General features: G+C 49.1%; 3 protein-coding genes across 3 annotated transcripts; all 3 read right to left on the bottom strand.

Annotated features, from left to right (window-relative positions):
* Positions 1 to 24,065: 24,065 nt before the first annotated feature.
* On the bottom strand, positions 24,066 to 26,968 carry LOC142774199 (uncharacterized). Its single transcript, XM_075874594.1, has 2 exons — positions 25,990 to 26,968; positions 24,066 to 25,735 (listed from the first exon to the last, which is right to left on the bottom strand). Exons 1-2 carry the CDS (start codon positions 26,808 to 26,810, stop codon positions 25,267 to 25,269), a joined length of 1,290 nt encoding a protein of 429 aa, XP_075730709.1. The 5' UTR covers positions 26,811 to 26,968; the 3' UTR covers positions 24,066 to 25,266.
* An 8,804-nt stretch (positions 26,969 to 35,772) lies between these two features.
* Positions 35,773 to 37,483, bottom strand: LOC142774901 (uncharacterized). Its single transcript, XM_075876045.1, has 2 exons — positions 36,530 to 37,483; positions 35,773 to 36,274 (listed from the first exon to the last, which is right to left on the bottom strand). Exons 1-2 carry the CDS (start codon positions 37,360 to 37,362, stop codon positions 35,773 to 35,775), a joined length of 1,335 nt encoding a protein of 444 aa, XP_075732160.1. The 5' UTR covers positions 37,363 to 37,483.
* Positions 37,484 to 45,402: 7,919 nt separating this feature from the next.
* Positions 45,403 to 52,952, bottom strand: LOC142774197 (uncharacterized). Its single transcript, XM_075874592.1, has 3 exons — positions 52,682 to 52,952; positions 47,844 to 48,852; positions 45,403 to 45,875 (listed from the first exon to the last, which is right to left on the bottom strand). Exons 2-3 carry the CDS (start codon positions 48,743 to 48,745, stop codon positions 45,449 to 45,451), a joined length of 1,329 nt encoding a protein of 442 aa, XP_075730707.1. The 5' UTR covers positions 48,746 to 48,852; positions 52,682 to 52,952; the 3' UTR covers positions 45,403 to 45,448.
* Between the last annotated feature and the right edge of the window lie 18,641 nt (positions 52,953 to 71,593).

Raw genomic sequence — 71,593 nt, 5'->3', positions numbered from 1 at the left:
GGAAAATTTCACCATCTATAGAGCTCTCCACAGGTCCACTGATATCGCATTGTGCACGGCCTGTGCTGGTTCGCCTCTTCCGAAAGGAAACCTTCGTGACCGGGATCGACCCCGCGACCTTCGGCTCAACAGCCGAGCACCGTGCCACTGATCCACCGTGATTGACCGGCAAAGGCGTACTGAAGAAACAATTGAAACTGTCTTAATAAACATGCTTAAAACGCAGTTGTGGGCTAGTTTGTAAGACGATAGGTAAACGAGAAATTATTTTTATTACGGGATAGCATCCTCTATGTAGGCAACACATAGGTTGTTTAACGCCCGCTTAGTGCAACGATAAAAAACAATAGCACCCGATCAGGCAGGGGCGATCGATTCGCTTATGCAAAAGCATCACACAGCAAAAGGTAGACGGTAGAATGGATTATCGTCAGGTGTTAATACCGAACTTTCAAAACTAGAGAAATCTTTAGGCAACTACACTTCGTTCCTTCCTTCAAGAATATTTTTCTCTAAAAGGTTGTGTACTCTGTGTGTGCTGCCATGAGCCGTAATTTACTGAACAGAGAGGCAGCAGCCTCTATTTGAAATCAATGGGTGTTTTTGGGGTGTCTTCATGCCTTACGGTGTGACAGCCATCTGGCTCGCGTGTTGTCTCCAGCGTTGACGCCGCGCACCCTGTGCTTCCAGATCAAGAACAGCTTGGCACTGCCAGTGTGACGTTGAGCACTCGCAAGAGAAATGGACAGCATCGGATTCCGGATCCAAATTAAGCCAAATGATCTTTGGAAGGCGGAAGGGGGGGGGGGTGTTTTTTTAGACGATGCATTTAGAGCACAGGAAAAGGAGCAAGAAATGGTTGCTGAAACAAAGCAACATCCACGGCTGTTAAAGATCATGCGCAGCATACACTGAATTAACATCACGCTTGCCTATTGAATATGCCGTTAAATTGCCATTCTTGGTGTTAAACAGATGCTTAATCAACACCTCTTTTCACTTGGCCAGTGCCGAACGATCCGGATCGAATGCGATACCATCAGGTTTTCAAGGACGGCGATCAGCCGCTCTTCCTTTCCACACCACATAGCTCACTCCAGCCATAGCTTTGCCTGCGCTCTCCTCCTTTCTACCCTGCATCGCCCTCTCCACGTCACTACACTTTTGCAACCAGGCTCTACTCGCTACACCGGGATTCCCTAACACTTTCAGTTCTACATTTGGCAGTTCTACTGGAAAGTGGGGATGACAGATGCTAAGGCGTTTACCTAGGGTTCGTCAGTTCTGCTAAACGCCTCTGAGTGCAACTCTGGTGAGAGAAAACATGATTCTCTTATAAAAATGCACCCTCGACATCTATGAGCGAATGATCGAGTGTGGATGTGGCCCAACAACATTACTTCTCCAGAAACTGCCAATTCACCTGGGGCGCCGTCAAGCGGTCGAGGTCGCGACCATGGTGGCTTGGACACTCGCACTCGCGCCGCGCGGTCATGCACCGCGGGGTCGGCGGCCGCAGACGCATCACGCTGGTCGCCTCTCGCTCTGGGACGACCGGAAACTGTCGTCTCTGCGCTCGCCCTACGACTGCGTAGCTCTTCCCGCCTCGCAGCAGGACGACGACGACGCCGACGATGACAACCACGGTGGCAGAGGAGAGGCTAGACATGTATTGCAGCCCAGCAGGCGTCTTAGGTTTAGGAGCTGCTACGGCACGCGGAGCTCCCTTGCGTCGTCCGGGCATCCCGTGGGCTCTCGGCTTTCCAAGGTGAACTCCGCGTCTTCGATGCTGGAGCACGGCTACAATACCTCGGTCGCGAGCCACCACGCGGCCCGGTGGGACGTGCGTGCCGACAGGACGCCACCCAGGGTTCGCCTGACGCCGCCCGTGGTCGTACCTGTTATGTTCGAATGAGAACATCACTGTATAATGAAATACTTTTGTGGGGAGGGCGGGAATAGAAGGTTAGTGTTCAATACTATTTGTAACGGACGGCTCAGGTGGCGGTAATGTGCCGCCATAAGGATACCCGTGCAAAATCAACTCAAACACGTGCTAACGAAACAGAAGGTGTGAAATCTTTTTTGATGTCCTAATTATAGTGTCGATAACTTTTTGTCCCTTTTATTTTGTGAGCTTATGATCTCACCGGTGGAATCGTGGTGCTGACAACGCAAATCGGAATTCCCGACTTGATGTCATGCACAGTGTCTGCGTGTGGAGTCTTCGTACCGGGTGACCTCGCATCAACGGACTCGTTGGGGCTGGTCCTGGATGGTGCAGCAGAAACCACTTTGCGGGAAGCCACTCCGTAAAGCCGGGAAGCCGCGGTGCCCGCAGATCATGCAGAGGACTCAAACCGCACGGGTCACGTCGCCGGTATTTCGTGAACACCGAGATCCAGAAGGAGTCGTCGGCGGAATCGGTGTCGACAGCCTCCAAGGTGCCATGGCTGCCGTTCCGCGAAGGGTGATCGACATTTACCGAGGTTGCCGTTGTACCTTGCCTTCGGTGTAAGACCTTTTCCGTGTTGAGGTCCCCGATGGTGTTGACCTGGTCGTGTGCGATTTGGACGTATACCTCCGCAATCTCGGGCGACTGGCGAACCTTTTGATCACTCTGTGCACCTCGGCATCCTTCATGATTGGCAGTGGTCGCCTGGAATACGTCGATGACGCCTGTGACCACGTGGCCACGAGCGAGGTATACTTGTGAGGCTACGCGTCCGCGAGTGGCCGCAGTCGTCGCGATCTCTCTTGTCCCGTTTTTGGACGTCTCATGGACGTCTTCTTTGACTTGAGGCACTCTCTCTTGCATTGACCACACGGCCGACATCCAGCGAACATCGCAGACGTCGTTCACGATGTACTCGGCAGTGGTGACGGGGTAGCCTTGGACGTTTGTGGTCGCAAACTGGTCTCGTCCGCCTTTTCTGGTTGACCAATTGATGTTGAGTTGGCGTCGTGAAACTTCGCGTTTCATCGTCTTCGGCACCCTCGCTGGCCAAATCGAAGGAGGTCCAGCAGGTCCGCTGGTCGAAGCACAGCACTACCTCCGCGCCCTTGTTACCCGGACCGCGCCTTCAGTCTTTTAGGAGGCAGTCTGCGAGAGAATTTGGAATGTAGAGCTAGTTACTAAAAATAAAAACAAAACAAAGCAAGAACTGAAAACATCAGCTCAGGTTCAAATAAGAAGTTGACGCAATGTGAACATAAACGTAACGTTCATGGAATATTTGGATTCGAGGCAGGTTGCCGCTGTCGCATTTCGAGTGAGGCGCAATTCTTGAGGCCGGTGTACTGTGCGTTGTCGGATTCCGGTAAAAAACACGATATCGTCGAAATTTCGGGAGTTCTCCATTTACGGCGTCTCTCATAATCATACCTTAGCTTTAGAACGCGAAACTGCTGTGTTCGGGCAGGTCGGCGTCCCCGCCGGCGGCGTACGTCTCCGTCGGCCGTCTTCTTCTTCTTCTGCTTCGTCGGGACCAGCCAGCCCCCAACACAGCAATGATCCTATCCTCGTGGCCATTGCTGTGCTGGGGCTGGCTCGTCCCGACGAAGCAGAAGAAGAAGACGGCCGATGGAGACGTACGCCGCCGGCGGGGACGCCGACCAGCCCGAACACGCGGGTGGGCGCAAAGCGCCGAAGAGAAGAACAACAACCGCACTCCACGGTTACTCAACGCACACTCCTTTTATTTTACAGTCGCCTTGAAATCCTAGATGCCAGAGCGGCGTCCCCTGGCATCCTCACGTGTCATTCTGAAACTGATACTGAAATCCCAGTACAAAACAGAAACCTCAGATATTAACTACCAACAAGTTCAAGCATTCTTCAGCTGCGGAAAATCTCCTACAGATTAGGGCTCTCGATCAAAGTTTTACAAATGTTTGGGAAATGTGTGAAATCGCGTTCGCTCCAAGGGATGTCCTAGCTTTGTGGGAGTGTCAACTATACACATTCCCGAAATACCGCGCGAGAAATCAAGCCATGCGCTTCGAATACGCCGAACAATACCGGTCGGCAAAGAGTAATCGGCCCAATGATCGAAAAAGGGAGAGAGTGCGGTATGAGTAAATTACCGCTCAGCCATGACGAATCGTGTAGCGATGTTCCATTCCTCTTAGCCTTGCGATGGCCTTAGTCTATCCAGATTCGCTGTTCATCTCAGCGTTTGCGACGGTACGAAGGTCCTAAACCATAGAGTACATGATCCAGCGAGCGGTTTATTTCTTTCCTTCGCTAGGATTTCTATTCCGGCACTGTCTCTTCCTCGCTAATTATTCTTCCATTAAACAGGTGGACACTTCATTCACACCAGTGGCAGCCGAGAGCTCAGCCGTAATGTCACACGGGGCTTGAGCTTCCTACGATAGACGCTAGACTACGTAGTAAATAATTTATGTTGAAGCCCTTAAAATCTTCCTGCAACAATGTATGGCTTCAATAAAAACTGTGTTTCCTCCTGAATCGACCTCTGCAAAAATTTATAAAATTGCCAAGTACGAATGGAGATACAATATTATGTCGAACGCGATATTTGCCTTCCCTCTTATCTCTCCCCGCATAATCATATGGTGGATTTGGGACGCAATACCCCAGATACTATTACTATTTATATCATCTCGAAGAGCGCGCTGGAAACTAAACACGGGGGAAAGAAGATGCGTCACGCATGCGTCATGATCTTGAACATTTTTTTTCTTCGAACGTGCATCGTATACATTCAAAGTGATCGCGTGTGCGCTTGGACACGTGGCGAACTCACTCGACGGCCATGTTAAGAATGCAGGTCACGATGTTCGAATCAGGCAGTAGTCATGAATTCTGATGTGTAGTATGGTCCTTTGGGTATATGGCCTTGTAGAAAAGAGAATCGTTTTCTAGCTGACTGGAAACGGTAAACTCTCGACCATGCAAGTGCTGCGCTATCATGTTTGGCTCAGTTCTTCACAGGTGCATCGACTACTTATTGGCAGAGTTATCTGACCATTCTGCTGAAGTGTGGCAGGACCTGCTTAAGTAACTGTTGTGCAGTCATTTCGACCACGACTTTGTAAGAACGCCAAAGCAAAGAAGAAGTTGGGAGCTAAAATGATCGGCTATACCAGGATTTACGCAATGTTAGCTACGTAGGCACAGACAAACTACAGATAAATGGACTGAAGCCTGTGAACCACGGACTCATGTTAAGGACATAAGAACAACCACAGGTGGATGACCGGACGACCGGCGAACCAATGACGGATAGATGGAAGGACCACGGACGGTGGACGGAGGCACTACCAAGCGAGAAATCTGACACGAGTCATAATTACCCAGCCCGGTAGTGCCACGTCAGTCCGGGAGCTTCCAGGCCTTCGTCGCGTCAGCTGTGTGCCGCGTGACCTCACTGCTCCTCGCGCTTGCGCAGAACTTCTCACGATAAACCACGCGAAAATTCCTCAACCTCGGCCAATGTAGCGTATACGCTACAAAATACAGACGTGTACCAGAGTGAATCGAAAGCAGCGTTCCTTTCAAGCGTGGCTCGAGGTGTGCGAGCTGTGCGTTCACTTCGTCTTCGCTTTGGCAACGCCCGCGCGCCTCCGCACTCCGGCCATGCTTGAGTTCGCGATCACTAAAGTAATATAAAAATCACTCCACTTTTAGGCGAATGCATAAGAGACCCTGAGAGCTTTCTACAAGTCCTGCCCATATAGATGGTCCCGAAGAAAACGTCATGTATTCGCGACGAACGGACCACCAACCATAAACGTTTACCTCAACACCACCGCAACCTTCGTAGATGCAAGAAGGCATCGAAATACACGCGATAACTAAACGCATTGCTCGGTATCGAAAACTGAACTCACCTCAGGAGACGAGTCGAATGATTTGCGAAATTAACGGTGACACAGCGTTCAGCTGCAGACTTGCGCCCCACCTTCCAGGAAAAGACGTGTTGGTGCAGGCAGGTGAAGAGCGCCGACTCTCGGATGTCCCTTCGAGGAGGTTCAGGGTGCGACTCCGAGCAAGAGCAAAGGCGCAAGCGAGGTTCGGAGAACGAAGCTGTCGGGAGCAGCACCAGCTACTGCAGGAACGGTCGACGGCGCGTGGTGGTCCCACCGTCTCGAGGGTCACGTGCCATCACCTTGGCACGCAAAATTAAGCTCGATATCTCTGTGATGATGATTGTCCACAACTATGGCGTGTTCTCGTATCGCTCGACATGAAACCGAGCCGCAAACTGTTTATGAATAGTGAGCGTCAAAAGTTTAGACCATCAGAAATTGTAGAAACAACAAGAAAAAAATGCCAGGCCTTCGTGGAACGCGCAGCACAATCACAGGAAAAGCTGGGAAAAGCGGCTTTTTAATGCTTTTAACGCGTTGTTAAACACTTTTTGGGTAATGCTAAAGCACACTTACAGCGTACCCAGTACGACATAAACCATAATTTTTGTGTAGTGGGGGCATTCCCTGTGCCCTCCTTGGTTAATATTCGGAAAAGCGTGTTACCCTCTTCACACTTCCAAAGAACTTTGTGCAAAATTTTCTACCCCGTGGCTGTCGAAAACGAATAAATATGCCTGAAGCTTTTGTGATGAGTTGAAGCGTTTAATTACCCACTCGTTATGCAATTCACATTGTTTGGCGCCTGGTTGTTCCTCCGCTGTTCTAAAGGATTTATTATTCCAATCGACGAAATTCTTTTCGCCACATCAAGATTGCCTAAAGCCAGTTTGCAATGGAATCTCGAGCACTGGAGTGGCTCCGTTAATAAAGAAAAAAAATGAACCAGGGTGGCACTGTATTTGAATAGTGTATTGGCAAGCAGGAAACCCGGGCTTGAAACCCATTGCGTCTATGGTGTTTGTCATTCTCTTGCTTCTATTTTTTTGTTTTGCGCGATAGTGATTACGGACACCGCTGATGGTAGCGGACAGCTACGGCACACGCGATCCTTGTGATCTCATAACAGCTTTCGCTGTACAATGATTTCCCCATCATGGCTTCCACCATGATGAGTGGAGGAGAGAGGGGGGCTCGCTTTGCTTTGTAAGACACAATATCAACGAGAGCCAAGTGAGAAACAAGCCAAGGAATGTATCGTTGAATGTTTTTTTAGTAACTATAAGCACTGATACAATTACCACCCCATGAACATTCCTCAGTATGGTTGCAGTATACTTCGCAAAAAATATTTTTGTTGGGTGCGACGCTTGTTCAGTATGGTTGCAGTAAAACTTCGCAAAAAATATTTTTGGTGGGTGCAACGCTTGTATACTGTCGATTCGGGTTTTGATACCGACTATCCGTTCTCAAGACAGCGTGATGTATCAATGTAGTGATTGTTGATATGTAAGGTATAACGTCCCAAAACCACCATATGATTATGGGGGACGACGTAGTGAAGGGCTCTGCAAATTTCGACCACCTGGTGTTTTTAACGTGCGCCCTAATCTGAGCACACAGGCCTACTGCATATCCGCTTCCATCGAAAATGCAGCCGTTGCAGCCGGGATTTGACCCCGAGATCTGATCAATGTACTTCCACGTTTCGTCAAGCCACAATTTAGTATCGCTTGTTTGTGCCAGAGTACGCCAAGGAATTGTTCTTGCGCACACGAACTAATCGCATTGTGCACTTCTTTTCAATAAAATTTACACCTTCTCTAATACGAGTATAGATGTCATATTGAAGCAAGATGTCTAGAAGCCTTCTAGACTTTAGTTTGTATAGTCGGCGTGCTTGGTAAGCTGACGACATGGACACAACTACTCAGTTGACGCAAAACCAGTGAGTGATCACTCAGATTTAAATCAAGTTTGGTTTATTCGCGTCAGCAAGGGCGTAGGCAATGGAAGGTGACCCCCTCCCCCCAGAAATTTGGATGGAGGGGCGTGCTTTGCCAGAAATACTGAAAATGCGTATATTTCAAGACCTTCAACAGGCCAGTCCCCCTCCCTCCTTATTATTTCAATAACAGATTCTGACAGCAGGCCTTCACGTCACGTTTGGTTAAAACCCAGAAAACGCTGCGCGGGGAGCTCCTCGCACACTACTACGCATAACATCGATTCCTATATTGTGTGGGACATTTGCTGGAATATATGGTGCATGTATATGGAGGGTAAAGTAGAAAAACATAACTCGTGAGGTTCTTATGCATTAGACTAGGACTACGGCAAAATAACTTAACTGCATTTTCTTGCTTTCTTATATACTCGACCTCTTTTGCCACCCCCCCCCACCTCCGTTAAACCTTCTCAGAAAGCGTTGTACATTTTACGTGGTTTCGCACGGCCTCCGGGATCAGAGGCAAAGCAAGCTTTTTACAGCTCATCTGCTTTTGCGCTGCCTCCCTGATTGGCTCACGCTTGACCATGTGACAGCGTGATGTTGTGACGTCATGATGTGACAATTCAAACTTAGCTATCATCATAAGGAGACAAAAGCATTGGTATGGGTTCATAAATAAATAAACACAACACGAGAATTCGCAATCAGACGTCATTTATTAACGCGCATAAATAGTATCATATAAGAAAATATTTTCACAAATTATCCCCTGCGTCAGGCCAGGCTTGCCGACCCAGTCTCGCTTTGAGCGCCAAGGCACCTGCAGGTGTGTGGGCGAGCACGCCCAGTTTCTGGCACCACCTGCACTTGGCGCCGCCGCGCCCTGAGCGACCGGTAGCGGAGCAAGCTTGACAGCCAGGGCTGCTTCGTTCAGCGAGACCTCGCAGGGTGGCTTCTCCGACTGCCGCTGCCACCGAGTGCTCGACAGGCGCCGGCTGCCTTCTATGGCCAGCGACAGTTTTAACACTACAAATGCGCCCGGGTGACCTGCGTGTAGAGCCATGAAACGCGTTCACCGTAAGTTAGGACGCGTCTGCTGTCATCCATCTGGGGATGAAAGATAAAGAAAATTCGGGGAGGTCAACCAGAAGTAGCCTCTGTGGGGCTACACCGTAATTGGGAAGGGAAAGGGGGCGTAAAGGAGTGAAATACACTAGGTGACAAAACAAAGCTATCACTGCAGTAGCGTCCAGGTAATACATTGTAACATTGTAAAAAGCCACAGTTTTTTGTTGTTTTTTTCATCAATTCCGCTAGTCTGAAGAAACCGTGGCAGCATCCGCAAAGCGGCTCCTATTAAGACTGGATGGAAGAAGAACGAGAAGATATTTTCAATAAATTGATTTATGAAGAATGCTGTGAAAACACCCGATTTGTCGTCAATATGGCTAATTAATGATCCATTAGAGATGTTATTTTCAATGTTAACTAGCGACTACAATGTTCACATGCAGACTTCAATTGAAAATTAACTTTTTGTACGCGTTCATAGAAAAAAAAACAGCAGGCCAGACCTTAGGAAGTGGGTGCACGGTAAAGAACACCAGGTGGTCCAAATTTCCGGAACCCATCAGTACGGCGTCTCTGGTAATCATAATCGTATGGTGGTTTTGGGACGTTAAACCGCACATATCAATCAATCGGGGCCTTAGGAGTTTCTTCTCTGGGTGAAGGCGGCTATCTAGCTTACCTATTGCCTAGGGCAGCCTAAAAAAAGAAAAATGTCGGCTCCACCTAGCCTAAGTTCTCTGTCCACTAAGGCCCGTAGTTCTTTTTTTTTTTTTAGAGAAAAAGGAGCTCACTTGTTCACACCAAACCATCTGAATTGATTGGGATGGGGGCGGGGGTACTAAGGCACACCTTTGGCTACAATCCTGCCTCCAGTAGCGCTTCCTCTATTCCGAGACTTGACGCAGCGGTCGAGTGTTTCAGAGAGTTGACTTTCCAAGGCACACGTTCGTACAGCTGGTTTTATGCAAGAAACTTGAACGACCTGGTAGCTTTCACACCGTTGCTCAGCCAAAGTAAATGCTTTACGTAGTGACGCCCAACATTTAACGCAGCTCCTGTAGTTTCTGTGGGCAGAGCTTATGCTTTACACAGTGGGCGCGCGAAACAGGAGCAATAAACAAACTTTTGGGTATAGGCATTGACAGCTCGCGTCCGCCAGGTTGTACCTTCCGTATACAAACAAAAGAGTACAATTCTTCACTTCGGTCGCGAATAGCGTCTTAACTTTGTGCCGATTATAGACGATGCTTCAGAGACAGTGCAGTGAGTGACAAAACGAATGGGAATATACGTCATTATCTATAAATACACGAAAGCGTCAGTAATGCCGACAGGAGAACAAAGTTAGTCAGTATTCTAGGTGACACCGAGAGCAAGAAGTTGAGTTGCTCGGACCATTCATTGCTTACTTCGGGTAGTCTATGAAAGAAACATAACTGGCGTGACCAAGAAAACCAAGCGTATAGGCAACACAAAAAACGAAGGACGCGCTTATTTAACGAAAACGTTGGAGCGCTAGGTGGCCTCTTTATACTAATATTCATTCATGACTCACGGTAACTAAATTCATGAGACTGTGCTGCCAGAGATAGTGGCTGGCTCATGGAGCTTTCGTTACTGCAGGAACTTAGTGACTTGTTTTAGTGCAGAGACAATTCGTTCTAATAAATACAAGACATCTCCGCAGGTTGTCTTAAGCTCCTCATTTTCCTGTGATTGACCGTACCATCAAGAACAAAAATTGGAAGCAAACAATGTTAATTTCACCAGAAAGAAAGAATACGTAACTTGCCATAATGTTGTTACGACAACGTGCATTCCAGGCATTTGCGTGCATAAACCATAAGCAAAGAAACCAGAGAGCTCAAAAAAGGTGAATTCTAAGTTGTTAGTGGGATTTACTAATTAGAGAAGCCCTTGCATAGGCCCACTATACCGACCAAAAACAATACTCCCTTAACACCTTCTCTCATACCAAATAACTTTTATATCTGGAATTCAACGCGCCAAAGCCACGATGTGATTATGAAGCGCACCGCAGCGGAGGGCTCTGGAAAATATGACTATCTATAGAGCTCTCCACAGGTCCACTGATATCGCATTGTGCACGGCCTGTGCTATTTCGCCTCTACCGAAAGGAAACCTCCGTGACCGGGATCGACCCCGCGACCTTCGGCTCAACAGCCGAGCACCGTGCCACTGATCCACCGTGATTGACCGTCAAAGGCGTACTCAAGAAACAATTGAAACTGTCTTATTAAACATGCTTAAAACGCAGTTGTGGGCTAGTTTGTAAGTCGATAGGTAAACGAGAAATTATTTTAATTACGGGATAGCATCCTCTATGTAGGCAACACATAGGTTGTTTAACGCCCGCTTAGTGCAACGATAAAAAACAATAGCACCCGATCAGGCAGGGGCTATCAATTCGCTTATGCAAGAGCATCACACAGCAAAAGGCAGACGGTAGTATGGATTATCGTCAGGTGCTAATACCGAACTTTCAAAACTAGAGAAATCATTAGGCAACTACACTTCGTTCCTTCCTTCAAGAATATTTTTCTCAAAAAGGTTGTGTACTCTGCTGTGTGCTGCCATGAGCCGTAACTTACTGAACAGAGAGGCAGCAGCGTCTATTTGAAACCAATGGGTGTTTTCGGGGTGTCTCCATGCCTTACGGTGTGACAGCCATCTGGCTCGCGTGTCGTCTCCAGCGTTGATGCCGCGCACCCTATGCTGCCAGATCAAGAACAGCTTGGCACTGCCAGTGTGACGTTGAGCACTCGCAAGAGAAATGGACAGCATCGGATTCCGGATCCAAATTAAGCCAAAGGATCTTTGGAAGGCAGAAAGGGGGGCGGGTGCTTTTTTAGACGATGCATTTAGAGCACAGGAAAAGGAGCAAGAAGTGGTTGCTGAAACAAAGCAACGTCCACGGCTGTTAAAGATCATGCGCAGCATACACTGAATTAACATCACGCTTGCCTATTGAATATACCGTTAAATGGCCATTCGTGGTGTTAAACAGATGCTTAATCAACACCTCTTTTCACTTGGCCATTGCCGAACAATCCGGATCGAATGCGATACCATCAGGTTTTCTAGGACGGCGATCAGCCGCTCTTTCTTTACACACCACATAATTCACTCCAGCCATAGCTTTGCCTGCGCTCTCCTCCTTTCTACCCTGCATCGCCCTCTCCACGTCACTACACCGTTGCAACCAGGCTCTACTCGCTACACTGTGATTCCCTAACACTTGAAGCTCTACATTTGGCAGTTCTACTGGAAAGTGGGGATGACAGATGCTAAGGCGTTTACCTAGGCTTCGTCAGTTCTCCTAAGCTTTTGAGGGCAACTCTGGTGAGAGAAAACATGATTCTCTTATAAAAATGCACCCTCGACATCTATGAGCGAATGATCGAGTGCGGATGTGGCCCAACAACATTACTTCTCCAGAAACTGCCACTTCACCTGGGGCGCCTTCAAGCGGTCGAGGTCGCGACCATGGTGGCTTGGACACTCGCACTCGCGCCGCGCGGTCATGCACCGCGGGGTCGGCGGCCGCAGACGCATCACGCTGGTCGCCTCTCGCTCTGGGACGACCGGAAACTGTCGTCTCTGCACTCGCCCTACGACTGCGTAGCTCTTCCCGCCTCGCAGCAGGACGACGACGACGCCGACGATGACAACCACGGCGGCAGAGGACGGGCTAGACATGTATTGCAGCCCAGCAGGCGTCTTAGGTTTAGGAGCTGCTACGGCACGCGGAGCTCCCTTACGTCGTCCGGGCATCCCGTGGGCTCTCGGCTTTCCAAGGTGAACTCCGCGTCTGCGATGCTGGAGCACTGCTACAATACCTCGGTCGCGAGCCACCACGCGGCCCGGTGGGACATGCGTGCCGACACGACGCCACCCAGGGTTCGCCTGACGCTGCCCGTGGTCGTACCTGTTATGTTCGAATGAGAACATCACTGTGTGATGGAACACTTTTTTGGGGAGGGCGGGAATAGAAGGTTAGTGTTGCAATACCATTTGTAACGAACGGCTCAGGTGGCGGTAATGTGCCGCCATAACGATACCCATGCAAAATCAACTCAAACACGTGCTAACGAAACGGAAGGTGTCCAAATCTTCCTTGATGTCCTAAATATAATGTCGATAACTTTTCGTCCCTTTTATTTCGTGAACTTATGATACTCACCATCGGTCTGGTGGTGGTGACAACGCAAGTCGGAATTCTCGACTCGATGTCACGCACGGTGTTTGCGCGTGGGGCCCTCGTACCGGGTGACCTCGCATCAAAGGACTCGTTGTGGCTGGTCCTGGATGGTGCAGCGAAAACCACTTTGCATGAAACCACTCCAGAAAGCAGGGAAGCCGTGGCGGCCGGAGACCGTGCAGAGGGCCCAGACCGCATGATTCACGCAACCGATCTTCCGTGTGAACCGAGATCCTGGAGGAGTCGATGGCGGCATCAGTGTCGACAGCCTCCAAGGTGCCATGGGTGCCGTTCTCCGAAGAGTGATCGACATTTACCGAGGTTGCCGTAGTACCTTGCCTTCGGTGAAAGACCTTTTTCGTGTTGAGGTCCCCGATGGTGATGACATGGTCAAGCGCGATTTGGACGTATACATCCGCCATCTCGGGCGACTGGCGAACCATTTGATCGCTCTGTGCACCTCGGCATCCTGCATGATTGGCAGTGGTCACCTGGAATACGTCGATGACGCCTGTGACCACGTGGCCACGTGCGAAGTATACTTGTGAGGCTACGCGTCCGCGAGTGGCCGCAGTCGTCGCGATCGCTCTTGTCCCGTTTTTGGACGTCTCATGGACGTCTTCTTCGACTTGAGACACTCTCTCTTGCATTGACCACACGGCCGACATCCAGCGAACATCGCAGACGTCGTTCACGATGTACTCGGCAGTGGTGATGGGGTAGCCTTGGACGTTTGCGGTCGCAAACCGGTCTCGTCCCCCTTTTCTGGTTGACCAATTGATGTTGAGTTGGCGTCGTGAAACTTCGTGTTTCATCGTCTTCGGCACCCTCGCTGGCCAAATCGAAGGATGTCCAGCAGGTCCGCTGGTCGAAGCACAAAAGTACCTCCGCGCCCTTGTTACCCTGACCGCGCCTTCAGTCTTTTAGGAGGCAGCCTGCGAGAGAATTCGGAATGTAAAGCTAGTTACTGAAAATAAAAACAAAACAGCGAGAACTGAAAACATCAGCTCAGGTTCAAGTAGGAAGTTCACGCAATGTGAACATAAACGTAACGTTCATGGAATATTTGGATTCGATGTAGGTTGCCGCTGTTGCATTTCGAGTGAGGCGCAATTCTTAAGGCCGGTGTACTACGCGTTGTCGGATCCCGGTAAAAAACACGAGATCGTCGAAATTTCGGGAGTTCTTCATTTACGGCGTCTCTCATAATCATACCTTAGCTTTAGAACGTGCAACCTCAGATATTAAGAAGCAACAAGTTCAAGCATCGTTCAGCTGCGGAAAATCTGCTACAGATTAGGGCTCTCGATCAAAGTTTTACAAATGTTTGGGAAATGTGTGAAATCGCGTTCGCTCCAAGGGATGTCCTAGCTTTGTGGGAGTGTCAACTATACACATTCCCGAAATACCGCGCGAGAAATCAAGCCATGCGCTTCGAATACGCCGAACAATACCGGTCGGCAAAGAGCAATCTCCCCATTGATCGAAAAAGGGAGAGAGTGCGGTATGAGTAAATTACCGCTCAGCCATGACAAATAGCGTAGCGATGTTCCATTCCGCTTAGCCTTGCGATGGCCTTAGTCTATCCAGATTCGCTGTTCATATCAGCGTTTGCGACGGTACGAAGGTCCTAAACCTTAGAATACATGATCGAGCGAGCGGTTTATTTCTTTCCTTCGCTAGGATTTCTATCCCGGCACTGTCGCGTCCTCGCCATTTATTCTTCCATTGAACAGGTGGACATTTCATACACACCAGTTGCAGCCGAGAGCTCAGCCCTAATGTCACACGGGGCTTGAGCTTTCTACGGTAGGCTCTAGACTACGTAGTAAATAATTTATGTTGAATCCCTCAAAATCTTCCTGCAACATTGTACGGATTCAATAAAAAAATGTGTTTCATCCTGAATCGAACTCTGCAAAAATTTATAAAATTGCCAAGTAAGAATGGAGATACAATATTATGTCGAACGCAATATTTGCCTTCCCTCTTATCTTGCTTCGCAAATTGATATGGTGGATTTGGGACGCGATACCCCAGATACTATTACTATTATCTTATATCATCTCGACGAGCGCGCTGGAAACGAAGCACGGGGGAAAGAAGTTACGTCACGCATGCGTCATGATCTTGAACATTTTTTTCTTCGAACGTGCATCGTATACATTCAAAGTGATCGCGTGTGCGCTTGGACACGTGGCAAACTCAGTCGACGGCCATGTTAACAATGCAGGTCACGATGTTCGAATCGGACAGTAGTCATGAATTCGGATGTGTAGTATAGTCCTTTGGGCATATGGCCTTGTAGAAAAGAGAATCGTTTTCTAGCTGACTGGGAACTGTAAACTCTCGACCATGCAAGTGCTGCGCTATCACGTATGGCTCAGTTCTTCACAGGTGCATCGACTACTCATTGGCAGAGTTATCTGACCATTCTGCTGAAGTGTGGCAGGACTTGCTTAAATAACTGTTGTGCAGGGATTAGGACCCCGACATTGTAAAAACGCCAGAGCAAAAAAAATAGGAGCGAAAATAATCGGCTATCTCAGGATATACGCAGTGTGAGCTACGAAGGCGCGGACAAACGTCAGATAAAGAGATGGAAGTGTGAACCACGGACTCATGTTAAGCACATAAAAACAACCAAAGATGGATGGCCGGACGACCGGCGAACCAATGACGGATGGCTGGACGGACCACGGACGGTGGACGGAAGCACTAGCAAGCAAGAAACCTGACACGAGTCTTAATTATTCAGTCCGGTAGTGCCACGTCAGTCCAGGAGCTTCCAGCGTCACCCCCGGAAAATCTTTTCAGGCCTGCGCTCAGCAATCTGACGTCATTTCCGGCCGGCCGGCTCTCGGGGAAGCCGCAGCGGCAGCGAGCGCAGCGCGGGCGGCGGTGGTGACGGTTCGGCGGCGTGGTGTTGACGGTGTTTCACGTTTGTTGCTTTCCGTTGTTGTTTTGCGGCAATTTCGTTTCCGTGCGTGATGCTGGAGTGATGCGACAATGCCGAATAAGTGTTGTGTACCCGGATGCACCGGCAACTACAAAACAGGAAAGAAGATACAAGTGTTTTCCTTCCCTAAAGACGCCGACGCTCTCAAACAATGGCTACGCGCCATTCCTAGGAAGGACTTCGTGCCGACTTCGTGCACTAAGGTAAGAATTTGAGATGCTCCTGTTCTTAGCTTGTCGTTGCTTGTTCGGGTAGAAATCACCTATGATGGGAAATACTTGAGCGTGTGGCCGCCGGGCCTCGCGAAGCGCTGACGCCAGCAGCGTTCGCAGCAAGGATGGTCAGCTGCGCTTTGTTCACTAACAGTGCCGTGGTGTCGTCCATTCTTGCAAGCTCTCGGTGGAAGCGCTTCGTGGAGTGCGGTGACATCACGCTCCCGTGTTTCCTTTCATGTTGCTTGTACCGCTTAGCGCAGCGCTTTTATTTAGATGCTTGCGAAACGTAGGTAGACTTTGTTTTAGCTACACGGACTGTAAACACGGTCATGCAAACGGGAGCGCATTTTTTTCTTTTGAGAAGTGGCGTCTCAGACGTTCTTGAAACGTTTGTGCAGGTGTGCGCGGATCATTTCGACGCTTCATGCATCGAGAAGACGACACCGTACACGGATCCAAGGACTGGGAGAGTTATTGAAGTTGCACTCCCAGTACCACGGTTGCGTCCTGGATCTGTCCCAAAGGTATTTCCCGGCTGTCCGTCCTACCTTTCAGTACGAGACAAGAGCACGAGAGAAACCCCTGACGCCAAGAGGAGCCGACGAGAAGCCTCCCAACTCGCCCGTGCTGTAGAAGAGTCGCTGGCGTCATATGAAGCGGAGCAAGAACGAGACCGGTTTTCGTCCCTCGAAGAACTAAGGGCTCGCCTGCAAGGGGTGTCAGTGTCTCCGAAGTGGACTGTGATTCATAAAGAAGAGTGCTCCATGTTTTTGAACATTATCGACTATCGTGAACCTTGTTTGAATGCGTCATTGACCGTGTTTGCAAACCTTGAAGTCTTTGCCTGCTATCAAGGTTCACCAATCAAGAACCTTGGTAGCGCTGTTGTACCAGACTCAGTTCAAAAAGTAAGTTCCTTGTTGGAAATTTTGAACAACCTGTCGATGCTGTCTGAGGAGCGCTGCACTTATCGCCACCTGGCTTAAGCAATACATTCCCTTCTGGACAAATTGGAAGCCAGCATTGATGAAGGCAAGAAAGAGACTGTGAACTTTATGAAGGAGCAGCTACTACTCCTTTCTGCAAAGCGCATTCAGTATAGCGCACAGGTGATGGTCTTTGCATGCATCTTGCGTACAATATCACCACATGCCTACAAGTTCCTGAGAAGCACAGGTGCACTAACTTTGCCCCACCCAAGCACTATTAGAAAAGTGTGCTCGTCTATTCAAATGTGCCCACAAGTTGATTCTTCTGACGACACTTTCCTTCAGTATGTGTCTCAGAGATTCAAACATCTGCAGGCACATGAACACACTGTGACGCTGATGCTTGACGAGATTTATATCAAACCTTGTTTAGATTACAAAGGTGGGAACATATGTGGTGCAGCAGTTAACTCCAACGAAGCGGCCACATCGGTGCACGTGTTTATGATACAAAGTTTGCTGAGCGCATTCAAGGAGGTGGCGCACATTCTTCCGGTAAAAGCCTTACAGGATGAAGATCTTCATTGCATGCTGAAGAAGGTGATCTTGGGCTTAGAAGAAATTGGATACAGGGTCATAGCCGTTGTCTGTGACAATAACTCGCTGAACAGGAAGGCAATGAAGATGTTTCTGCCAGAACCAAAGCTTAGCCCTGTTTACCCGCATCCGGCAGACCCAGATCGGCCGTTATTTTACGTGGTGGATGCTGTGCATCTATTTAAATGCATAAGAAATAACTGGCTCAACCAGAAAAATGCTGGAACTTGCTTTTTCTACCCACGCTTCGAGCTTTCGAACAATGAAGTTCATCCCGAATGCAAGATGACTGCTTCATTTAAGCATTTGAGAGATTTGCATAAAGAGGAGTCACCCCTGCTTCTGAAGTCTGGGTATGGCTTGACGTCAAAAGCTCTAAATCCAAGCAGCTTTGAACGGGGATGTTTTTGCTGTTACAATCTGTTTTGTTTTGAGTTTTATGTGGCAAGATATTGTGTTTTGTACTTTTGGCATATTTTCAGCATTAAGGGCAACACCTTGTGTTGCATGTCGTCTGCCTGGACCGAGAACAATGCGCACTGTGATATTTGTACAGACGGCGTCTGGCTGTGATAAATAAATATGCATTATTCCATTCACGATATTCATTATTTCTTGATACCTTGATAAGTTCCCCAACCGCGGTGGCTCAGTGGCTAAGGCGTAGCGCTGCTGAGCACTAGGGCGCGGTTTCGATACCCGGCTGCGGCGGCCGCATTTCTGATGGAGGCGAAAAGCAAAAACGCCCGTGTGTACGAGATTTCGGCACACAATAAAGATTCCCAGGTAGTCAAACTTGATCCTGAGCCCTCCCCTACGGCGCGCTTCATCGCCTGCGTTGCGTCGGTGCGTTAAACCATACAATCAATCGATACCTTGATAAATCGTGCGGACATGGTGTCAAGGCACCTCGCCCGAGTCGGTAGGCGTGAAGGGCGCTCGCGGCAAGCGCTCGCGGCTGGCGCAGCCACCCAGCGAAGGGCGGCCGGCCGGCCGGCGCGATGTGACGTCGTCGACGTCACGTCACGTGACGCGCAGGCCTGAAAAGCTTCCGGGGGTGACGCTTCCAGGCCTTCGGCGCGTCAGCTGTGTGCCGCGTGACCTCACTGCTCCTCGCGTTTGCGCAAAACTTCTCACAATGAACCACGCGAAAATTCCTCAACCTCGGCCAATGTAGCGTAAACGCTACAAAATACAGGCGTTTACCAGAGTGAATCGAGAGCAGCGTTTCTTTCAAGCGTGGCTCGAGGCGTGCGAGCTGTGCGTTCACTTCGTCTTTGCTGTGGCAACGCTCGCGCGCCTCCCCGCTCCGGCCATGGTTGAATTTGCGATCACTAAAGTAATAGAAGAATCACTCCACTTCTAGGCGAACGCATAGGAGACCCTGAGAGCTTTTTACAAGTCCTGTCCATATAGATGGTCCTGAATAAAACGCCATGTATTCGCGACGGACAGACAACCAACCCTAAACCTTCACCTCAACACCATTGCAATCTTCGTAGATGCAAGAAGGCATCGAAATACACGCGATAACTGAACGCAATGCTCTGTATCGAAAACTGAACTCACCTCATGAGACGAATCGAATGATTTGCGAAATGAACAGTGACACAGCGTTCAGCTGCAGACTTGCACCCCACCTTCCAGGAAAAGACGTGTTGGTGCAGGCAGGTGAAGAGCGCCGACTCTAGGAAGTCCCTTCGAGGAGGTTCAGGGTGCGACTCTGTGCGAGAGCGAAGGCGCAACCGAGGTTCGGAGATCGAAGCTGTCGGGAGCAGCACCAGCTAGTGCAGGAACGCTCGACTGCGCGTGGTGGTCCCACCGTCTCGAGGGTCACGTGCCATCACCTTGGCACGCAAAATTAAGCTCGATAGCTCTGTGATGATGATCGTCCACAACTGTGGCGCGTTCTCGCTTTGGACGGCATTAAGCCGAACCGCAAAGTGTTTATGAATAGTGAGCGTCAAAAGTTTAGACCACCATAAGTTTATGGAAACAACAAGAAAAAATGCCAGGTCTTCGTGGAACGAGCAGAACAATTACATCGAAAGCTTGAAGAGTGGCCCTTTAAAGCCGTTGTTAAACACTCTTTGGGTAATCCTAAAGCACACTTGCAGCGTACCCAGTACGGTATAAACCATAATTTTAGCTTGGTGGGGGCATTCACTGTCCCCTCCTTGGTTAATATTCAGAGAAGCGTGTTACCCTCTACACACTTCCGAAGAATTTTGTGCAAGATGTTCTACCCTGTGGCTGTCGAAAACGAATAAATATGTCTGCAGCTTTTGTAATGAGTTGGAGCGTTTCATGACCCACTCGTTATGCGATTCACATTGTGTGGCGCCTTGTTATTCTTCCGCTGTTCTAAAGGATTTAATATTCCAATCGACGAAATTCTTTTCCCTACATTAAGATTGCCTAAGGCCTGTTTGCAACGGAATCTCAAGCACTGGCGTGGCTCTGCCAATAAAGAAAAAAATGAACTAGGTTGGCACTGTATTTGAATACTGGATCGGCAAGCAGGAAACCCAGGTTTGAAACCCATTGCGTCCGTGGTGTTTGTCATTCTCTTGTTTGTTTGTTTTTTTTTTTTCGCGCGATAGTGATTACGGATACAGCTGGCGGTGGCGAAAAGGTACGGCACACGCGATCCTTGTTGTGATCTCAGAACAGCTTTCGCTGTATAATTATTTCCCCATCATGGCTTCCACCATGATGAGCGGAGGAGAGAGGGGGGCTCGCTTTGCTTTGTAAGACATAATATTAAGAAGAGCCAAGTCAGAAACAAGCCAAAGAATGTATCGGTGATTGTTTTCGTAGTAATTATAATCACTGCTACAATTACCATCCCATGAATTTTCCTCAGTATGTTTGCAGTAAAGATTCACTAACAATATTTGTGGTGGGTGCAACGCTTGTATACTGTCAATTCCGGTTTTGATACTATCTGTTCTTAAGACAGCGTGATGTATCAATGTTGTGATGGTTGATATGTAGGGTTTAACGTTGCGAAACCACCATATGATTATGGGGGACGCCGTAATGGAGGGCTTCTGAAATTTCGACCACCTGGGGTTCTTTACCATGCGCCAAAATCGGGACTATAGCATTTTCGCCTGCCATAGAAAATGCAGCCGTGGAAGCAGGAATTCGATCCCGCCACCTCCACGTTTCGACAAGAAATAATCAAGGGTCTGTTGTCCCTACAGGAGTGCTCCAAGGAACGCTTCTTATGCTATGCACACGAACTAATTGTATCTTGCGCTCGTTTTCAATAAAATCAACACCTTCTTTATTATGATTACCGGCTCCAGTGTGTATAATTCGCGCTCTTGGTAAGCCCAATTAAATGAAGCTTGGTTGATTCACGTCACCAAGGCCGTAGGCAATAGGGCATTCCCCCCACCACCCCAGAAACTCAGATTTTGGAGCGTGATTTACCGATTATACATAAAATGCGGTTAAACCTGTAACAAGCTAGCTCCCACTTCCTTCCAATAACACATTCTGACAGCAGGCCTGCACGTCAGGTTTGGTTCAAACCCAAAAAAACGTAGCTTGGGGAGCTCCTCGCGACTACGCATGACATCGATTGCTATAACGTGTGGGATATGTGCTGGAATATATGGTGCGTCTATATGCAGGTTAAAGTAAAGAAAAGATAGCTCGCAGGGTTCTTATGCATTGGACTAGGACTACGGCAAAGCAGAAGTTAACTGCATTTTCTTGCTTGTTTATATACTCGACCTTTTTTTGCCACCCCCCCCCCCCTCAAACCTTCTCAGAAAGCGTGATCTCCGGGATCAGAGGCTTAGCAAGCTTTTTCTAGCTCGTCTGCTTTTGCGCTGCCTCCGTGATGGCCTCACGCTCGACTATTTGACAGCGTCATGTGGTGCCCAAACTTGCCTATCATCGTAACGAGGCGGAAGCATTGGAATGTCTTCATAAATAAATGAGCACAACACGAGTGTTCGCAATCAGAGATCATTTAATAATGCACTGAGATATTAACAAATAAAAGAACATTTTCACAAATAATCTTCGCGTCACGCTAGACTTGCCGGCCTAGTTTCGCTTCGAGCACTCTGCCAGCAGTAGGTGAGTGGCCCAGCACGCCCAGTCTGTGGCGCCACCTACCCTTGGCGCCGCCGTGTCGTGAGCGACCGCTAGCGCCGTAAAACGTGTCGGCTAGTGCCGCATCGTTCAACGAAACGTCGCTGGGTAGCTTTCCCGAATTTCGCTACCGCCGGCACCTCGACGGACGCCAGTGGCCACCTGTTGGCTGCCACAGTTTTCAAAGTTAAACTGTGCCACGAGTGACCTGCGTATAGAACCATGAACAGCGTTCCCCCTAAGTTAAGAGACGTCTTCTGACGTGCATCTCAAGATGAGAGAGAGAAAGATAATGGAAAGCGGGAACGTTAGGCAGCGGTAGCCTCCATGGGGCTACCCCGTTCTTGGAAAGTGGAAGGGGATGTAAATGAGTGAAATACACTGCGCAACAAAAATAAAACACAGCCATAACTGCAGCACCATCCACGTCTGAAGAAACTGCGACAGCGTCCGCCAAGCGACTCGTGTTGAAGACCGGGTAGAAGAAGAACGAGAAGTAAGTTAGTTTCAGTAGCCGATATGGCAAGTTTACGACCTATTAAAGATTTTGTTGTTTAATTAGGTAGTACAGTGTTTACATACATAATTCAACCGCAAATAACATTTTAAAATGCGCTCACGTAATAAAATAAGACAGTAGGCGAGGACCCTAGAATTTTCTCTGAGAAAGCGGCTACCTAGCTGGCCTATTACCTAGGGCAGCCTAGAGAAAAAAAAAAGTCACTTCCGCCTGTAGTGTAAGCGCTCCGTCAAGTCAGCCCCGTAGGCAGGACCTTTTTTTTCGTTTTTGAGGGAGTTGGCTGGGAGTCTTCCTACTTGAAGGCCTTCAGAAGCGCCTATGATCATTATTTCTTGTTTCACCACACCCCACCGTCCAAATTCCGTCTTGTGAAGGCAGCTTATAGACGATGCTTAAGGGATAGCACACCGAGTGATATAGCGAAAGATGCTATGTGCCAGTGTCTATAAATGCACGAAGACGTCAGTAGTGTGGACAGTAGAGTGAAGTAAGCTAGCTGATATTCTAGTTGACAGACATTGAGAGCAACAAGATGAGTCGCTCGGTCTGTTTTCGCGTACTGCGGGTAGTATATGAAAAAAGAAAATGTATAGTCAATGGTTCTAACCTCAGTACTTTCTTAATGACGCCTGCAAAGTGAAGCATGCGCTTATTCATTGAAAACTTAGAACCGCCAAGAGGACGCCTTATGCCAATAACCATCGATGGCCTTAAATTTTCTTCGTAGCCACGCCGTAAGTTTATTCGTGGCACTTGCTAATTGAGATGGTGACAGGGGTAATGGAGCTTTTCTAAAAGGTGGAACTAAATTACTTGATGTAATGCAATGGCAAATGCCTTTTGAAAACATAATTCACCGTCTCTTTAGATAGAGCAATGAAACAAACTATAGTAATTGGAGCAGGAAAAAAATACGCAACTTACAATGTTCTTACAAAAGCATGCAGTCCTTGCATTTGCGTGCATAAACGACAAGCAAAGCGCGCTCAATAAACGCGTGTTTCATTTGTTAGTGGGAGTTATCAGAGAAGTGCCCTTGCATAGGCCCAATACTGACCTGACACAATACACTCCTTTTACACTCTCTCATTTAGCAAATACCTATCTTCCATCTGGAGCTCGACGTGCCAAAACTCAGATCATGAAGCGCGCCGTGTAGTGGGTGCCTCTGGAAATTTCCACCATCTACAGTGCTCTTCACCGCGCACTCATAATCGGATCGTACACACACCTCTACTATTTCGGCCCCATAGAAATGCAACCGACGCGACCAAGATCGATCCCGCGTCCTTCGGGCCAACAGCCGAGCACAGTCATCACTGATCCACTGCGACTGACCAGCAATTGCGTACACGAACTATTGAAACATTTGTTAATCATGCTTCAAACGCTCTGGTGGGCTAGGTAACAAGTCGTTGCGGAAACATTTAGTTATTTTACAACGGGAAAGAATGGTTTAAGTAGTACAGGCATGCGTTGTTCACACATTACGCATGCTCGGTGCAGCTATCATAACCATGAGCACCTTATGCTGCAGTTACAGTCAATCCGCTTATAGAAGAGCATCACACAGCTAAAGATAGACGGTAGTATGTAACAGTGTCACGTGTTAACACCTGAAACCTTTCAGAAGTAGAGAAACCGATGGGCAACTACTGACATCTTCCCTTCCTCTCGAAAATTTGCTGCGCGCCCGAGGTTGTGTGACATGGTGTGCGCCATAAACGAAAAGGCCGCAGCCACAATCTGAAATCAAAGGATGTTTTGGAAGTGTCTACATGCTCCGCAGCAATAGTCATCTGCCTCGCGTGCCTTTCCCAGCGTTGACGCCGTGAGCTCCGTGCTTTCGTGTCACAACCAGCGTGGCAGCGTGGCAATGAATATATTCGAAATAAAAATTGGGGAACACCAAATTTAGCATCCCAATCAAGCCAAATGATTGTTGGGAGTGGTGTGACCTACATTTTAAACCGTGCAATTTAGAGTAGGTAGTGAGTAAGTACAAAAGTTGTTGAAACAAAGATACGTTAATGGCCGCTTAAAATTACGCGCTAGTTACACGGGGTTAACATTGCGAGTGCCGAATTAACAGTCCGGTGTCAAAACAGATATTCATTGAATATTTGCTTTAGCTTGAATGACCAATGCCCCGCCGCGGTGGTCTATTGGCTAATGTACTCGGCTGCTGCCTCGCAGGCCACGGGATCCAACCCGGCTGCGGTGGCTGCATTTCCCATGGGGGCGAAAATGCTGTTGGCCCGTGTGCTCAGATTTGGGTGCGCGTTCAAGAACTTTCAGGTGGTTGAAATCTCTGGAGACCTCCACTACGGTGTCTCTCATAATCAAGTGGCGGTTTCGGAACGTTAAACCTAAGATATAAATCAAATAATCAAGCTTTACCATTGCCAAACAATACGAAACGAATGCGAGACCTTCAGGTTTTCCAGGACAGCGACCAGCCGCCACTTCTCTCCACAGCCCCTGCTTCACTCCAGTCACAGCTTTGCCTGTGCTCCCTTCCTCTCTACACTTTGTTACCCTCTCCATGTCGCTACCCTTTTTTCTGCAAGGCTGTACTCGTTACACCGGGGTTTGCTAACTCTCACCAAGCTGTACCAACGTTCTCATTGCCGTGATTCTATCTCGCATTTCGACTGGAAAATGTGAACGGTGGAAGCATTTAGTTTGGCTTCCGACAGCTCTCCTGCTGAATGCCTCGAAGTGTAACAATGAAAGAACACATGATTAACTTCGAAAAATGCGTCCTCGACATCAATGAGCGAACGATTGAGTGCGGATGTGGCTAAACAACATTACTTCTCCAGAAACTGCCACTTCACCTGGGGCGCCTTCAAGTGGTCGAGGTCGTGACCATGGCGGCAGGGACACGGCCCGCCTTGCACTCGCGCCGCGCGGTCGTGTGCCGCGGTGTCGGCGGCCGCAGGCGCATCACACGGGTCGCCTCTCGGTCTGCGAGGACCGGGAACTGTGCTATCGGCACTAGCCGCGTGACATCATAGACTGTCTCCCCTCGCCCCAGGACGACGACGACGCCGACGATGACAACCACGACGGCAGAGGACGAGCTACACATGTATTGCGGACCAGCAGGTACTTTGAGTTGTGGGGCTCTTAGGGCAAGCGGAACTCCATAGCGCCTTCCGGGTGTCCCGTGGGCACTCGGCATACAGCGACCTCCGCGTCTTAAATTCTGGAGCACTGCTGCAATATCTCGGTTGCGAGCCACCACACGGCCCGGGGTGACTTGCGTGCCAACACGACACCATCCTGGGGTCGCCAGAGGCTGCTCGCGGTCGTACCTGTAATGTTCGAATGACAACAATATTGTATCATGGAATACTTTTGTGGGGAGGGCGGGAGTAAAAGGTGAAAGTGTTGGATACCCTTTCTAACAGGCGGCTCTGGCGGTGGTAATCCGAAGCCATAAGAATAACCGCGCAATATGAACTCAAACACGTTCTAACAAAACAAAAGGGTCCAAATCTTTGTTGACGTCCTGAATAAAAAGTCGATAACTTTTCGTCCCGTTTCTTTTGTGAACTTATGAACTCACCGTTGGACTGGCGCTGGTGACAATGTAAGTCGGATTTCCCGACTCGATGTCATGCACGGTGTCTGCGTGTGTAGTCCTCGTAACGGGTGACCTCGCATCAACGGACTTGTTGTGGCTGGTCCTGGATGGTGCATTGGAAACCACTTTGCAGGAAGCCACTCAGGAAAGCCGGGAAGCCGTGGTGGCTGGAGACCGGGCAGAGGGCCCAGACCGCATGGTTCATGTCGCCGATCTTCCGTGTGAACCGAGACCCAGGAGGAGTCTACGGCGGCATCGGTGTCGACAGCCTCCAAGGTGCCATGGGTGCCGTTCTCCGAAGAGTGGTCGACATTTACCGAGGTCGCCGTAGTACCTTGCTTACGGTGTAAGACCTTTTTCATGTTGAGGTCGCCGATGGTGATGCCGTGGTCGTGTGTGAGTGGGAGGTAGACCTCAGCAATCTCGGGCGACTGGCGAACCTTTTGATCGCTCTGCGCACCTCGGCGTCCTGCATGACCGACATTGGTCGCCGGGAATACGTCGATGACGTCTGTGACCACGTGGCCACGTGCGAGGTACACTTGTGAGGCTACGCGTCCGCGAGTGGCAGCAGTCGTCGAGATCAGTCTCGTCCTGGTTTTATATGTCTCATGCACTTGAAACGCTCTCTGTTGCATTGAGCACACGGCCGGCATCCAGTGAAAACTACAGGCCTCCTTCACGATGTTGTCGGCAGTGGTAACGGGGTAGTCTCGAATGCTTGTGGTCACGAAGTGGTCTCGTCCGCCTCTTCTGGTTGACCAACTCATCTTGTGTTGGCGTCCGGAAACTTCGCGTTTCATCGCTGACTTCAGACTTACGAAGATCGATGGCCACGCTGGAGTGAATGCAGACGGTGAAGGAGTCTTCGGCACTCTCGCTGGCCAAATCGAAGGATGCCCAGCAGGTGCGCTGGTCGAAGCACAGCACTACCTCCACGTCCTTGTTACCCTGACCACGCCTTCAGTCTTTAAAGAGGCAGCCTGCGAGAGAGTTTAGTAGGTACAGCTAGTTTAGAAGGTACAGTTAGAAGAAAAACAAAACAGAGCGAAAACTGAAAAGATCAGCTGAAGTTCACCTAGGAAGTCGACGCATTGCGAGCATAAACGTAATAATATTTGGATTCAATGCTGGCCGTGGCAGTCACATTTCGATTGATGTGGAATTCTCAAAGCCTGTGCACTGCGCGTAGTCGGTTCGCGGTAAAAAAAAAAAACACGATCATTGAAATTTCGGGAGCCCTCCACTATATGGCGTTTCTCATAATCGTAAGTTAGCTTTAGCACGCGAAACCTCAGGTATTATTATCAACAAACCAGCTCAAGCATTAGTCAACTGAGAAAAATCACCTATGAATAAGTGCTCTCAATCATCGTTTTACAATTGTTTGGAAAATGGTTGAAGTCGCGTTCGCTTTGGGGTAAGCCCCTATAGCTTTGCGGGAGTGTCGACGAGACGCAGCCGAAATACCGCGCGAGAAATAACAGAGCCATGCGCTTCGAATACGCCGAACCATACCGGTCGGCAAAGAATAATCTGTCCAATCATCGGAAAAGGGAGAGAGTGCGGTATGAGTAAATTACCACCCAGCCATGACGAATCGCGTTGCGATGTTCTATTCCGCTTAGCCTAGTGATGACGTTAGGCTTGCCAGATTCGCTGTTTATATCAGCGTTTGCGACGGTAAGAAGGTCCTAAACCATAGAGTACATGATCGAGCGAGCGGTTTCTTTTTGTCCTTCACCAGCCTTCCTACACCGGCGATGTCTCGTCCTGGCCAATTATTCGTCCACAAAACATGTGCACACCAGTGGCAGCCGAGAGCTCAGCCGTAATATCACATCGTGTTCAGCTTTTCTACGGTATACGCTTGGCTACGTAGCAAGTAATGTTATGTCGAAGTTCTTAAAAAAGTCCTGACAATTTTCCCGAATATTCATCGAATGGTTTCATAAAAAAATGTATTGCCTCCCGAATCTACCGCTGCAAAAAAATATAAAATCGTCTAGTAGAAGTGGAGATCCAAAAATTTGTCGAACGGGGCGATTGTCTTCTTTCTTATCGGCCCGCGTAACCATATGGTGGATTTCAGACGCGAAACGCCAGATATTCTCCCTTTTATCCTATCTAGTCCCGAAGGGCGCGCTGGAAACTAAGAAGAAAGCCAGTGCACGGGTTAAAGAAGTTACGTTACGTGTGGGTCATCATCTTGCACATTTATTTTTTCTTCGAAGGTGCATCGTATACATTCAATGTGATCGCGTGCGCGCTTGTACACGTATTGACCGTACTCGTCGGCCATGGTAACAGTGCAAGTCACGATGTTCAACTCGGACAGTAGTCGTAGATTCGGATGTGTAGTATGGTCGTTTGGGTATATGGCAACATTTCTAGAAAAGAGAAACGATTTCTAGCTGACTGAAAACTGTAAACTCCCGACCAAGTGCTGCGCTATCACATTTGGCTCGGTTTTTCACAGGAGCATCGACCACTGATTGGCAGAGTTTTCTGACCATTCTGCTGAAGTGTGGCAGCACCTGCTTAAATAACTTTGGTGCAGTGATTTTGACCCCGACTTTGTAAAAACGCCAGAGTGAAAAAAAAACTAGGAGCGAAAATAATCGGCTATGCCAGGATATACGCAGTGTGAGCTACGAAGGCACGGACAAACAGAAGATAAATGCACGGAATCGTGAACCACGGACTCATGTTAAGGACATAAGAACAACCACAGATGGATGTCCGCACGACCGGCGAACCCATGACAGATAGATGGATGGACCACGGATAGTGGACGGATTCACTAGCAAGCGAGAAACCTGACACGAGTCATTATTACTTAGCCCAGTAGTGCCACGTCAGTCCAGGAGCTTCCAGGCCTTCGGCGCGTCAGCTGTGTGCCGCGTTACGTCATTGCTTCTCGCGCTTGCGCAGACCTGCTCAACGTAAACGACGAGAAAATTCCTCAACCTCGGCCAATGTAGCTTACGCTACAATATAGCGACGAGTGCCAGAGTGAATCGAGAGCAACGTTCCTTTCAAGCGTGGCTCGAGGCGCGCGAGCTGTGTGTTCACTTCGTCTTTGCTGTTGCAACGCCTGCGCGCCTCCTAACTCACCCGTGGTTGAGTTTGCGATCACTAAAGTAATATAAAAATCACTCCACTTTTAGGCGAATGCATAAGAGACCCTGAAAACGTTTTACAAGTCCTGCCCATATAGATGGTCTCGTAGGAAACGTCATGTATTCGCGACGAACAGACCGCTGACACTCACTCTTTACCTCAACACCACCGCAACCTTCGGAGATGCAAGGAGGCATCGAAATACACGTGATAACTAAACGAAGTGCCCGGTATTGAAAACTTAACTCACCTCAGGAGACGAGTCGAGTGATCTGCGAAAGGAACGGTGACACAGCGTTCAGCTGGAGACCTGCGCCCCGCCTTCCAGGAAAAGACGTGTTTGTGCAGGCAGGTGAAGAGCGCCGACTCTCGGAAGTCTCTTCGAGGAGGTTCAAGGTGTGAATCCGAGCGAGAGCAAAGGCGTAACCGAGGTTCGGAGATCGAAGCCGTCGGGAGCAGGACCAGCTACTGCAGGAACATTCGACTGCGCGTGGTGGTCCCACTGTCTCGAGAGTCACGCGACATCACCCTGGCACGCGAAATCGAGCTTCGATAGCTCTGTGATGATGATAGTCTACCACTGTGGCGCGTTCTCGCTTCGCATGGCATGAAACCGAGTCGCAAAGTATTTATGAATAGTGAGCGTCAAAAGTTTAGACCGTCACAACTTCATGGAAACAACAAGAACAAATGCCAGGTCTTCGTGGAACGCGCAGGACAATCACATCTAAAGCTGGAAGAGCGGCCCTTCAAAGCAGTTCTTAAACATTCTTTGGGTACTACTAAAGCACATTCCAGCATACGCACTACGACATAAACCATAATTTTAGTGTAGTGGGGGGCATCCACTGTGCCCTCCTTGGTTGATCTTCAGTGAAGCGTGGGGCCCTTAACAAACTTCCGAAGAACTTTGTGCAAAACTTTCTACCCTGTGGCTGTCGAAGACGAATAAATATGCCTGAAGCTTTTGTAATGAGTTGGAGCTTTTAATGACCCACTCGTTACGCAATTCTCATTGTGTGGTGCCTTGTTATTCTTCCGCTGTTCTAAAGGATTTATTATTCCAATCGACGAAATTCTTTTCCCCACATCAAGATTGCCTAAGGCCAGTTTGCAACGGAATCTCGAGCACCAGAGTGGCTCCATCAATAAAGAAAAAAAATGAACTAGGGTGGCACTGTATTAGAATACTGAAATGGCAAGCAGGAAACCCGGACTTGAAACCCATTGCGTCTGTGGTGTTTGTAATTCTCTTGATTGTTTTTTTTTTATTTTGCGCGATAGTGATTACGGACACCGCTCTTGGTGGCGGACAGCTACGGCACACGCGATCCTTGTTGTGATCTCATAAGAGCTTTCGCTGTCAAATGATTTCCCCATTATGGCTTCCACCATAATGAGCGGAGGAGAGAGGGGGGCTCGCTTTGCTTTGTAAGACACAATGTCAACGAGAGCCAATTGAGAAACAAGCCAAGGACTGTATCGGTGATTGTTTTTGTAGTAATTATAAGTACCGCTACAATTACCACCCCATGAACACTCCTCAGTATGGTTGCAGTAAAGCTTCGCAAAAAATATTTTTGGTGTGTGTGATGCTTTTATACTGTCAATGCCGGTTTTGATACTGACTATCCGTCCTTAAGACAGCGTGATGTATCAATGTAGTGATGGTTGATATGTAGGGTTTAAAGTCCCCAAACAACCACATGATTATGGGCTACACAGTAGTGGAGGGCTCCAGAAATTTCGACCACCTTGGGCTATTTAACGTGCGCCCAAATCTGAGCACAGAGGCCTACTGCATTTTCGCCTCCATCGAAAATTCAGCCGCCGCAGCCGTGATTCAATCCACAGATCTGATCAATGTACTCCCACGTTTCGTCAAGCCATAATTTAGTGTCGCTTGTTCGTGCCAGAGTACGCCAAGGAATTGTTCTTGCGCACACGAACTAATTGCATTGTGCACTTCTTGTCAGTACTATTGACACCGTCTCTCATACGAGTATCGATGTCATATTGAAGCGAGGTTTCTAGAAGCCTCGTAGACTTTAGTTTGTATAGTCGGCGTGCTTGGTAAGCTGACGACATGGACACAACCACTCAGTTGACGCAAAAACGGTGAGTGATCACTCGTACAAGATTTTAATCAAGTTTGGTTAATTTGCGTCACCAAGGGCGTAGGCAATACAGCGTCCCCCCCCCCCCCCCAGAAATTTGGATGGAGGGGCGTGCTTTACGGAAAATACTGAAAATGCGAATATTTCAATACCTTCTACAGGCCAGCCAGCCCCCCCCCCCCTCCTCTCAATAACACATTCTGACAGCAGGCCTGCACGTCACGTTTAGTTCTAACCCAGACAACGCAACGTGGGGCGTTCCTCGCACACTACTACGCATAACATCGATTCCTATAATGTGTAGAATATGTGCTGGAATATATGGTGCATGTATATGGAGGGTAAAGTAAAAAAACATAACTCGTGAGGTTATTATGCATTAGACTAGGACTACGGCAAAATAACCTAATTGCATTTTCTTGCTTTTTTATATACTCGACCTCTTTTGCCACCCCCCCCCCCCCCGTTAAACCTTCTCAGAAAGCGTTGTACATTTTACGTGGTTTCGCACGGCCTCCGGGATCGGAGGCAAAGCAAGCTTTTTACAGCTCGCCTGCTTTTGCGCTGCCTCCCTGATTGGCTCACGCTTGACCATGTGACAGCGTCATGTTGTGACGTCATGATGTGACAATTCAAACTTAGCTATCATCATAAGGAGACAAAAGCATTGGTATGGGTTCATAAATAAATAAACACAACACGAGAATTCGCAATCAGACGTCATTTATTAACGCGCATAAATAGTATCATATAAGAAAATATTTTCACAAATTATCCCCTGCGTCAGGCCAGGCTTGCCGACCCAGTCTCGCTTTGAGCGCCAAGGCACCTGCAGGTGTGTGGGCGAGCACGCCCAGTTTCTGGCGCCACCTGCACTTGGCGCCGCCGCGCCCTGAGCGACCGGTAGCGGAGCAAGCTTGACAGCCAGGGCTGCTTCGTTCAGCGAGACCTCGCAGGGTGGCTTCTCCGACTGCCGCTGCCACCGAGTGCTCGACAGGCGCCGGCTGCCTTCTATGGCCAGCGACAGTTTTAACAATACAAATGCGCCCGGGTGACCTGCGTGTAGAGCCATGAAACGCGTTCACCGTAAGTTAGGACGCGTCTGCTGTCATCCATCTGGGGATGAAAAATAAAGAAAATTCGGGGAGGTCAACCAGAAGTAGCCTCTGTGGGGCTACACCGTAATTGGGAAGGGAAAGGGGGCGTAAAGGAGTGAAATACACTAGGTGACATAACAAAGCTATCACTGCAGTAGCGTCCAGGTAATACATTGTAACATTGTAAAGAGCCACAGTTTTTTGTTGTTTTTTTTTATCAACTCCACTTGTCTGAAGAAACCGTGGCAGCATCCGCAAAGCGGCTCCTATTAAGACTGGATGGAAGAAGAACGAGAAGATATTTTCAATAAATTGATTTATGAAGAATGCTGTGAAAACACCCGATTTGTCGTCAATATGGCTAGTTAATGATCCATTAGAGATGTTATTTTCAATCTTAACTAGCGACTACAATGTTCACATGCAGACTTCAATTGAAAATTAACTTTTTGTACGCGTTCATAGAAAAAAAAAACAGCAGGCCAGACCTTAGGAAGTGGGTGCACGGTAAAGAACACCAGGTGGTCGAAATTTCCGGAACCAATCACCACGGCGTCTCTGGTAATCATAATCGTATGGTGGTTTTGGGACGTTAAACCGCGCATATCAATCAATCGGGGCCTTAGGAGTTTCTTTTCTGGGTGAAGGCGGCTATCTAGCTTACCTATTGCCTAGGGCAGCCTAAAAAAAGAAAAATGTCGGCTCCACCTAGCCTAAGTTCTCTGTCCAGTCAGGCCCGTAGTTTTTTTTTTTTTAGAGAAAAAGGAGCTCACTTGTTCACACCACACCATCTGAATTGATTGGGATGGGGGCGGGGGTACTAAGGCACACCTTTGGCTACAATCCTGCCTCCAGTAGCGCTTCCTCAATTCCGAGACTTGACGAAGCGGTCGAGTGTTTCAGAGAGTTGACTTTCCAAGGCACACGTTCGTACAGCCGGTTTTATGCAAGAAACTTGAACGACCTGGTAGATTTCACACCGTTGCTAAGCCAAAGTAAATGCTTTACGTAGTGACGCCCAACAATTAACGCAGCTCCTGTAGTTTCTGTGGGCAGAGCTTATGCTTTACAGAGTGGGCGCGCGAAACAGGAGCAATAAACAAACTTTTGGGTATGGGCATTGACAGCTCGCGTCCGCCAGGTTGTACCTTCCGTATACAAACAAAAGAGTACAATTCTTCACTTCGGTCGCGAATAGCGTCTTAACTTTGTGCCGAATATAGACGATGCTTCAGAGACAGTGCAGTGAGTGACAAAACGAATGGGAATATACGTCATTATCTATAAATACACGAAAGCGTCAGTAATGCCGACAGGAGAACAAAGTTAGTCAGTATTCTAGGTGACACCGAGAGCAAGAAGTTGAGTTGCTCGGACCATTCATTGCTTACTTCGGGTAGTCTATGAAAGAAACATAACTGGCGTGACCAAGAAAACCAAGCGTATAGGCAACACAAAAAACGAAGGACGCGCTTATTTAACGAAAACGTTGGAGCGCTAGGTGGCCTCTATATACTAATATTCATTGATGACTCACGGTAACTAAACTCATGAGACTGTGCTGCCAGAGATAGTGGCTGGCTCATGGAGCTTTCGTTACTGCAGGAACTTAGTGACTTGTTTTAGTGCAAAGACAATTCGTTCTAATAAATACAAGACATCTCCGCAAGTTGTCTTAAGCTCCTCATTTTCCTGTGATTCACCGTAACATTAAGAACAAAAATTGGAAGCAAACAATGTTAATTTCACCAAAAAGAAAGAATACGTAACTTGCCACAATGTTGTTACGACAACGTGCATTCCAGGCATGTGCGTGCATAAACCATAAGCAAAGAAACCAGAGAGCTCAAAAAAGGTGAATTCTAAGTTGTTAGTGGGATTTACTAATTAGAGAAGCCCTTGCATAGGCCCACTATACCGACCTAAAAAATACTCCCTTAACACCTTCTCTCATACCAAATAACTTTTATATCTGGAATTCAACGCGCCAAAGCCACGATGTGATTATGAAGCGCACCGCAGCGGAGGGCTCTGGAAAATATGACTATCTATAGAGCTCTCCACAGGTCCACTGATATCGCATTGTGCACGGCCTGTGCTATTTCGCCTCTACCGAAAGGAAACCTCCGTGACCGGGATCGACCCCGCGACCTTCGGCTCAACAGCCGAGCACCGTGCCACTGATCCACCGTGATTGACCGTCAAAGGCGTACTCAAGAAACAATTGAAACTGTCTTATTAAACATGCTTAAAACGCAGTTGTGGGCTAGTTTGTAAGTCGATAGGTAAACGAGAAATTATTTTAATTACGGGATAGCATCCTCTATGTAGGCAACACATAGGTTGTTTAACGCCCGCTTAGTGCAACGATAAAAAACAATAGCACCCGATCAGGCAGGGGCTATCAATTCGCTTATGCAAGAGCATCACACAGCAAAAGGCAGACGGTAGTATGGATTATCGTCAGGTGTTAATACCGAACTTTCAAAACTAGAGAAATCATTAGGCAACTACACTTCGTTCCTTCCTTCAAGAATATTTTTCTCAAAAAGGTTGTGTACTCTGGTGTGTGCTGCCATGAGCCGTAACTTACTGAACAGAGAGGCAGCAGCGTCTATTTGAAACCAATGGGTGTTTTCGGGGTGTCTCCATGCCTTACGGTGTGACAGCCATCTGGCTCGCGTGTCGTCTCCAGCGTTGATGCCGCGCACCCTATGCTGCCAGATCAAGAACAGCTTGGCACTGCCAGTGTGACGTTGAGCACTCAAGAGAAATGGACAGCATCGGATTCCGGATCCAAATTAAGCCAAAGGATCTTTGGAAGGCAGAAAGGGGGGCGGGTGTTTTTTTAGACGATGCATTTAGAGCACAGGAAAAGGAGCAAGAAGTGGTTGCTGAAACAAAGCAACGTCCACGGCTGTTAAAGATCATGCGCAGCATACACTGAATTAACATCACGCTTGCCTATTGAATATCCCGTTAAATTGCCATTCGTAGTGTTAAACAGATGCTTAATCAACACCTCTTTTCACTTGGCCATTGCCGAACAATCCGGATCGAATGCGATACCATCAGGTTTTCTAGGACGGCGATCAGCCGCTCTTTCTTTCCACACCACATAATTCACTCCAGCCATAGCTTTGCCTGCGCTTTCCTCCTTTCTACCCTGCATCGCCCTCTCCACGTCACTACACTTTTGCAACCAGGCTCTACTCGCTACACCGGGATTCCCTAACACTTTCAGCTCTACATTTGGCAGTTCTACTGGAAAGTGGGGATGACAGATGCTAAGGCGTTTACCTAGGCTTCGTCAGTTCTGCTAAACGCCTCTTAGTGCAACTCTGGTGAGAGAAAACATGATTCTCTTAGAAAAATGCACCCTCGACATCTATGAGCGAATGATCGAGTGCGAATGTGGCTCAACAACATTACTTCTCCAGAAACTGCCACTTCACCTGGGGCGCCTTCAAGCGGTCGAGGTCGCGACCATGGTGGCTTGGACACTCGCACTCGCGCCGCGCGGTCATGCACCGCGGGGTCGGCGGCCGCAGACGCATCACGCTGGTCGCCTCTCGCTCTGGGACGACCGGAAACTGTCGTCTCTGCGCTCGCCCTACGACTGCGTAGCTCTTCCCGCCTCGCAGCAGGACGACGACGACGCCGACGATGACAACCACGGCGGCGGCGGACGGGCTAGACATGTATTGCAGCCCAGCAGGCGTCTTAGGTTTAGGAGCTGCTACGGCACGCGGAGCTCCCTTGCGTCGTCCGGGCATCCCGTGGGCTCTCGGCTTTCCAAGGTGAACTCCGCGTCTTCGATGCTGGAGCACTGCTACAATACCTCGGTCGCGAGCCACCACGCGGCCCGGTGGGACGTGCGTGCCGACACGACGCCACCCAGGGTTCGCCTGATGCTGCCCGTGGTCGTACCTGTTATGTTCGAATGAGAACATCACTGTATGATGGAACACTTTTTTGGGAAGGGTGGGAATAGAAGGTTAGTGTTGCAATACCATTTGTAACGGACGGCTCAGGTGGCGGTAATGTGCCGCCATAACGATACCCGTGCAAAATCAACTCAAACACGTGCTAACGAAACAGAAGGTGTCCAAATCTTTCTTGATGTCCTAAATATAATGTCGATAACTTTTCGTCCCTTTTATTTCGTGAACTTATGAAACTCACCGTCGGACTGGTGGTGGTGACAACGCAAGTCGGAATTCTCGACTCGATGTCACGCATGGTGTTTGCGCGTGGGGCCCTCGTACCGGGTGACCTCGCATCAACGGCCTCGTTGTGGCTGGTTCTGGATGGTGCAGCGGAAACCACTTTGCAGGAAGCCACTCCAGAAAGCAGGGAAGCCGTGGCGGCCGGAGACCGTGCAGAGGGCCCAGACCGCATAATTCACGTAACCGATCTTCCGTGCGAACCGAGATCCTGGAGGAGTCGATGGCGGCATCAGTGTCGACAGCCTCCAAGGGGCCATGGGTGCCGTTCTCCGAAGAGTGATCGACATTTACCGAGGTTGCCGTAGTACCTTGCCTTCGGTGAAAGACCTTTTTCGTGTTGAGGTCCCCGATGGTGATGACATGGTCGTGCGCGATTTGGACGTATACATCCGCCATCTCGGGCGACTGGCGAACCATTTGATTGCTCTGTGCACCTCGGCATCCTGCATGATTGGCAGTGGTCGCCTGGAATACGTCGATGACGCCTGTGACCACGTGGCCACGTGCGAAGTATACTTGTGAGGCTACGCGTCCGCGAGTGGCCGCAGTCGTCGCGATCGCTCTTGTCCCGTTTTTGGACGTCTCATGGACGTCTTCTTCGACTTGAGGCACTCTCTCTTGCATTGACCACACGGCCGACATCCAGCGAACATCGCAGACGTCGTTCACGAGGTACTCGGCAGTGGTGACGGGGTAGCCTTGAACGTTTGTGGTCGCAAACCGGTCTCGTCCCCCTTTTCTGGTTGACCAATTGATGTTGAGTTGGCGTCGTGAAACTTCGTGTTTCATCGTCTTCGGCACCCTCGCTGGCCAAATCGAAGGATGTCCAGCAGGTCCGCTGGTCGAAGCACAAAACTACCTCCGCACCCTTGTTACCCGGACCGCGCCTTCAGTCTTTTAGGAGGCAGCCTGCGAGAGAATTCGGAATGGAAAGCTAGTTACTGAAAATAAAAACAAAACAGCGAGAACTGAAAACATCAGCTCAGGTTCAAATAGGAAGTTGACGCAATGTGAACATAAACGTAACGTTCATGGAATATTTGGATTCTATGCAGGTTGCCGCTGGCGCATTTCGAATGAGGTGCAATTCTTGAGGCCGGTGTACTGCGCGTTGTCGGATCCCGGTAAAAAAACACGAGATCGACGAAATTTCGGGAGTTCTCGATTTACGGCGTCTCTCGTAATTACACCTTAGCTTCAGAACGTGAAACCTCACATATTAACAACCAACAAGTTCAAGCATTGTTCAGCTGCGGAAAATCTCGTACAGATTAGGGCTCTTGATCAAAGTTTTACAAATGTTTGGGAAATGTGTGAAATCGCGTTCGCTCCAAGGGAGGTCCTAGCTTTGTGGGAGTGTCAACTATACACATTCCCGAAATACCGCGCGAGAAATCAAGCCATGCGCTTCGAATACGCCGAACAATACCGGTCGGCAAAGAGCAATCTGCCCAATGATTGAAAAAAGTGCTGCCATATCCACGAAGTGAATGATGATGAGTGGGCGAAGCTCTGAAGGTAAACCTCGTAAACCATGAATCCTCCGTACGTTTTGCCCACTTGATTGTATTACAACCATCCCCCTAGCGTACGTCGCCGCACTAAATCAAACGATTGCCTTCCACAAATGACACGCACCATATGTGATATCCTTCCGATTTTATAACTTCTCGCATCTTTCGTCATCAACTTCAAGTACTGCCGTCCAGTTTATAACATCTTGCATCTTTTCATCGTCAGCTACAAGTACCGCCATCTAGTGAACACTGCAAAAACTAAACTAGAGGTGGCTACATACAGGGGACGCACAGCCCACGCTTTAAGGAGCTTCGCCCCTAAAAGGAAGAGAGTGCGGTATGTGTAAATTACCGCTCAGCCATGACAAATCGCGTAGCGATGTTCCATTCCGCTTAGCCTTGCGGTGGCCTTAGTCTATCCAGATTCGCTGTTCATATCAGCGTTTGCGACGGTACGAAGGTCCTAAACCATAGAATACATAATCGAGCGAGCGGTTTATATCTTTCCTTCGCTAGAATTTCTATTCCGGCACTGCCTCTTCCTCGCTAATTATTCTTCCATTGAACAGGTGGACACTTCATACACACCAGTGGCAGCCGAGAGCTCAGCCGTAATGTCACACGGGGCTTGAGCTTTCTACGGTAGGCGCTAGACTACGTAGTAAATAATTTATTTTGAAGCCCTCAAAGTCTTCCTGCAACATTGTATGGATTCAATAAAAAATGTGTTTCCTCCTGAATCGACCTCTGCGAAAATTTCTAAAATTGCCAAGTAACAATGAAGATACAATATTATGTCGAACGCGATATTTGCCTTCCCTCTTATCTTGTCCCGCAAATTCATATGGTGGATTTGGGACGCGATACCCCAGATACTATTACTATTATCTTATATCATCTCGACGAGCGCGCTGGAAACTAAGCACGGGGGAAAGAAGTTACGTCACGCATGCGTCATGATCTTGAACATTTTTTTTTCGAACGTGCATCGTATACATTCAAAGTGATCGCGTGTGCGCTTGGACACGTGGCGAACTCACTCGACGCAGGTCACGATGTTCGAATCGGACAGTAGTCGTGAATTCGGATGTGTAGTATGGTTCTTTGGGTATATGGCCTTGTAGAAAAGAGAATCGTTTTCTAGCTGACTGGAAACTGTAAACTCTCGACCATGCAAGTGCTGCGCTATCACATTTGGCTCAGTTCTTTACAGGTGCATCGACTACTCATTGGCAGAGTTATCTGACCATTCTGCTGAAGTGTGGCAGGACCTGCTTAAATAACTGTTGTGTAGGGAATTGGACCCCGACATTGTAAAAACGCCAGAGCAAAAAAATAGGAGCGAAAATAATCGGCTATCTCAGGATATACGCAGTGTGAGCTACGAAGGCACGGACAAACGTCAGATAAAGAGATGGAAGTGTGAACCACGGACTCATGTTAAGCACATAAAAACAACCAAAGATGGATGGCCGGACGACCGGCGAACCAATGACGGATGGCTGGACGGACCACGGATGGTGGACGGAAGCACTAGCAAGCGAGAAACCTGACACGAGTCTTAATTACCCAGTCCGGTAGTGCCACGTCAGTCCAGGAGCTTCCAGGCCTTCGGCGCGTCAGCTGTGTGCCGCGTGACCTCACTGCTCCTCGCGCTTGCACAGAACTTCTCACGATAAACCACGCGAAAATTCCTCAACCTCGGCCAATGTAGCGTATACGCTACAAAATACAGATGTGTACCAGAGTGAATCGAGAGCAGCGTTTCCTTCTAGCGTGGCTCGAGGCGCGCGAGCTGTGCGTTCACTTCGTCTTCGCTTTGGCAACGCCCGCGAGCCTCCCCATTCCGTTCATGCTTGAGTTTGCGATCACTAAAGTAATAGAAGAATCACTCCACTTCTAGGCGAACGCATAAGAGACCCTGAGAGCTTTTTACAAGTCCTGTCCATATAGATGGTCCTGAATAAAACGCCATGTATTCGCGACGGACAGACAACCAACCCTAAACCTTCACCTCAACACCACCGCAACCTTCGTAGATGCAAGAAGGCATCGAAATACACGCGATAACTAAACGCAATGCTCTGTATCGAAAACTGAACTCACCTCATGAGACGAATCGAATGATTTGCGAAATGAACAGTGACACAGCGTTCAGCTGCAGACTTGCGCCCCACCTTCCAGGAAAAGACGTGTTGGTGCAGGCAGGTGAAGAGCACCGACTCTCGGAAGTCGCTTCAAGGAGGTTCAGGTTGCGACTCCGAGCGAGAGCAAAGGCGCAACCGAGGTTCAGAGCTCGAAGCTGTCGGGAGCAGCACCAGCTACTGCAGGAACGGTCGACTGCGCGTGGTGGTCCCACCGTCTCGAGAATCACGTGCCATCACCTTGGCACGCGAAATTAAGCTTCGATAGCTCTGTGATGATGATAGTCTACAATTGTGGCGCGTTCTCGCTTCGGACGGAATGAAACCGAGTCGCAAAGTGTTTATGAATAGCGAGCGTCAAAAGTTCAGATCACCATCAGTTTATGGAAACAATAAAAAAAATGCCAGGTGTTCGTGGAACGCACAGAACAATGACATCGAAAGCTGGAAGAGCGGCCCTTTAAAGCCGTTGTTAAACACTTTTTGGGTAATCCTAAAGCACACTTGCAGCGTACCCAGTACGACATAAACCATAATTTTAGTGTAGGGGGGGGGCATCCACTGTGCCCCCCTTGGTTAATATTCGGAGAAGCGTGTTACCCTCTACACACCTCCAAAGAATTTTGTGCAAGATGTTCTACCCTGTGGCTGTCGAAAACGAATAAATATGCCTAATTGTATCTTGCACTCCTTTTCAATAAAATTGACACCTTCTTTATTATGACTACCGGCTCCAGTGTGTATAATTCGTGTTCTTGGTAAGCCCATTTAGATGAAGCTTGGTTGATTCACGTCAACCAAGGCCGTAGGCAATAGGGCGTTCCTCCCACCACCCCGGAAACTCAGATGTTGGAGCGTGATTTACCGATTATACTGAAAAAGCGATTTTTTCAAACCTGTAACAAGCTAGCCCCCACCTCCTTCCAATAACATATTCTGACAGTGGGCCTGCACGTCACGTTTGGTTCAAACCCAAAACACGTAGCTTGGAGAGCTCCTCGCGACTACGCACGACATCGATTCCTATAACGTGTGGGATATGTGCTGGAATATATGGTGCGTGTATATGGAGGTTGAAGTAAAGAAAAGATAGCTCGCAGGACTCTTATGCATTGGACTAGAACTACGGCAAAGCAGAAGTTAACTGCATTTTCTTGCTTGTTTATATACTCGACCTTTTTTGCCATCCCCCCCCCCCCCCCATCAAACCTTCTCAGAAAGCGTGATCTCCGGGATCAGAGGCTTAGCAAGCTTTTTCTAGCTCGTCTGCTTTTGCGCTGTCTCCGTGATGGGCTCACACTTGACCATTTGACAGCGTCATGGGGTGCCCAAACTTGGCTATCATCATAACGAGACGGAAGCATTGGAATGACTTCATAAATAAATGAGCACAACACGAGTGTTCGCAATCAGAGATCATTTATTAATGCGCTTAGATATTAACTAACAAAAGAACATTTTCACAAATAATCTTCGTGTCACGCTAGACTTGCCGGCCTAGTTTCGCTTCGAGCATTCTGCCAGCAGTAGGTGAGTGGCCCAGCACGCCCAGTCTTTGGCGCCACCTGCCCTTGGCGCCGCCGTGTCGTGAGCGACCGCTAGCGCCGAAAAACGTGTCGGCTAGTGCCGCATCGTTCAACGAAACGTCGCTGGGTAGCTTTCCCGACTTTCGCTACCGCCGACAGCTCGACGGACGCCAGTGGCCACCTGTTGGCTGCCACAGTTTTCAAAGTTAAACTGTGCCCCGGGTGACCTGCGTATGGAATCATGAACAGCGTCCACCATAAGAGAAGTCTTCTGACGTGCATCTCAAGATGAGAGAGAGAAAAATAATGGAAAGCGGGCACGTTAGGCAACGGCTACCCCGTACTTGGATGTGGAAGGGGATGTAAATGAGTGAAATACACTGTGCAACAAAAATAAAGCAAAGCCATAACTGCAGCACCCTTCACGTCTGAAGAAACCGCGACAGCGTCCACCAAGCGACTCGTGTTTAAGACCGGGTAGAAGAAGAACAAGAAGGAAGTTAGTTTCAGTAAATTTATTCACAAAAACTCTGTGGAAACACCCGGATCCCTAGCCGATATGGCTAGTTCACGACCCGTTAAAGATTTTGTTCTTTAAGTAGCGAGTATACAGTGTTTATTACAGTATTCAACCGCAAATCACATTTTTAAGTGCGCCCAAGTAATTAAATAAGACGGTAAACGAGGACCCTTGAATTTTCTGTGAGAAAGTGGCTATCTAGCTGGCCTATTACCTAGGGCAGCCTAGAAAAAAAAAAGAAAAAAAAACGCCACTTCCACCTGGCATAAATGCTCCGCCCAGTCAGGCCTGTAGACAGGATTTTTTTTTCTTTTTTGAGGGAGTTGGCTGGGAGTCTTCTTTGTTTAAGGCCTTTAGAGACGCTTATGTTCACTTTTTCTTGTTACACCACACCCCGCCATCAAAATTCCGTCGAGCGAATGCAGCTTTATAGACGATGCTTCAGGGATAGCACACCGAGTGACAGAGCGAAAGATGATATGCGTCAAGTTCTGTAAATACACGAAGACGCCACTAGTGTGGGCAGGAGAGCGAAGAAAGCTAGCTGATATTCTAGTTGACATTGACAGACAAATTGAGTCGGTCGAGCCGTTATTGCATATTGCGGGTAGTCTATGAAAAAACGAAGTGCATAGACAACGGTTCAAACCTGGGTGGTCTCACGATGACGCCTGCAAAATGAAGCATGCGCTTATTCATGGAAAACCTGCAATCACTACGTGGACGGCTTATGCCAATAACCATCGATTGCCTTAGATTTTGTTCGTTGCCATGCGGTAAGTAAATTCATGGGACTTGCTAATTGAGATGGCGACATGGGTAATGGAGATTTTGTGGCTGGTTGAACTAAATGACTTGATTTAGTGCAATTACAAGTGGTTTTTGAAAACATAAATCACTGTAACTCTAAATAGAGCAACAAAACAAACTTTGGTAATTGGAGAAGAAAAAATACGAAACTTACAATGTTGTTACAAGAATATGCATTCCTAGCATTTGTGTGTATAAACCACAAGCATTGATCCCAACGTGCTCACGAAACGCGTGTTTCATTAGTTAGTGGGAGTTATCAGAGAGGAGCCCTTGCATAGGCCCACTACTGACCTAAAGACAATACTCTCCTTTTACACCATCTCTTTCAGCAACGGCTGCTGACCCGCAGGGCGCGGGTTCGAATCCCGGCTGCGGCGGCTGCATTTCCGATGGAGGCGGAAATGTTGTAGGCCCGTGTGCTCAGATTTGGGTGCACGTTAAAGAACCCAGGTGGTCTAAATTTCCGGAGCCCTCCACTACGGCGTCTCTCATAATCATATAGTGGTTTTGGGACGTTAAACCCCACATATCAATCAATCAATCTCTTTCAGCAAATAACTATCTTCCATGTGGGTCTCGACGTGCCAGAAATCAGATTATGAAGCGCGCCGTGTAGCAGGGACCTCTGGAAATTTTCACTATCTATAGTGCTCTTCACCGCGCACTCATAATCGCATCGTACACACACCTCCACTAATTTGGCTCCACCGAAATGCAACCGACGTGACCAAGATCAATCCCGTGGCCTTCGGGCCAACAGCCGAATACAGTCGTCACTGATCCACAGCGACTGACCATCAAGTGCGTACACGAAATATCGAAACATCTGTCAATCATGCTTGAAACTCACTTGCGGGCTAATTGTCAAGTCGTTGCGTAAACTTTAATTATTTTTATTACGGATAAGAATGGCTTAAGTAGGAAACGCATGCCGTGTTCGCACATTACGCGTGCTTGGTGCCGTGATCATAACCAAGAGCACCTTATCATGCAGTTACAATCAGTCCGCCTATAGAAGGGCATCACACAGCTAAAGATAGACGGTAGTATGTAACAGTGTCACGTGTTAATACCTGAAACCCTTCAGAACTAGAGAAACCGACGGGCAACTACAGACATCTTCCCTTCCTATAGAAAATTTGCAGTGCACAGGAGGTTGTGTGACATGGTGTGCACTATAAACGAAGAGGCAGCAGCCTCAATCTGAAATCAAAGGGTGTTTTAGGGTTGTGTTCATGCTCCGCAGCAATAGTCATCTGCCTCGCGTGCCTTTCCCAGCGTTGACCCTATGAGCTCCGTGCTTTCGGGTCACAATCAGCGCGTCAGCGTGACATTGAATATATTTGAAATAAAAATTGACGAACACCAAATTTGGCATCCCAGTCAAACCAAATGATTGTTGGGAGCAGTGTGACCGATTCTTTAAACAGTGCAATTTAGAGTAGGTAGTGAGTAAGTACAGAAGTTGTTGAAACAAAGATACGTTAATGGCCGTGTAAAATTACGCACTGGTTACACTGAGTTAACTTCGCGTGTGCCCAATTAACAGTCCGGTGTCAAAACAGATGTTTAATGGACATTAGTTTTAGCCTGACCATTGCCCCGCCACGGTGGTCTAGCGGCTAAGGTACTCGGCTGCTGACCCGCAGGTCGCGGGATCCAAGCCCGGGTGTGGCGGCTGCATTTCCCATGGAGGCGAAAATGCTGTTAGCCCGTGCGCTTAGATTCGGGGGCGCGTTGACGAACTTTCAAATGGTCGAAATTTCCGGAGCCCTCCACTACGGCGTCTCTCATAATCTAATGGCTGTTTCGGGACGTTAAACCTAAGATATATATCAAATAATCAAGCTTTACCATTGTCAAACAGCCCGAAACGAATGCGAGACCTCCAGGTTTTCCACAACAGCGGCCTGCCACCATTACTCTCCACAGCCCCTGGTTTACTTCAGTCACAGCTTTGCCTGTGCTCTCTTCCTCTCTACACTGTGTTACCCTCTCCACACCACTACTCCTTTTCTGCAAGGCTGTTCTCGCTACACCTGGATTCCCTAACTCTCACCAAGCTCTACCAACGTTCTCCTTGCCATGATTCCATCTCGCAACTCGACTAGAAGGTCTGGACGGTGGATGCCTAAGCATTTAGTTTGGCTTCCAACAGCTCTCCTGGTGAACACCTCGAAGTGTAACTTTGAGACAAAACATGATTAACTACGAAAAATGCGCCGTCGACATATATGAGTAAACGATCGAGTGCGGATGTGGCCCAACAACATTACTTCTCCAGAAACTGCCACTTCACCTGGGGCGCCTTCAAGCGGTCGAGGTCGCGACCACGGTGGCTGGGACACGGCCCGCCTAGCACTGGCACCGCGCGGTCGTGCGCCGCGGTGTCGGCGGCCGCAGGCGCATCACACCGGTCGATTTTCGGTCTGCGAGGACTGGGAACTGAAGTATCGGGGCTCGCCCCGTGACATCGTAGCCCGTCCCGCCTCGCCCCAGGACGACGACGACGCCGACGATGACAACCACGGCGGCAGAGGACGGGCTAGACATGTATTGCGGACCAGCGGGCACCTTGGGTTGTGGGGCTGCTAGGGCACGCGGAGCTCCATAGCGCCTTCCAGGCGTCCCGTGGGCTCTCGGCTTTCCACATCGACCTCCGCATCTCCGATGCTCGGGTATGGCTGCAATATCTCGGTCGCGAACAACCACGTGGCCCAGTGTGACGTGCGTGCCGACACGACGCCACCCAAGAGTTGCAAGAAGCTGCCCGCGGTCGTACCTGTCAATTTCGAATACGAGCATTAGTATATGATGACATACTTACTTTTAAATGGTAGGGGGGAGGGAGTAGAAGGCTAAACTACTGCAATACCCTTCGTAGTAGGCAGCCTTAAGGATGCCCGCGCAATATTGTTACGGTGCACCATCGACAGGAGTAAGCGTAGCGCTTTGCGAAGAGGACGAAGACGACTGTGTGTTAGACACTTGCGCGAGTGGCAACTCAGCCATCTTGTTCGGCTGTCGATTCTTTGTGGACGCTATACTATAAACCTAGATCTCGCCCCGTCACATTTGGTGGAGGTGCTGGGTAACCGCCTCGCAATGGAACTTCGCAGCGGCCGTCGTTTGATGGGTCATTCTGCACCGATGACGAAAAATATGGCGTCTATATCTGCTCCTGGCGTTCCTGCGGCTGGAGATGATGCGGCGACTACATCTCCTCCTGCGAGCACAACCTTCGTGCTCGAAGCCACGCGGGATCCTGGAACGTTTTGTGGTTCCGGTGATCCAGACGAAGTAGACGTTGAAGATTACCTGGCAGGTTACGAACGTGTGAGTACTCGATACCGATGGTGTCCTACTCTTATGCTGGCGAACATTTTGTTCTATCTTAGGAGAACCGCCAAATTGTGGTATGAGTACCATGAAGCAGAACTTGGGAGTTAGGCAATGTGCAGGGAGAAATGATGAACTTGTTCGGGAAGCCTATTTGAAAAAAAATGGCCGCAAACAAAATGCTCGCGTCTAGGGCCGAGACGTCAACGGAGTCGTACGTCTCGTATATTGAAGATGTGTTAGCATTGTGTTGCAAAGTCAATGCCGGGATGCCGGAGGCTGAAAAGGTTGAGCATATTCTTTAGGGGATTGCGGACGACGCATTCAGCCTCCTCATCTGCAAAAATGATTCTATAGTGGACGCCGTTCTAAAGGAATGCCGGTGCTTTAAGCAAGCGAAGAGCCGGTGGATTGACAGCGTGTTTTCCCGCCTTCCGAATACGGCTGCAACGTAGTCTTGCGAAGACCGTGCAAGAACACAGCAGGCACCTCCAGTTTCCTCGGATCAGGTGACCCGAATTGTACGGCACGAACTTGAAGCCATTAACCCTGATCCGACTCACACTGCTGCAAGTGACACGACCCCACTCACTGCTGACATGGTTCAAGCCATTGTCCGCCCCGCCAAGAACTTGCCAGCATAGGTATTCCATCGGTGAGCGCTTTGCCCAGACCGCAGCGAGCTTTATGGCGTCTACCCTCGTCCAATCACGAGCAGCAGTTTAAGGCTCGTTCTCGCGACCCTGCTAGGTGGAGAACCGCCGACCATCGACCAATTTGCTTTCATTGTCACCGTATTGGTCATGTCGTCCGGTACTGCAATTACCGCTGGTCCTCGCCACCTCGGACGTCGTCTGAAACTTACTACCAACAGGACAGCACCCGCTTTGCATCTACCGTGCAGCCTTCTCCGCCAAACAGCTACAGAATGTTCAACAGCCTATCTCCGTCACCGCATGGTCGTCAGTCGCGTCCGCCTCCAGGACGTCGCCAGTCGTCTCGCTCACCGCAGACTAGCAGGCCGTCGTCCCCATTAAACCCCTCTGCTGCCTATGCGAAGAACTTAACGGCGTAGCGCCTGGAGGTGACGCTGCTTTATCGACTTCCTCCACAAATTCTCTCTTGACGCTTCCGACAAGAGAAAGTTTGTTAGACATTGACGTTGACGGTGTGAATATTTCTGCCCTTATAGATACTGGAGCGCATATTTCTGTAATTAGCGTGAACCTTCGCCGATGCCTGCATAAAGTGCTACGCTAGCTGCTGTACATGGTGCACCGTAAAAATATTAACTCACTCTCGTGTTAAACAAAACAGAAGTGGTACAAATTAATCCAGACCTTATCTTAGTTTGGTGTCCTGAATAAAAAGTCAATAACTTTTCGTCCCTTTCATGAACCTATAAACTCACCGTCGGACTGGTGGTGGTGACACCGCGAGTCGGCCTTCTCGACGCGATGTCATGCGCGATGTCTGAGCGCGGAGTCCTTGTACCAGGCCACGTTGCAACAACGGGCTTGTGGCTAGTCCTGGATAGTGCAGAGTAAACCGCACTGCGGGAAGGCACACGGCAAAATCGAGAAACCGTGGTGAGCAAAGACCAGGTGGAGGGTCCAGACCGCATAATCCACGTCGGCGATCCTCCTTGTGAACCGAGATCCAGGATGAGTTGACGGCGTAGTCGGGGTCGACAGCCTCCATGGTGGCATGGGTGCAGTTCTCATAAAAGTGGTCGACGTTTCCCGGGGTCGCCGTAGTTCCGTGCTTTCCGTAGAAAGCCTCTGTCACGTTGAGGTCGCCGATGGTGATGGCTTGTTCACGTGCGAGTTGAAGGTAGACCTCCGCAATCTTAGACGACTGGCGATCGCTTTTCGCACCTTGGCATCCTGCACGACTTCTAATGGTTACCCGGTATACGTCGATGGTGTCAGTGACCGCTTGGCTACGTTGGAGGTCGACTTGCGAGGCTACGCGTCCGCGAGTGTCAGCAGTCGTCAAGGTGGCCCTCGTCCCAATACTGGACGTCCCACAGATGCATTTTTCAACTTTAGACGTCCTCCGTTGCATTGAGCATCCAGCGGACATCCAGCGAACATCGCGGATGTCGTTAGCGACGGGGTCCACGGTTCTGACGGAGTAAGCTCGGACATTTCTAGGCGCAAAGGGGCCTTGTCTGTCTTTTCTGGTTGACCATTTCCTGTTTTGTTGTCGTCTGGAAAATACGTGTTGCATCGCTGACTTCTGGCATACTAAAATGATAGATGGCGATGCTGCAGCGAATGCGAACGACGGCAAAGGAGCCTGCGTTACCATTGCCGGTCAAAAGTAAGGGATGTCTTGCGCCTTCGCCGGACGAAGCACTGGACTTCTTCCGCGTCCTTGATACCTGGGCCCCGCCTTCGGACTTTAACGGAGTCAGCCTGCAAGTGAATTTAGAAAAAATAACAGCGAGAACGAGCGAGATCAGCTGAAGTTCAGAGGAAGTCTGACCAGAAACTCAACATTCCAGGACGTGCGACTGTAGGGTAAATTTAGAAGTGTGGAAGCTTGGGCTAGTTGGTATGGCATGATGATGGTTATAGCGCGAGACCAAAAGACGTCCTTCTTGTCTCTGTGTCGTCGTTTTGGTCTCACGCTATAACTATCGTCATGCAGGGTAAAGCAGGGTATAGATAAGTCATGACCAATGCCCCTCGTAAGTAGACGAGTCGAGAAGATAGTTCATCATGACGCCACGTAAATAGACCATACTGGCCTCAAGAATCGTGCCAGGGCACAAAATTGCGCTTGCGCCGTAAAAATCTAGGAACCGTGCTAATCAGACGGTAAACACAGTTGTAGCGAAAAAGGTGCTCGTTCTTTGTTTTTTAGGTATTGTTTAGAGGCTCCTAAAGTCAGTTAAGTCACGATCATTTATTTTTCAAGCAAATTGCGTTCCAGGCAGCTGTATCCCGCTTTGGGTAGGTTTATGAATTGAGTTTGTTCCGGATATCCTCCATAGCAACTAACGAAGCGCCGTCTTTTCTTCCTGATATTTAAAACAAGAAATATACAGCACACTCCACGTATATAGTGGGGATCGATTTGGTTAAAAGCAGTGTGCGAGTAATTGCCTATATGTCATGGCGCACTTCGAGTCAAGCCTTGAGAGGTAGGTTAACGTCATTGTTATTTAACTTTATAACTATTTATAACATACTGCAGACCAGCATTCTATCCCTGCAGGAAGGGCTCTCATATTACGCACGAAAGGAAATTTCAACACCAAAATATAATACAATTAGAACAAAAAACGCGTGAACATTTCCTCACAACTCAGGAAGGCACTTATTCGACGTACATCGAAATGAATACGTGGTTGTAACTTCAACAATATTGGTCAAACTATTACACAAACTTAAAACACAACACTGAATGTAGATAGCGTAGTAATTTAAGAAAGTTCGTTCACAACATGCCTGGAATTTTACTGTGATACCGTCCTAAGAAAAAAATATTTGTAAGTGTCCGTTCTGGCGAATGTGGGGTTAGTGCATATATGTGAGGTGTACGCCTTTTGGACGGAGGTGTTACATGTAACACAGGGTCTATAGATAATTCACGATTAATCAGCGATTGTAACTTGAGATTCTATGTACATGCAAGGGCATACTCCGTCTCTATCAGGGTTGGGCTGAACGCAAATTCAAAATGGAAGGATACTAACTTGAATGTCTCCCGTTTTTGTCATTCGTGAAAGATAGGACATGTCTGACACTATGTGTGAACCCCAGTTGTAGCCGAGAGCTCAGCCATAGCGTCACAGTGGTGCTCGAGTTTGCTATAAGATATATGCTGGGATACGTCTTAAATAATTGTATTTTAATCTGGCTTTGAAAGGACTCTGCAACACTTTTTTGTTACCATTGCATGGCTTCATTACATTAATTTGTTGCCTCACGAATAGACTGCTGAAAACATTTATACAATCGTGAAGTACGAGCTCAGTTTGATATTCGTAGCACGCTGAGAACTCTTTTCTCGTTCCACATAATCATACGGTCCCTTTCGGACGTAAAACTCCAGATATTACTAATATTATCTTCTTCCGACGAGCGTGCTTGAAGTTAAGCAGGAAGGGATGGCACAGAGGAAAAAAGTCACGCGCGCGTTCTGGACCTTCAGCATTTATTCGAACACACAACGTATATATGTGGTATATAGCGTTCGGTTCTGGTTCCGGTTTCAAATCCGGTTGGCTGGTCCCTAAGGGCGTTGCAAAATTGTGTATATAGAGATGCTCGCGGACCTAGTAGAGAGTTTCCGACCGGGTCTTGGCCGTGTCTCTTGCTCCTACTTCCGGCCGCACTTTGGGCCTCGTGCTCTCCGTACGTCGCGTCCGACGTATGACACAACCAAGGAGGATTAAAGAAAATTGCTGTAGTGGAAGCTCCCGCAATGCCTTGCCAGCAGAAGTGAAGCCAGCATTTGCCACTGCCAAGATGGCGGAAACATGCTCTTTTCTTATAGTGTCCACTTAAAGATCAAGTGGCTTTGATATGTTATGTACGTGCTACGTTAGTTATATATTAAAAGATAGTTGTTCCCGTCGAAACAACACATATAAACGAGTATAGATGACTAAATCTTTAAAGAGATTTGCCTCCAATTAGAGGCTCACTAAGGAAAACTAGTACATGTAAGACGCACTTGAAGCACTATGTGACCCGAATAAGTTCCCACATTAAACTCGTTGGACGTGCGAGAGAAACGCTTTGAATACTTTATCATGCCCCTAGTAAGATGGCCACCACCGCCGCCATCTTGCCAGAGGAACGGCTTCAGTTCTGCGCAATCATTTCCACTCCAACAATTTTTTTAATCCTCTTTGGGTACAACTGGCGACAAGGATGGGATGAATTGGACGGCAGTTTCGCTCGTCCAATTCCGTCAATCTGTACTATAGCGGTATACGATTCCGTACAATAGCCCTGAATCCGGATGCATATCGAGATCTTGTAGGTAAATGTCACCATTTGTAGAAAGAACGAACGAGTTATGTCTGACTTTCAATATTGTGAATTCCAGACCGCGCGCTGCACTGAATGTTTGGCTCGCGTGATCACGGGTGCATCGACCACCGGTCGGCAGTGTTTTCTTACCACGTTGAGAAAGTATAGAGAGGCCCCTTCAAATAACTCTTGACGCGGTGATTTTTGAGTGCGACCTTGTGAAAACGCAAGAGCCAATTAGCAGTGGTTTAGCTCGGCTATGCCAAGATATACGTAGCGTCACCTACAGATAGACAGACGAACCACCAATAGATTGATTGATTGATTAATTGATATGTGGGGTTTAACGTCCCAAAACCACTATATGATTATGAGAGACGCCGTAGTGGAGGGCTCTGGAAATTTCGACCACCTGGGGTTCTTTGACCTGCACCCAAACCTGAGCACACGGGCCTACAGCATTTCCGCCTCCATTGGAAATGCAGCCGCCACAGCCAGAATTCGATCCCGTGACCTGCGGGTCAGCAGCCGAGTACCTTAGTCACTGGACCACCGCGGCGGGGCAACCACGAATGGATGAATGGACAAACAAATCAAGGATGGACGCACGGATGGACGGACAAACAGGCGAACCGTGGATGAAGTGACGGACGAACGACAACAGCTAGACAAACGGGCTATAGCGAGTGAGCGATCTCACGCGAGTCAAACGCCAGCCCACTAGTTCCACGTCACTCCAGGAGTTTCCAGGCATTCGGGGCGTCGGCTGCGTGCCACGTGACGTCACTGCTCCTCGCGCTTGCGCAGAAATACTCACCGTAAGCCACGCGAAAACTCAACCTCGATCAATGCGGCTTACAACATAAAGACGTGTGCCAAAGTAAATCGAAAGCAGCGTTTCTTTCAAGCGTGGCTTGAGGCGCGCGAGCTCTGCGTTGACTTCGTTTTTGCTGTAACAGCGTCTGCGCGCCTCCCGGCTCCGCCCATGGTTGGGTTCACGTTCATTTAAGCAATATAAAAGCACACCAGCTGGCTTTCGTCTTGAAGTCGTTCTAGGCGAATGCAAAAGGGACCCTGGTGGTTTTTACAAGTCCTGCCCATTTAAATGGACCCGAAGGAAACCGGTTGTATTCGCCACGAACAGACCGCTTATCCTCAATCTTTATCTCGACACCACCTCAATCTGCGTAAATTCATGCAGTCATCGAAACACACGTGATAACTAAACGCAGCAACCGTTATCAAAAACTGAACTCACCTCGGAAGGCGCGTCGAGTGATATGCGAAATGAATGGCGAGACAGCGTTCAGCTGCAGGCCTTCGCCCCGCCTCCCAGGAAAAGACGCGTTGGTGCAGGCAGGTGAAGAGCACCGAATCTCGGAAGTCGCTTCCACGAGGTTCAAGGTACGACTCCGAGTAAGAGCAAAGGAGAGCGAAGGCGCTACCGAGGTTCGGCGACCGAAGCTGTCGGGAGCAGCACCAGCTACTGCAGGAACGTTCTACTGCGCGTGGTGGGCCAACTGTCTCGAGAGTCACGCGACATCACGCTGGCACGGGAAATCAAGCTTCGATAGCTCTGAGATGATGATAGTCTACAAGTGTGGCACGTTCTGGCTTCGCCCATTAGAATTATTTTTTTTTTCTTTTTACCAAAATTCCACTGCCGCACGATTCATGGCCGATCCCCCGTGGTGGGTTGAGCCATTCCTCTTGGGTCGAACCAACCAACGAAATCACGTACTGTGTAAGTGCAGTCAGCGTCAAAAGTTTAGGGACCAGGAAATAGAGAGAGAAAGAGCGAAACCTTTCGTTGTATAAAGGCTTGTACAAGAATGTGGGGGTGTCCCTTATTCCAAGAACCCTCTTGTTTGGACCTTCCGCCGGGCTCGAGCGACAAGTTGACGCTGATCGACCAGGTCCGGTTGGGAGGTCGAAGTCTCCCACGCTTCGCTAAGGAGGTTTGGGTCCGCATCTTTAGCTGCTGCTTGAAGTTTCAGGAAGCTTACTTCAGTGGTTCCAGAGTGTCAGCCAGCCCCGCCGAGGTGGTCTTGTGGCTAAGGTACTCGGCTGCAGACCCGCAGGTCGCGGGATCGAATCCTGGCTGCAGCAGCTGCATTTTTGATGGAGGCGGAAATGTTGTAAGGCCGTGTGCACAGATTTGGGTGCACGTTAAAGAACTCCAGGTGGCCAAATTTCCGGAGTCCTCCGCTACGGCGTCTCTCATAATCATATGGTGGTTTCGGTACGTTAAACCCCACGTATCAATCTGTCAATCAGTGTCAGCCACTTTGCTGTATGGGCAGATGAGCAACACTGGCCTCATATGGTAAAATTAGATGCCAATGAAGTTAAACAGTTCGCAATGAAGGTGCCTCCGGGATCGGCAGATGCCGTTAGCTGGTGTCAATCGGGAACTTCAGGGCTTGTTTCGATTTGTTAGACACAATTTTGATGAGAGCCAAGTGACAAACAAGCCAAGAAAAGTATCGGTGATTGTACCTGTAGTATGTATGGTAACCATACTTACTACAAATACCCTCCGCTACAATTTCTTTAGCTCTATTGCCAGTTAGTTCTCGTTGTGAGCAGTTGTGGTAACGTTTCGCTACCATTAGATGAGGTGTGTGTGACGCTTCTATACTGTCAATACCGGTTTTAATCCTTACTCTTCGTTCTTATAACAAGGTAATCTATCACTGTAGTCCCATGGTTCGACAAGCTGTAATCAAGTGTCGCTCGACTGCTCGATGCTGCTTATGCTCTTCGTATTGTGCATTTTCATTCAACACTATTGACGTCTTCTCTAGCGGTACTGCCGATGTCATGTTGAAGCAAGAGCTCTAGGTCTTTTAGCTGCCGATGTATATAGTCGACGTGCTTGGTAAGCCCTCGACATGGGCACAACTACTCTGTTTACACAATGACGCCGATTTACCTTGTAAGATTGAGATCAAGCTTAGCTGATTGACCGCAGGCTCGGTTGAAATCCAGAAAATGCGGCGTGAGGACCCATACTCGCCGACTGCTCCGCATGACATCGATTCCAAACAACGTGTGGGCACTGCGGGAATTTGACGTGGACGTATGTCCAGTTTATGTAAAAATGCACTTATGCATTCAACTAAGACGATTCCACGAAAAAAAAACAGCCATCTGCTTTTTTTTTCCTTCTTAGTCGATATGCTCATCCTCTCTTGCCCCCCTCAGAAAGCGTTCTGAACAGATGTTGTTTTTACACTGCTTCCAAGATCGCAGGCACTGCACGATTTCTACATCTCGCCCGCTTTTGCACTGCCTCCCAATGCTCTGCCGTTTGAGGCTGAAACTTCGATCTCAATATATGCTTTTAAATATTCAGTTCTTCATTATTTGATGATGATGATGATGATGATGATGATGATTATGATGATGATGAAGACGATGACGACGATGATTTTTGTTATTCTGGCGCACACCCACAAAGGGGAATAATTTATTGATTTTTGTATTTTTATGTAATCATTGTCGTTATATTCTAGTCATTCCTATCCTGCGTTTCGTGTACTCTTTACGTATGTTCAATGCATTATATTGTGTGAAATATTTACGAGTATTAAAGCCCCCCCCCCCCAAAAAAAAATGGCAGCATATCCACGGAGTGAATGATGGAGAGTGGGGCGAAGCATTCGTCCGTCCATGCGTCCGTCTGTGTGACCGTCCATGCGTGTTGTTTGTGCGCCCGTCCCTGCGTTCTTTCATGCATCCGCCCCTGCGTCCGTTCATGCGTCCATCCATGCATCTGTTTGTGTGTCCGTTCGTTCATCTATTCAACACTCCAAGTCCCACCATCTCGCATCTTTTTATCATATATTCCCCATATAGAAGCACCGCCATCCAGCGGACATTCCAAGGACTAAACGAGAGGTGGCACACGCACACTTTCTTACGGCCTGCGCTTTGGGTCCACTTCCCACCTTTAACCACCTCGAGTTCATGGTATATTCTAGTTCCCTGTATTCATGGCACTGCGACCAAACGCTCGCTAAACCTTTCGAAAACCAAGGAGGTTACGCCCAGCGAGTATAACGTAGCAACCTTTCCCTGTCAGATAGGGCTCAATTTACATGCCAATGGCTGCTAATGAGAAATGAGAGACAGGAGAATTCGGCTTTTACTTTCTTACGGCTTGCGCTTCGTATCTATTTCTCATTTTTAACCACCTTGAGTTCATTCATGGTATATACAAGTTCATTGTATTCATGGCACTGCGGCTCAACGCTCGCTAAACCTTTCTAAAGCTAAGGAGGTTACACCCAGCGAGTATAACGTAGCATTCCTTTCTTGTCCGATAGTGCTCAATGTACATGCCAATGGCTGCTAATGGGGATCGCAGCGTGCGCGTTGACTAAAAGCCGAATGCTCATGTCTCTCATTCCCCATTAGCAGCCATTGGCATGTACATTGAACACTATTGTTTATTGTTAAACAACGCACAGAAGAAATCTCTCACTGGCACCACCTTGGAGGTCAAGTGTTATACCTATTTCGAGTATGTGCCACTGGTGGTGCCAACATAATCATGTATATTAGAGCAAATGTCTTCACTGTAACGTAGTGATGTTAGTCGTGAAATATAGATGTGCCGAAGTGTATGTGCCCTGTTACTGGAATGGTATGAAGCTTTGTGTTCTGTACATGCTGTAAATAAACTTTTTCTAAACAAGGAGCTTCGCCCCTAAAAGGGGGGATGCTCAAGCTTAACAGTTGCACGCGATAGCGATATTCTGTACTTTGAAAACTTACTGTATGAATTTTTTTTTTGCGAACTTCCTATACATCTACGCTACGTGGCCTCAAAGATAGCGTGTGTGCCTTTTGTAGTAGGTGGCTGGCTTTTAACTATGATAATTCTATGTCCTGACGCCCGATGGCAATGCACGCTTGAACAACGCATTATTATGGCAACATTTCATGTTGTATTTCGAAGCATGTATTACAGGACGCGTGTGTTTGTAATGCGCGAAAGTCCTTTTCACTCCATTTCCGAGCAGAGGAAGTTATGTTCACTTTATTCACAAGCAAACGCGTGGATTTGTGGTGTAAAACACCCGCTTGCTACGCCAACGACTATACCCACTTAGACCCATTCATTACTTTATGTGCATTTTTCAAAATTTTTTTGGTCACGCTAAGATGATTTTTCGCTCACAGCCGCAGACGCCGGAATTTCCGCGACAGGAGATCTGTAACGCTCTCTCGTTAATATTGTGTATTTGTGTTAAAAAGTTTTGTTGCACACAATGTCCCTGCTCATAGTGTTTTGTAGGCACTGCGTGTTTCTCGCTATTTAGGCTCACTACTTTTTTTTTTTGCTTTCATGTATATTAAATCAAACGTCCCATTGCAGTGTCACTTTAGGGGCCTATTAGCGTATTTATTTTTACATGTAACCCTTCCCCCCCTACACTTACACGCAAGTACGTTCAAATAACAAACTGAAAAAATGTTCCGACCATCACGAAGGAGCAATGGGATGCATCTCTGAAGAGCAGCAGACTTCATACACAACTCCAGGCCATCCAGAGGGCCCATTAAATCACGACGGAACTTCCACTTCCGTTCCCATCGTGGGCGGAGCCACCGACTTTATATGCGGGAGGCCTATGGCTAAATAGCTGTCCCTCAGGACCTAAATTAAGTTCTTGTCATGTCATGTCATGTCATGCCAATAAAATTGCCGAAGACGAGCCTTCGCAATCAAACGTATTTTATGAGAGCGGCAAATAGGGCGCCAATAGCAAAAAATGTTTAGGGAAATCTTCTTCGTCACGCCAGTCAAGCCTTCTCGACGTCGCTCCGAGCTCCACGCCAATCGTTGGCGCCTGGATTGGTACGTGCAACAGGTGGCGCCACCTGCAGTTGGAATCACCGTGCCGTGGGGGACCTCTGGTGTTGTGTCATACGGTGGAGGGTGGCGTATCGTCTTCGAAGAACGGGCATGACCCCCACCTCCACTGTCGCAACCGGCGACAACTCGCCAGTCACCACGGACGCCTTCGGAGTGAAGATGAGGGCCAGGAAACACTCCGCCGGGACACCTGCGTTTTGAGCCAAGAACACCGTACATGATCAGTGTGAACCGGGGAGGGGGGGGGGGGGGGGGCAAGACACTGGCTCTCCAAGCTGCGTTGTGTAGGTTGCTCTTGCGTTCGGAGGATCCGCAGAGTTTGAGAGTTAGTTCAAACGCTGACTGCGTTCGGTCAAAACCACGGGGCGCCAACCGTGGCCAAATCAATTATGCGAGAGGCTGGCCATAGTGCACCGTGGCTCGCGCTGCATCTGCTTCGTCTCGCTGGTAACCCAAGACGCCTTGGGGGGGGGGGGGGCACTCTTGTTTTCGATTTTTTCGGCCTTGGGTCATCATGAACGCAATAACCTAAGATGGGCTTCGGTTCTGCGCATTCGCCCTGGCGCGTCACAAGCTTCTTGGGTCCCCAAGCTTTTTGGGGCCCGAGATCTCACTCTCTAATGTCGTGTTAAGAATCCGTAGATGCGCGAGACTTATGGGGGAGGTCTATGAATTGGTTTAGAGTTATCGTCACATGGTGGTAGGTGTGGCCGTGCATTGTCATACAGGAACGAAACTTTCGTCGACTACAAACTTTGGCGTATGTGGTTGTTACGTAGTCACGAAAATGACCCGTTAGAAATCTGTACATGTACAAAACCCTTAAGGACTCTAAAAAGAAACAATGAATTGGATTCAAGTGTTAAACTGTAGTCCGTGAATTGATCTGCAGTTTCACTGCCACAGCTTTATTAACAGAAAATAAAATAAACCTCGAAGTTTCATTTTTTTTTTAAGTTTCGCTGCCCAAATTTCCCCGTTTGACGCCACAGTTTTCGAAGTGTCTTCCGTATTTCGGTGACATTGGCTCGACATTTTCTGAAATTTGGTATGTAAAGATCACGGCCCCTTCATTATACGATTTCTGCTGAATAACACAATATACATTAGGCAATGTAGACACAATCACACTATTTTACGTCAGGACCTTTGGATGCGGAATCTTTAACCTGTCATCGCCACCCGCACTCTTTTTTTTTTAAAAGGATAGCATTGATGAGCTCGTTTCGCAGAATTCCGGTGTCGCTGTCAGAGTCGTTGGTTGAGAGCGAAAAAACCGTCATCTTGTCCACGACCGAGAATTTAAGAAGGATGAAAATGAAATAAAAAGATTATCGACTGTAAACCAAACCCAGGCCGTCTGCTTGTAACAAACAGACGCTCTGCCAAAGAACGACGCTATAGCTTGAAACTGCTCCTGGAAAAAAAAAAAGCACTACATGCGGTGCAGTGCGATACATGTAGTGTCTGACTGGCACTGTATACTGGAAACATTATTCCTAACGCATGTCATGGTGCGTGCCAAAAGCGTAGACTCCCGTCAGGCGTCATAACGTCTGAATGGTGCAACTAGCGGGTGTTTTAAAAGACCCGCCCGCTACAGAACGCTCGGACATGCTTGGCCATGAGCTGCAAGAGCATCAACGTATTGAGTGTCTGCGTAGGTTCGCGTATTGCCTTGCGTGCACGTAGTGGGTCTGTCATTGATCCGCAAAAACAATTGTGACGTGGTGGACACTTCACTGTATACTTAAGGTAGACATTCCATGACAGTTCAAAGAGTCAATGTTAGGCGCACGGTCATACATTTTCTGACGGCACGGTCAAGGTATCCCGCTGACAACAGAAGCGCGGCTAGCACTGAAAAAGGCGATGTGCCCTGGACCTGATTTCGCTATCACGTTCCACTCTTGTTGGCGGAGCTCAAACGTCCTCCGAGTTCTCGCGTGATTTCTCGCTTACCTAGCGTCTTGTAGCGGCAAGCGGGTTGGTTACGGATATGTGAAGGTAATTTACCAACATGAGAAAACATTTCCGCGATAGTGTTCCTTTAAAGGGGTCATGAACCACTTCTCGGGAAGCATCGATTGACATTATCGAAATTTATCGCCCCATTTCCTTCCTCTCGTCTTGACGAGCCCTCTTTAAGGTGCAAAGGGAGGGATCACGTACAGCTCAAACGTCATCCGAGTTCTCGCGTGTTTGCTCGCTTACCTAGCGCCTTGTAGGGGCAAGCGCGTTGGTTACTGATATGTGAAGGTATGTGAAGGATATGTGAAGGATAGAATAAAGACTAGCCCACATGCACGCGCCAGCGCGTGGCTTTGACAACGCGCCCTCTCCCTATGGAAAGAGGGGGCTCACAGCTACGCGAAACTCCGCTCCCTTTGACTCCGTAAGATAGTGCGAAGCGGCGCGTCAGAAAGGCGTGTGCTAACACGCTGAAACGCGTATACGTGTGCTCAGGCCTTAAGTCACGTCAGCTCGAGTCATGGCATCTAGAGCGCGCGATGAAACGCTATTTCGCTCTCCCATCGTGATTCCTGTGTGCGCGAGTGTGGCGACTGTGTAACGTTGCCAGTCTATGGATTGCGGCACCGGCAAGTGCTGGCACCCAGTGGAGAGCAGCCCACGCCCCTCTTTATTTATGTCGGTCATGGGCCAACCGCATGCCATCCAGTGCTCCACGTCAAAAAGCAGGCGATGGCAGTTCTGTGTATGAAAAGGGGGCGCCTAAGGAAACATCGCGTTGCGCGTATACTCGACTTAGAACGCATGTCTTCAAGGTTTAGCAGAGGTGTTAATAAGATGTGTCCGCTATCCACTACTCAAACCTCGATACATTAACAATGGCGTACACAATGAAACATATACGAAACAAATGATGTACAAAACCGCCACGTTACTTTTATTCAAGCAAATAATGTTACACGTAATAAGTGAGAACATTACTTGCTCAAATATCAGCTAATCTTGCCACGTGAAAAGAACTCATTTTTCATACCCCGTATGTCGGTCATTCCTAAAGGGTATACACGCCAGGATTCAAACAACCTATCGATGCATACCTCTAAGGTAACTAAAATCTGGGCAGTGGTCTTGACATATCGAGTCTTTTTTCACTGTTATATATCAACACATGATGACCGCAGGGTTAGCCGCGTGAAAAAAAGTGTTTTAGCCCTATAACGGCTGCGTACCTTCTTAATATTAGAGAAAAAAAATGTAGGACGAAGAGGGTAATGTACGGGCCAAACATCGTGCTTGAGACCCCTGCCTAGAGGACATATTTATATCGCCGGGAACGGGCTAAGTAAACAAACGGTTGTTCAGACAAAAAGATAACGAGAGTAAGAATGCCTCTCTCGGAACATGATTCCGTTCAAGCAGCCCCGTGGACGTGCTTCAAGAGCGACGCTGTATACCAGAAACTGCCGCCGCCTCACCTTGGACGTGTACAGGCGTTTGAGGTCGCGGCCACGTCGGCTCGAACACGGACGAACTGGCCCTGGCGCCACGCGATCGTATGACGTGGCGTCGGCGGCCGCAGGCGCATCACGTCCTTCTCGTCGCGGTCTGGGAGGACCGGGGTCGGCCGTCTCGGCGCTCGCCACTTGACATCGAAGCCCGTCCCTCCTCGACACAGGACGACGACGACGCCGACGACGATGACCGCGGAACCTCAAGATTCGATCGAAGATGGGAGTCGAGCGCTCGCGTGGTCGAAGTGAGGTACGAAAGTATTGTAGCCCAACAGGCGCCCGAGGTCGAGGACTCTTAAGGCACGCGGTGTTCCGCGGCGTGCTCCGGGTGGCCTCTTGGCCATCAGGCTTGCGTGGCGTCCTCGGAGTCCTCGAGACTTGAACACTCCTTTGATACCTCGGACGCGAGCCACCGCTACGCCCGATGGGACTTGCGTGCCGACACGACGCCACACATAAGCCGCCGAAAGCTGTGCCTGGTCGTACCTGTAAAAACAGTGCGAGTGAGAACGTTCGTATATTAAAGAAGACTGCATCTTAGAATGGCAGAACAAAGGTGGGTACCTTAGAATACTCACAATATTGTCACGGGGTCGTGACGCGGCCGAAGACAGGAAACTTCGTGTTGAGATCTAACTGTTTATTTAGGCGAACCTGTGCCCGGTAAAGGGAAAGTCTAATTACAGCAGCAGTCTTGTGCAGATAGCAGTCTCGGACTGATAGCGGCGAACGCAGCGTCGGCCTTCGATCAACAACTGACAAGCGGTGAAGCGCGTCGGCATTTATACCCTTGCCGTCGAATGTTCTAGCGTTATCGCTGGCGGTGTCGTAGCTTCCAGAACAATCTGTACCGTTCGCACAGTGGGCGTGATCTTATCGAAATCATCTACTACAGTCCGGAACCTTCTAGAAAACTGCAGGCGCGGTTTGCGCTGAGAATCGTGTGGTGTTTTGGGACGATAACAAAAACTTGGGAAATGGAACGTGGCATTGCCCCCCTCTGAAAAAAGGCATCGTCCCGATGCTTTAACTAAAGATGAAAGTACAATAATAATGCAAGAAAGTACAATGAATAAATTCCGATACAACAATAATAAAAAAAAACACTGGTTCAGTTTGTTAACGCGCATGAAACGGCTTGAGGCGCGCGACATGTACGACTTCAGGTTGCAATCGGCGTCGTTGAGAGTTCGTGATGCCGTCGGGGACAACCTCGTAATCAAGTGGGCCGAGACGTCGAACCACCCTGTAAGGTCGAAGTACCGTCGCAGAAGCTTTTCACTTAGTCCACGTCGGCGTATCGGCGTCCACACCCAAACACGTTCACCGGGCTGGTATTCCACGAAGCGTCGTCGAAGGTTGTAACGGTGGCTGTCGGTCGTCTGTTGATTTTTGATACGGAGACGCGCAAGTTGTCGGGCTTCTTCGGCGCGTTGAAGACACTCGCTCACATCGAGGTTTTCTTCGTCGGTGACGTTGGGTAACATGGCATCAAGCGTCGTTGCCGGGCTCCTTCCGTAGACCAATTTGTATGGAGATATCTGCGTCGTCTCCTGCACCGCCGTGTTGTATGCGAAGGTCACATACGGAAGAATGGCGTCCCACGTCTTGTGTTCGACATCGACGTACATTGACAGCATGTCGGCGATCGTCTTGTTAAGCCGCTCGGTGAGGCCGTTGGTGTGTGGGTGGTACGCTGTCGTCCGGCGGTGGTTTGTTTGGCTGTATGCCAAGATCGCTTGAGTTAAGTCGGCAGTGAATGCCGTTCCTCTGTCGGTGATAAGGACCTCCGGGGCGCCGTGACGTAGGACGATATTTTCGACGAAGAACTTAGCTACCTCGGATGCACTGCCTTTTGGCAGGGCTTTTGTCTCGGCGTAGCGGGTGAGGTAGTCGGTAGCTACCACGATCCACTTGTTTCCGAAAGCCGACGTCGGGAATGGCCCCAGTAGGTCCATACCAATCTGCTGGAAAGGTCGGCAAGGTGGATCAATTGGCTGCAGAAGTCCCGCTGTCCTTGTCGGCGGTGTCTTGCGTCGCTGACAGTCCCGGCATGTTCTCACATAACGAGTGACGTCGGTGGTAAGACGGGGCCAGTAGTACCTTTCTTGTATCCTCGCGAGCGTGCGAGAAACACCGAGGTGCCCTGCCGTCGGATCGTCGTGCAGGGCCTGCAGGAGTTCTGGTCGCAGATTTGAAGGCACCACAAGGAGGTACTTAGCTCGAAGCGGTGAAAAGTTTTTCTTTTGTAGAAGACCGTTTCGTAGAAAGAACGACGCAAGTGTGCGCTTGAATACCTTCGGGACTTCGGCGGTCCGGCCTTCGAGGTATTCTATTAGGGCCTTAAGTTCCGGGTCGGCCCTCTGTCGTTCAGCGAAGTCGTCGGTAGTTATCGTTCCTAAGAAGTAGTCGTCATCCGGGTCGTCGGGTAGCGGTTGGTCTACAGGCGCACGAGAGACACAGTCGGCATCGGAGTGTTTTTTGCCGCACTTGTAAATGACAGTAATGTCATATTCTTGAAGTCTCAGGCTCCATCGTGCGAGGCGACCTGAAGCGTCCTTCAAGGTGGCTAGCCAACACAATGCGTGGTGATCGCTCACAACTTTGAAGGGCCTGCCGTAGAGGTAGGGGCGAAATTTTGACGTAGCCCAGATGATGGCGAGGCACTCCTTTTCTGTTGTGGAATAATTTGCTTCTGCTTTGGATAGCGATCGGCTGGCGTAACTAATAACCCTTTCAAGGCCGTCAGCCCTCTGCACAAGAACGGCGCCAAGACCTACGCTGCTTGCGTCAGTATGTATTTCTGTCTCGGCGAATTTGTCGAAATGGGTAAGTAACGGAGGCGTCTGGAGGCGATGTTTAAGCTCCTGGAAAGCGTGTTCCTGCAGTGTTTCCCACTTAAACTCCACGTCTGCCTTGGTAAGGTTAGTGAGAGGATCGGCGATGCGGGCGAAGTTTTTCACGAACCGCCTATAATAGGCACACAGGCCCAGAAATCGGCGCACGGCTTTCTTCTCAGTGGGCGGCGGGAAGTCGGCGATGGCGGCTGTTTTCCGTGGATCGGGACGAACTCCAGACTTGCTGATAACGTGCCCCAGAAACAAGAGCTCCTCATACGCGAATCTGCACTTTTCTTGCTTCAGTGTGAGTCCAGAAGTCTTGATGGCTTGAAGTACAGCTTCAAGGCGCCGAAGATGCTCGTCGAAACTCGACGAAAACACGACGACGTCGTCCAAGTACACAAGGCAAGTCTGCCACTTCAATCCTGCCAGTACTGTATCCATAACGCGTTGAAAAGTTGCAGGCGCTGAGCAAAGGCCGAAGGGCATCACCTTAAACTCGAAAAGGCCGTCCGGTGTTATAAACGTCGTCTTCTCTCGGTCTCTTTCGTCGACTTCGATTTGCCAATAGCCAGTCTTGAGGTCCATTGACGAAAAGTACTTGGCGTTATGGAGCCGATCAAGTGCGTCGTCTATTCGTGGGAGAGGGTACACGTCCTTTCTTGTGATTTTGTTCAGGCGGCGATAATCGACGCATAAACGTAGGGTCCCATCCTTTTAGATGCGGAAGCATCTTATACTCGCGTCTTGTAGTGCGCCGTCTGCGCCGTCCGCGCCGTCCGCACCGCTTCTCGAACATTCGACAGCTGACGCGCGCGCATGCGCCGCCGCGCCGTCTCCTCCTTCTTCCACCATCTGTGCATCCCTTCCTCCTCTACACACCGCGCGCGCTTCACTCCTCCACCATCTGTGCACCCTCCCTCCTCTACACACCGCGTTCGACATCTACAATTCTCCTGATTCTCCAGTGGACGCGCATGCACCGTCGCGCTTCGAGAACATTCAACAGCTGACAGTGCATGCGCCGTCGCATTGTATATATATATACTCAAGGTCGGCGCTCGCTCGCTCAGTTGCCGCTCGTCGGTTGGTTTGTACGGTTCGTCGACGTCCAAGGTCGCGGTGAAATGAATTCCAACGAATCCACAAACACAATGATCGACGTCCCTTCGACCAGCGCCGCCCTTTCGCATACGTGTGTACGTGTTCACTCATTTAACACCCCCTCCTACAACCACGTTAACCAATTTAGCCATCGACCCAAGTAAGTCGCAATTTAACACGCCATTTCACAACCACGTTAACCAATTTAGCCATCGACCCAAGTAAGTCGCACTTTAACACCCCGTTAACCAATTATATGCTCCGCATCCTCCTCAGTGTTCCCCCGAGGGAAGCTGCGGGCAATTTTTTTCTTCACTAACACCACGGGGGATGCCCATGGACTCTTGGACGGCTGGATAATGTCATCCTGCAGCATTTCATCAACTTGTCTCTTCATGACCTCACGTTCTCGCGTCGAAACCCTGTACGGACTCTGATGGAGTGGTCTGGCATTTTCTTCGGTTATGATGCGATGTTTCGTGATTGGGGTCTGCCGAATTTTCGATGACGACGAAAAGCAATCTTCGTATTGCAGGAGCAGGGCCTTGAGCTGTTCTTGCTTATCGTTCAAAAGTCTGGGATTGACGTCAAAAGCTATGGGAGGGGCTTGGTTCCTCTGAGCAGGTTCCGCAGAATCGGCGAGGGCGAAAGCACTGGTGGCTTCGACAATTTCTTCGATGTATGCGACCGTTGTTCCTTTGTTCACATGTTTGTACTCATTGCTGAAATTCGTGAGCATAACCGTTGCTTTGCCTCCCCGCAGCTCTGCAATTCCTCTTGCGACACAAATATTTCGGGTGACCAACAGATGCTGACTGCCTTCAACGACGCCTTCCAAGTCAGGTGATTTAGGAGCGCCGACTGAAATAATGACGCTTGAGCGAGGCGGAATGGTGACTTGTTCTTCCAGCACATTCAAGGCATGGTGTCCTGACGGCGTGCGCGGCGGTAGTGCTTCTTTTGTGGATAACGTTATCGACTTTGTTTTTAGGTTGATGACAGCACCATGGAGGCATAAGAAGTCCATGCCAAGGATGACATCTCTCGAGCAACGCTGTAGGACTACGAAGTCTGTAGGATAAATACGGCCGTTAATGGTGACTCTCGCTGTGCAGATTCCTGCAGGCGTTACGAGATGACCTCCGGCTGTGCGGATTTCAGGGCCTTTCCAAGCTGTCCTAACTTTCTTTAACTTCGCGGCGAACGACCCACTGATGACAGAATAGTCGGCTCCAGTATCGACGAGAGCGGTCACACTGTGGCCGTCGATAAGAACGTCGAGGTCGCTAGTTCGTCGTCTCGCACAACAGTTAGGGCGTGGCGTCGGGTCACGGCTGCGTCGGCTTGTTCCGCTGCTTCCCTGTTGCGTCGTCAGGCCACCTTCGGTAAGTGAGCTTTCGCCGTCAGGGCTTTGCCTGTTTGGCGTTGTGTTTGGAAAGCTCCGTCGCGGCGTCGTCGTCGTCGTCGTCGGAGGATCTTCGGTAGTTCGTCGCACAGCAACCGCACCTCCATCGGTTGCTGCCCTTAGTTTCCCGGATACGGGCTAGGAGACCGGCCCCGCGTTGGGCCAGAGTGCTGCCGGAGGTACGGTGACATGCGGCGGTTGGGCGACGGCGAACGGGAAGGACTTCGTGGTGTCCATTGAGTTCCTGCCAGGTACTCGGCGATGTCACGTGGCCGATCTCCTGGCTGCGGACGCGGTACATTGACGGCGAAGCCACGCAGTCCCATCTGTCGGTACTGGCAACGGCGGTATGTGTGCCCGGCCTCGCCGCAGTGGTAGCAGAGCGGGCGGTTGTCAGGTGCACGCCAAACGTCCGTTTTCCTTGGTGCACTGCGCTGGCCCGCTGGGGAACGGTAGGACGTCGGTGGGGTGGTGGCGGCGGTGGCGTCTGGCGACGGAAGTGCGGCGGGGCGGCGTTTTGGCGTGGACGGGGAGGAGCGTTGTGGCGCACTGCAGCGGCGTAGCTCATAGTTTGTGGCTCGGGCGGCGGTGTTTCGGGAATTCGAAGCGATTGCCGGACTTCTTCTCGCACAATGTCGGCGATCGAATCCACTTGAGGCTGCTCCGAAGGCAACAGTTTGCGCAGCTCTTCCCGCACGATCGCTCGGATCGTTTCACGCAGGTCGTCGGAGTCACTGGCTTGAGCAGCAGCGCATTCTGGAGTCAGGCGACGATTATACTGTTTGGTGCGCATGTCCAGCGTTTTTTCGATGGTGGTCGCCTTGGATACAAATTCTTGGACGGTGTTCGGTGGATTCCTCATTAGTCCCGCGAAGAGCTCCTGTTTGACCCCTCGCATGAGGAAACGAACTTTCTTTTCCTCAGGCATGTCTGGGTCAGCGTGACGGAATAGGCGGGTCATCTCCTCTGTGAAAATTCCAACCTTTTCATTTGGTAGCTGAACCCGGGTCTCGAGTAGAGCAGCGGCCCTCTCTTTGCGAGCGACGCTCGCGAACGTTTGCAGAAATGCGCCGCAGAAGACATCCCACGTTCGGAGGGTGGACTCCCGATTCTCTAGCCAGGTCCTTGCGGCGTCTTCCAGGTAGAAGTACACACGACGGAGCTTTTCTTCGTTGTCCCAGTGGTTGAGGGCGGCCACACGGTCGTATGTTTCTAGCCAGGTTTCCGGGTCTTCAAACGATGAGCCATGGAACATTGGCGGTTCCCTGGGTTGATGAATGACGATCGCGGGCTGGGACGTTCCGGTTGTCATTGTCGCTGCAGTCGAGGTCATGGTCTTGGTCTTCCACGCCTTGTCTTGCAGAAGCCCGTACTCCGGTGGTAGCCCTTGCTGTCGGCGGCTCGTTCGCTGCTCTTGGTTGGCGTCGGTATCTTCTTCGCGACGGGGGCTGGGTTCACGGCTTGACGGGGGCGTCCGGTACATGAACGAAGCAGCACCTCCACCAGATGTCACGGGGTCGTGACGCGGCCGAAGACAGGAAACTTCGTGTTGGGATCTAACTGTTTATTTAGGCGAACCTGTGCCCGGTAAAGGGAAAGTCTAATTACAGCAGCAGTCTTGTGCAGATAGCAGTCTCGGACTGATAGCGGCGAACGCAGCGTCGGCCTTCGATCAACAACTGACAAGCGGCGAAGCGCGTCGGCATTTATACCCTTGCCGTCGAATGTTCTAGCGTTATCGCTGGCGGTGGCGTAGCTTCCAGAACAATCTGTACCGTTCGCACAGTGGGCGTGATCTTATCGAAATCATCTACTACAGTCCGGAACCTTCTAGAAAACTGCAGGCGCGGTTTGCGCTGAGAATCGTGTGGTGTTTTGGGACGATAACAAAAACTTGGGAAATGGAACGTGGCAATATAATAGTTTTTAGCAAACCATGGAAACACGACGCGATATTTCCGTGCTGTATTTCCGTAAATTCCTGAAACACTAATAAGTGTCGCGATCTTACATCCCGAAACCATGTTATATTATGTGATACGCCGTATTAGAAGGTTTTTTTTAATGTTCTTTCCATCATTAGCATTTTGCCTTAGTCGAAATGCGACCGCCGTGGCAGGGATAAGATCCCGCGTACTTCGATATTCGTTGTTGTAGACGGCTCACTTGATAGCTAAGCGACACCATAAAGACGCTCGATAACTAATTTTCGCATTAGTTATCGAATCCCTGCAGAGCTCCCAAGCTTGGTTATAATGAATGACCTTTCCAGTATTAGTGCCTTTGCGGCTAAAGTGTCACACTGATAATGTTGAAGGCATGGATTCGAAATTCGACCAATGCGCACTTCGATAGAAGAAAGGTGGAAAAAATGCTTCTGAATCCAGATTTAGGTGAAACCAAAGTGGCAAAAATTAATCCACATATCCCCATCCTTGGCATGCCTGGTAAACGCATATTTCTTCTTTATTTATGTCCCGAATGTAAATAAATAACTCCTTTCACCGCCTGCTTCACGAGCCTATGAACTCACCGTTGGACTGGTGCTGGCGACTCCTTAAGTCTGCTCTCTCGGCAAGGCGTCACGTGCGGTGTCTGCTCGCGGAGTCCTCTTTCCAGGTGAACTCGCATCAATGGATGTGCAAAAAAGACCGGTGTTCGATGGTGCAGGAGAAGCCATGTTGCGGGAAGCCACGCCGAGCTGTCTGGAAGCAATGGTGACCGGAGACCAAGCGGAGACACCGGACCAAAGCGTTCACGTCGTTGATCGTCTGTGCGAACCAGGATCCGGAAAAACTGGCCGACACCATCGGGGTCGATAACCTCTATGGCAAAACGGAAGCGGTTCTCAGAATGGCAATCGATGTTTCTAGAAGTCACTGAATTTTCCCGCTTTACTTGTGTGACCTTTGCCAAATAGCGGCCGCCGACAACGATGACGAGGTCGCGTATGGGCTCGAGGTAGACGTCCGCAATCCTGGACGATTGGTGAAACTTATGGCCGTTCTCCGCACCTCGGCGTCGGGCTTGACTGGCAGCGGTTGTCAGAAATACGTCGATGACGTCGTTGACCAGGTGGCCGCGTGCGATGTAGGCTGGTGCGTCCACGCATCGGGGAGCGTCGGCAGTCGTACAGATTGTTCTTGTCCCAGTAACGCGTGTCTCACGGAAGCCGCGCTCGACTTGAGACGTTCTCCGTTGCTTTGAGCACGCTACGTACATCCAGCGACCGTCGCCGATGGCGTAGGCCCGGACGTTTGCAGTCTCAAAGCGAACTCGTCCACCTTTGCTGGGTGGCCGTTCTACGTTGAGATCATGCTCGAAAACTCCGTCTTGCGTTGGAAACCTCTGGCATCCAACGACGCTCGAGGGCGACGCCGGAGTGAATGGAAACGAGGGCATGGGAGACTTGGGCACCATTGCTGGCGAATCGGAGAATGTCGTGCACTTCGCTGCACGATGTGCAGGACCACCACCGTATCCCTGTTGGCCAGACCAGATTTTCAGTCTTTACGGAGGCACCCTGTAAACGAGTTCAGATTGCACATCCAGCCTTGTACATGTAACAAATCAGCAGGCTTAACACGAACGCTCCAACGCGTGACCTGGACTAGCTACAGATTGACTGATGCGAGCCGGGAAGTGCTGGGCTCTGATCACGAGATAATACCTCGGTATGCTTGCATAGTACGTCGCTATGCATGGGTTTGCGTTTAGATGCGTACGTGTTAACTCTTGCTGACGGCTGTACATCTAACACTATATATTAAATATAATGTAATATCGTTTATTTTCAGCATGTTACATATCAAAATGTTACATATGAAGGGATGATACGGCTAAAATCAGATTGACTGCCTGACAATGCCCCTACCACCCAAGCACTGTTCAACAGGGTTTCGGACATATATAAATTATAAAATTTAACAGAAAGCAAAAGCACTAAGAGAAAAAAAACATTACAATGCTATCAGGAACAGTTAGTGATACACATAAAACAACTCAAACAAATGTAATACTTTTAATACAATTATCAGCAAATATTTGCTAACACAAGCATACTAATATGCATCTAACTTGTACTCGCACAATTCGAAGTTTGTAGACCACTGCCGCCCGTAAACTTTACCGTCTGCGCCGTTTAATGGCGAGCCACCTGCTGCCGAGACCATTTCACTTACTAAACCCATTAGAGTAATTCTCTCGACATCAACCAGCTCGCCAATAGTCGTCGACTTAGGCTCGTGCTCCAGTGGTCCGCATACTGTTGACATGTGATATTTCATATTAAAATTGCACTTTTAAGAAAAACGCAAGAAAAACAAAGAACCGCAAAAATCAGCTAGTAAATGTATGCCGTATGGGCAGAAACTGAACCTTGACAAAGTAATATGCCACCCATCCGATTCGCTTTTTTTAAAAGCAAGGAGTCTAGTCTTATGAACATTATTTTACCAATTGTATACAAAGATTCCTGCGGTGAAAATTACCGTTGATGCATTCGCCTTAGACGACGCAGAGGCGAAAGCGACGTTATTTTGAAAGCTGGACTATTTATGGCGGTCGTTATTCTGTGAGCCACGAACAGAAAATTGTGATTCATTGCACGTGCTTTCTTTGTTCTTTTTTCATCATCGTCGTCATCTGCTTCCCTCTCGAGATACGTGTGCCATATTTTCCGGCACGCGGTGTAATAGGTTTGATGACGAGACAAGCAGGGAAACAGAAATAGAGGAAGAAAGAGAAACGAAGATAGAGAAAGAGAAATTCTTCGCGATGTGGGATTTGAACCTGGCGAGCGTCTATGCACGCCTCCTACCATGCAGAGCGTAGCGTCTTATAGCAGAGCAAGGAGGTGGGAAGAAATGTTATGGTGAGAAGGGCGTGTTTGAGGGTGAGGAGGAACATGATGGAGAAAGTAAGACATGGCTCAGAAAGAGAAATGGAGAAAACGAAAGGCATAAAGAGAAAAAAATCAAAGAGAGAGACAAAGAGATAGAAAGAGAGGAAGCGAGAAATTGAGAGACGGTGATAAAGAGACGAAGGAGAAAAAAATTAATGTGAACAGAGGCAAGACAGGCTCGAGAAAAAGGGGGAGGATAGAGAAAAAAACAGAGATATAGCAAGAAAGAAAAAAGTCACAGCTTTACCGCAAAGCCGAAGCAATGAAAGCGATAGCAACAAATTAGAAGATCACGCGCAGAATGGCAAGCAGATCGAAACGTTTCCCGCGTTTCTCACGCACAAAGGGCGCACGAAACATATGCACAGGTACCGATTAACGCGAATAAGTGTCTCAGTCGTTACTTCCCTGTGTCTGAAAAGCACGCCCTTTTCGCAAATAAGGACTGTGCAACAATTGTAGTGACATTTGTGCACCCGGTAACTACAACAGAGTTGTTCCGATGAAACCCAAAGGCTAGCCAAGACGTGCGATTCTCCCCACTGCAAG

The sequence above is a fragment of the Rhipicephalus microplus genome, chromosome 10, assembly GCF_043290135.1.
Source record: "Rhipicephalus microplus isolate Deutch F79 chromosome 10, USDA_Rmic, whole genome shotgun sequence".
NCBI lineage: Eukaryota > Metazoa > Arthropoda > Arachnida > Ixodida > Ixodidae > Rhipicephalus > Rhipicephalus microplus.
This window is presented reverse-complemented; position numbering and strand designations above follow the sequence as displayed.

Coding starts and splice junctions, on each gene's coding strand:
- LOC142774199 (XM_075874594.1), bottom strand. CDS start 26,810: ATGAAACGCGAAGTTTCCGGACGCCAACACAAGATGAGTTGGTCAACC. Junction 25,736..25,989: donor TCACCAGCGCCAGTCCAACG/GTGAGTTCATAA, acceptor CGAACATTACAG/GTACGACCGCGAGCAGCCTC.
- LOC142774901 (XM_075876045.1), bottom strand. CDS start 37,362: ATGAAACACGAAGTTTCACGACGCCAACTCAACATCAATTGGTCAACC. Junction 36,275..36,529: donor TCACCACCACCAGTCCGACG/GTGAGTTTCATA, acceptor CGAACATAACAG/GTACGACCACGGGCAGCATC.
- LOC142774197 (XM_075874592.1), bottom strand. CDS start 48,745: ATGGTAACGCAGGCTCCTTTGCCGTCGTTCGCATTCGCTGCAGCATCG. Junction 45,876..47,843: donor TCACCACCACCAGTCCGACG/GTGAGTTTATAG, acceptor CGAAATTGACAG/GTACGACCGCGGGCAGCTTC.